The 71,298-nt window shown below is 36.8% G+C and overlaps 6 protein-coding genes and 2 long non-coding RNA genes across 53 annotated transcripts in view; 4 read left to right on the top strand and 4 right to left on the bottom strand.

Moving 5' to 3' along the window:
* Positions 1–1,520, bottom strand: part of LOC113357674 — a 7,254-nt gene extending 5,734 nt beyond the window's left edge. For 34 of the 38 annotated variants that reach the window (XR_003363784.1, XR_003363800.1, XR_003363783.1 and 31 more), the window contains exons 1-4: positions 1,265–1,520; positions 886–948; positions 246–747; positions 1–107 (exon numbers count right to left, since the gene is read on the bottom strand). The exon at positions 1–107 is cut by the window's left edge. This is a non-coding gene — a long non-coding RNA (uncharacterized LOC113357674). Of the gene's footprint in view, positions 108–245; positions 748–885; positions 965–1,264 lie in introns of all 38 variants that reach the window. The other 4 variants (XR_003363786.1, XR_003363790.1, XR_003363789.1 and 1 more) reach the window with 4 other exon arrangements.
* Positions 1,521–16,717: 15,197 nt separating this feature from the next.
* LOC113357673 lies at positions 16,718–19,326 on the bottom strand. Of its 8 annotated transcripts, none has more exons than XR_003363777.1 (7): positions 19,097–19,326; positions 18,242–18,576; positions 17,966–18,104; positions 17,762–17,888; positions 17,488–17,621; positions 17,280–17,377; positions 16,718–17,175 (listed from the first exon to the last, which is right to left on the bottom strand). It is a non-coding gene; the product is annotated as an uncharacterized LOC113357673 (long non-coding RNA). The 8 variants fall into 8 exon arrangements; XR_003363780.1 differs by having other exon boundaries at positions 17,762–18,104; positions 18,242–18,344; positions 18,425–18,576; XR_003363779.1 differs by having other exon boundaries at positions 17,762–18,104; positions 18,242–18,344; positions 18,474–18,576.
* Positions 19,327–23,337: 4,011 nt separating this feature from the next.
* Positions 23,338–24,285, top strand: LOC113360108. The gene has a single exon (XM_026603655.1). It carries the CDS (start codon positions 23,338–23,340, stop codon positions 24,283–24,285), a length of 948 nt encoding a protein of 315 aa, XP_026459440.1.
* Positions 24,286–24,356: 71 nt separating this feature from the next.
* Positions 24,357–26,495, top strand: LOC113360107 (ATP-dependent DNA helicase pif1-like). The gene is made up of 2 exons (XM_026603654.1): positions 24,357–25,844; positions 26,199–26,495. The coding sequence occupies exons 1-2, from the start codon at positions 25,443–25,445 to the stop codon at positions 26,493–26,495; spliced, it is 699 nt and encodes a 232-aa protein (XP_026459439.1). The 5' UTR covers positions 24,357–25,442.
* An 8,802-nt stretch (positions 26,496–35,297) lies between these two features.
* LOC113357671 (NADH dehydrogenase [ubiquinone] 1 beta subcomplex subunit 9-like) lies at positions 35,298–37,630 on the top strand. Its single transcript, XM_026601113.1, has 5 exons — positions 35,298–35,471; positions 35,763–35,804; positions 36,272–36,353; positions 36,902–36,957; positions 37,318–37,630. The coding sequence occupies exons 1-5, from the start codon at positions 35,352–35,354 to the stop codon at positions 37,357–37,359; spliced, it is 342 nt and encodes a 113-aa protein (XP_026456898.1). The 5' UTR covers positions 35,298–35,351; the 3' UTR covers positions 37,360–37,630.
* A 385-nt stretch (positions 37,631–38,015) lies between these two features.
* LOC113357669 (epimerase family protein SDR39U1 homolog, chloroplastic-like) lies at positions 38,016–41,694 on the top strand. 2 transcript variants are annotated; one of them, XM_026601110.1, is made up of 13 exons: positions 38,018–38,246; positions 38,327–38,416; positions 38,544–38,619; positions 39,448–39,507; positions 39,814–39,932; positions 40,020–40,064; positions 40,163–40,241; positions 40,437–40,498; positions 40,600–40,702; positions 40,810–40,870; positions 41,008–41,078; positions 41,156–41,295; positions 41,417–41,694. In XM_026601110.1, exons 1-13 carry the CDS (start codon positions 38,136–38,138, stop codon positions 41,525–41,527), a joined length of 1,128 nt encoding a protein of 375 aa, XP_026456895.1. In that variant the 5' UTR covers positions 38,018–38,135; the 3' UTR covers positions 41,528–41,694. The 2 variants fall into 2 exon arrangements, with proteins under 2 accessions (XP_026456896.1, XP_026456895.1); XM_026601111.1 differs by lacking the exons at positions 40,810–40,870; positions 41,008–41,078 and having other exon boundaries at positions 38,016–38,246.
* Positions 41,695–41,834: 140 nt separating this feature from the next.
* LOC113357670 (ubiquitin recognition factor in ER-associated degradation protein 1-like) lies at positions 41,835–45,142 on the bottom strand. Its single transcript, XM_026601112.1, has 10 exons — positions 44,993–45,142; positions 44,543–44,578; positions 44,081–44,158; positions 43,931–43,955; positions 43,779–43,811; positions 43,583–43,704; positions 43,320–43,450; positions 42,993–43,219; positions 42,284–42,543; positions 41,835–42,190 (listed from the first exon to the last, which is right to left on the bottom strand). Exons 2-10 carry the CDS (start codon positions 44,543–44,545, stop codon positions 42,083–42,085), a joined length of 987 nt encoding a protein of 328 aa, XP_026456897.1. The 5' UTR covers positions 44,546–44,578; positions 44,993–45,142; the 3' UTR covers positions 41,835–42,082.
* Positions 45,143–49,034: 3,892 nt separating this feature from the next.
* On the bottom strand, positions 49,035–54,556 carry LOC113360106 (kinesin-like protein KIN-1). Its single transcript, XM_026603653.1, has 13 exons — positions 54,481–54,556; positions 54,246–54,296; positions 54,090–54,133; positions 53,819–53,911; positions 53,683–53,708; positions 50,885–50,966; positions 50,496–50,537; positions 50,352–50,405; positions 50,224–50,280; positions 50,076–50,140; positions 49,858–49,942; positions 49,326–49,404; positions 49,035–49,207 (listed from the first exon to the last, which is right to left on the bottom strand). The coding sequence occupies exons 1-13, from the start codon at positions 54,554–54,556 to the stop codon at positions 49,035–49,037; spliced, it is 927 nt and encodes a 308-aa protein (XP_026459438.1).
* Positions 54,557–71,298: the final 16,742 nt, after the last annotated feature.

The following is a 71,298-nucleotide window of genomic DNA, read 5'->3' as shown; positions in this document are numbered from 1 at the left end:
GCACAGCTTTGGTTAGATCAATAGTACTTCTAGCATTTCAAGAATATTTGCCAAGGCAGAGATTTCCTGGGTAGTGGATAGATTGCATTCATTTGCATATATTACACCTGATTAAGAAAACAGAACAACCTGCATCAGTACTTTCTTCAGTCAAGCATTTCCACAGACATATGAAGTGTAGTTTCTGAATGTGTAAATTTCAGAACCACCATTATCCATTAATTTCACATAACGGTATTACTTACTACTCCTTTAGCAAGACTAACCACCAATATTCTTCTTCTATTGTTCTCCTCTGCAGAAAGTATCTGGTGGGAGAAAAAACTGATATAACAAAGATTGAGATAAAACGGGAGCATCTTAATACTCCTTCATTTCTATAAATGAGGACCAATCCATTACCATCTAAACCCTATAAAATCCAATAAAGTATCAAAATCAAAATTAGTTTACCCCCATTATTCACAAACAAATCCTTATATTGAACTCCAGTTGGAAAACACAACAGGGAGTCAAAATTAAAATATACGATATCAGTTAACATATTAACTTACAATTTGCTATTTTTTCGGATGTCAAAGCCACTATCATCTGAACAATGTTGTCAACAACAAATTTGTCCTATGTGATACAAATACATGCACAGCTTTGGTTAGATCAATAGTACTTCTAGCATTTCAAGAATATTTGCCAAGGCAGAGATTTCCTGGGTAGTGGATAGATTGCATTCATTTGCATATATTACACCTGATTAAGAAAACAGAACAACCTGCATCAGTACTTTCTTCAGTCAAGCATTTCCACAGACATATGAAGTGCAGTTTCTGAATGTGTAAATTTCAGAACCACCATTATCCATTAATTTCACATAACGGTATTACTTACTACTCCTTTAGCAAGACTAACCACCAATATTCTTCTTCTATTGTTCTCCTCTGCAGAAAGTATCTGGTGGGAGAAAAAACTGATATAACAATTAACAAAGATTGAGATAAAACGGGAGCATCTTGATACTCCTTCATTTCTATAAATGAGAAAAACAAAAACATGATACTCAGAGAGTATCGTGTTCTTCTTCGATTCCCCAAATAGAACATTTAGTTTAGTTTTGGGTATACAGATTTGACTAAGCAATATTAAGAAACTCAATAAACCCAAATCCAAATATACCAAAGAAAACTAATGAGATGGTCTCTGAGTTGTTTAACAATCCAATCAAATAAAAATATAAAATAAAATCAATCCAGACTAAGATAGTAGTTACCTGGTATTCTTCAGAGAGTATGCTCAAGAAAAAAAATGGAGAAACTTGGGAAGGTGACAACAAACAACCTATCTCGAGATTTATGTAGTCGAACATTTTAAGGGGGTCGTGTAACGTAATAAATTGATTATTAGGTATGCAGAGGATTGAATGTTGTAAATAATGGTTTTGATAATGGCTTGTGTAACCGGCGAACAATGGGAGGGGATTGAAGAAATCCCTAATTTAGGGGTTATTTGGATTGGTATTAATTAGATTTTGTAACTGAAGGAGAGAATAGGTGAAAGAAGTGATCTCGCCCGTCCGATTAGGGCTTAAAAAGGGGCTTCATTTTCAGCCACGATTTATGTTTTCTTTTCAGAGAAGAATAAGAATCGTCGATGGCTCAAAAATGCAAATTTACAACCGTTGGATGGGATAAACACCCTTTGTTTTTGTAAGATAGAAGTGTGTAAGATTGTTACTGGTTAATGTGCCATCATTAACTTATTTGGTGTTCCTCATATGATATGGATTTTTAGGAAAGGTAAGTGTATCTAACTGCTAACCTTTATTGTACTTGGTCCAATAATAGCTTTTCTCGTAATGGAAAGGTGGCATGGGAACTCATACCGGCTGCTGTAGTTTCGTTGTTATGGCGAGAGAGGAACTGTCGCGTTTTTGAAGAGAATTACTGCTTCAAAACAGATGAACAATTGTGCACTGATGCTAAGGCTCTAGTGCTCTCTTGGGCTGCAAGTTCTGGAAATAGGTTACATGTAAATACTACGTACACAGTTCATAAATGGAGTACCATTTTTATTTGTTAATTTTCGTCTACTACCTCTGTGTTGTGTACACATTATAGCGGGTGGCTGACCCACCGCTTGACTTGGTCAATATTAGGATAAACATCCTTTAGGGATAATCATGAATATACACCTCCATGTGTTCAGCTTCTTGAACTTTCTTGTACCGACTTAGTTTTGGTCGAGTACTATAAAAAAGGACATAGCACTTGTCCTCCTTGTAAGAAGTAATTGAAAGTAATAACAAAAACGAACTTTCATTTTCTATCTATCTAATCTACTAGTTCTCTGTATACATAGATTCTTTACCAAACGTATGTTAATTAACTTTAGCCCATTCCCAAGGGGCAGCAGTGCTTATCCATTATTAGTTAGCTAGTAGCATATCAACTGGCTGCCGAAAATTGCAACACGTTATCAGCACGAATTGCTCACGACGATGAAAGACATGTCTCTACCAAATCGTCAACTCCATTAACACGGAGATACTTGTGAAGTCTACGTTGATGGAAGAGAAAAATATATTCTTTCTCTTTTTTTTACTTCTCTTGTTTCATTTCATTAATTGAAACACGATTACAGCCTTGGTTTTGATTTGTTTGTTTTAATTGTTCCCGTTTGTATTTGTGGTGGTCAGGAAATCACTTTATTAAACAGGGAGTTAACTGCCAAGGCAAGTGGAAAGCTTACCAGCCCCATAAGTAATACCTAAATAAGCCTGTGATGAAAGTAACGTGATTATATTTAAGAACCAAACGGGAATAATTTTTGGTAAGTATAAGCGGGGTCACAGGTAAGAAAGGAAATGGTGAGAATTGAAATTTGTCGAATTTTAACAATTCTTTTTTATTTATTGTGGTACTAACGGTTTAATACCAGTTGACGGCTGAGCGAGAAATTGTCTCCTCTTTGGGGATATCATAAATTTGATTTTCTCGCTTTAATAATCTCCATAAATTTGAAATAGTTCCACCCGAAGCTGGAATATTGTGTGGCATGGTATGGGTACAAAAGACTCGCTCCGCTAGCCGGTCGATCCCAGAAGTGATCCGTTACAAAATGTTATCCGGTTTTTATCAACGGTCCCTGAAGCGACCTGCGACTGATATTGAGGAATTTTCCTATAAAGCGTGTATCCGTTTGCACACTTGTAAATTAATATTCCGTCGACCCCCGAGGAACGAAAATGGAAATTCATTATGTTGGTACCATATTTGTACTTATGTTATCTTTGTTTTGAGTTTTGGTTATTTTATTTTCTTGTTTTGTAAGTAATGGATTCGAGAAGCAATCCATGAGATGTTGTCGACTCCAAAAGTAGTCCAACATATATTTTGTGCCTTCCTGTAATAATCCATAAAATAGACTCCAGAAGTGGTCTATCGAAATAGTTGGATTCCAGGAATCCACAAATTTTTGGGTTCCCGAAGTAGCCCATGGTTGCGTAATGACTTATTAATGTTTGTCTCTCGTCTATCTGTGACAACGGATATGTATTCCTGAAGTAATCTATCCATTTTAAATAGACGATAGAGATATTTGTCTCAGGAACCGGAACAACAAACATGATTTTTCAAACCACCAATAATTTTACAACCTTGAAGAGGTTTGATTTTTGGAAATGTAAAACATCATTTCAGTTTCAAATAATATGATAGACGGCTCCGGAAGAGCGTGTATCATTTTGGTGGTATAACAATCATCATTATTGACGCCTTATATTATTCCGGATTCCTGAAGAATATGTTGAGTTTTTGAGAATATTTGGCGTTACCACCTTCAAATGATAAATGAGCATTTTTATGGAGTATTTTGTTACTTCATTTGTTTTTGTGCTAGAAGCACGTTTAGAGAAGCTTGAGGCTATCTATTTTACGGGGTGTGCCATGTGAAAATTCTATAAGTAGAATCTCACACTGTCATTAGCCAGAAGTACGATGACTTTGATTTTTCATGCTCATGCATGGTCGGTACGGACACCAAAGTTCTACCAAGATGAGTAGACAATACAAAATGCTTATAGACATCCTTTATAGAACCAGAAGCTTCTGCCAATAGATAAGGATGTAAATTGTGTTGCTTGTTCCCTGAGATATTTTTCTATTTAAGTGGCATTAACATAAGCATTATGGTAACTCGTTGAATCACCAGCATTCCTGTATAGGGTTTGGTGACATTTGTAGGACTTATTCACCCTACACTGTGAACAAGTTTTCAATACTTTGTGGTATTGATAGATACACCTGGTCAACTGAGTAAATTTTGAGCTATCATCTTTATATAATACCTTTTAGTAGAGGCCTTCCACCGTTGAATGGTATCTTTCATATTAACATGTAATGCCATATTTGTCGAACTGTTTGTGCAAATCTTGTGGTTGCTTATCTATTTTTTGGACTTTCCAGTTAAGTTCATTTATATTGATGGTAAATTTACGGGCTTCTGATGCTTTCCCTTAAGTTGGTGTTATATCGAGCACTAAAAGGCACATGTGCGAACTCGAAACAGTATAGTTGAGTTCTTTGTTTAAGCATCTTTAGTTTATTGATCGACCAACTATTTACCATCAATACTGGCTTGGGAAGCAACCTTACATTTCAAATTTACGTGTTTGGCCCATGGCGTCACCGAACTATATATATGTTGGTTTCAGTTCATAAGACATTCAAAACCCTACAGTGGTAATGTCTTATTGAAGATGAGACTGTGTTCCCGCCGTTAGGGGGAGGAAGTAAGTCGTTGCATGGAACGACGTGAAATGTCTCATTTCTTATCGGTCCTGCAGTTGTTTTTGGGTAGTTCTGTTTAGTTTAATTAAAACCCAAAAACTATCATGAGCAAATTGCCTTTGAAAATCAGACATTTATGGAACCAGAAGTTTCCAGCAATGAGATAGTAATATTTCCGCCATGATGAGGAAGACTAAGATGCCACCAGAAGTTGGCATGACAACCCGCCACCAGAAGTTGGCGTGACCAAGGTTGATAACCTTTAAGGTTCTTCCACTTTAATCAGGGGGAGAAAAGTCACCACAAGAGGATGGTGCGAATGTTGATAACCTAAAAAGGTTCTCCCGTCTTAACCAGAGGGAGAAAGACTGACACTTGAAGATGGCAAGCATTATGTCGACAAATTTAAGGGCTTTCCTTTAAAGTCATGAATATGACAGGAATCACCTAAAGGTTGCAGTAAGAAGTCGACAATTAAATAGGTTATCTAATCAAGTTTTTATCATGATCAAAGAAAGTTTGGCTGCCACTAGAATTGGTGTGAAACATCTCATTTGTTTTCTAACACCAAGATATTGGACGTAATTGAGGTGTTGGAGATTACCCGTGATTAAAATAAATAACTACAGTAGCTCCGGGAAATTATTGTTCGTCACTTGCTTGAGAATGCAGACATAAGAAGTTGTCACAGCAGGTAAATCATGCATCTCGCAGTGACCAAGTCGTGTGTTAAGACACGTTTGAGGCACAGATGATTGCCTCATATATGCCTCGTAAAATAGATTCTGATCACTCTTATAATATGTAGTGCTCTCGAAGAGACTACAGATAGTGCTCGTAGAGATTATCAGAATATGATCCACACTCTCTAAGTATATACCTCATTAAAGATGAGGGATGATAATGCCCCTGAAGTGGCGCTGGTACCAGTCTGTGAAAATTTTAAGTATGCATGCATTAGAGAAATGTGTGGGATCTATATAGTTGTCGATTATCTACTTACAATGGTAGTTATGTACCCCTCTGCAGAGAAACATCGACATTGTGATTGGTAGGCATATGACATGTTCCCCTCAAAATTAAGGTAGAGGATGGAATCTCTCGAAAAAGCGCAATTAATGTTCGGATCTGACTCACACTGTAAAATCATAAGACCTGAATATTACAGGTTGGTGTTTGAGATGAAGCGCAGAGAGAGTAATATAATCGCTCAAGGTGCGATTTAAGGGTTTTTCCTGCTGAACCCCCAGGATTGGTTCTGTAAAACCAAAGGTATTCTCCTAATATAGATGCACTTTAGCGTGGTAGTCCCTGAAGGACTCATATTGCATCTTGTTGGTAATTGTAATGAATCCCTGAAGGATTCGAGTTTCTGACTCAGGCATCCACCTGACTTTGTGAACTACGTCGTTATCACCATATGGGAGAAATTTATGAACAATCCTTGTGTATTTTATGTTCTTGGTATAAGGTTAAAATCCGGATGAAGTAATGACATCATCTTTGGCTTCTTGAAAATCCCTTAATAGCGCTAAAATCCACGCTTAAACTGAATTGTGAAATCTCGATGAGATTGAAATATTTCTCGGCCTGAAGATCGAGAATATGCTATCTTAAAGTTTGTCTATGCACTAGAGTACCCAGTTTTGATACTTGTGATGCTTGTTGCACTGCTAATTAACACTTTTAACATGGGACCCCTTAGAATGGAACATGATCGATCTGTCTGTTACGTACGTAGATATATTACTTTATGGTCCAGAAGTACCATGTAAGAATATAATGCATGCATTATCTTGTTGTTGTTCTAAGTTTTGTTTTGCAGGTTACACTTTTAGAGGCTGAAATTGATTCTACGGTATTTATGAGTTTACAAAAGGCCTTTCATTGTTATTCCTAAAGCGGCAAACTAAACTTGGTGTACAACGGATGGAGGATCTAAATGCGAGGTGTACATTGTTAGTGGTGTACTTGGCGCAAGACCTGCAGTCAATCCTCCATAAACTGCAAACGGTAAAGCAGTTTTCTGAAGGCTATATAATATTTGCACCACCAACCGCTTTAAAAAATCATGCTTCAGGGGGAGTAAACTCGTAGAATCATTGGCTGGACTTAAACGCGCTGTACTCTTTTCCCTTCGCCAAGGTTTTGTCCCGATGGGTTTTCCTGGTCAAGGTTTTAACGAGGCAGCATATGCGTGTTCAGCACCGTTATCGGACGACGTCCATTGTACTCTTTTCCTTTGGTCTGGTTTTGTCCCACGTGGTTTTCCAGACGAGGTTTTTAACGAGGCAACATTAGCACCGATGTCAGCATTATTATGAACTTTGGGCACTCAGGTTTTGACCCAAGTGGTTTTCCTGGTGCGGGCGTTCAGGTTTTGTCCCAAATGGTTTTCCTGACGCAGTTTTGTCAAACAAAAACTTTGTGGCGGCGACCACTCTCATTCTAAGCTCAGGTTTTGTCCTAAATGGTTTTCCTGACGCAATTTTGACGGAGGAAGTATTTCACGGCAGTGACCAACCTCACTCTAAGCTTAGGTTTTTCCCAAGTTGCTTTCCTGATACAGTTTTAACGAAAGAGGGAATTCACGACAGCGACCAACCCCATTTTTCAGCCTCAAGTGTTCGATTTTTTGTCCCAAGCGGTTTTTACGACGCAACACTGATAAAGGGAGAAAAGTTACGGTGATCAACACCATTTTGAAGACACCAAGATCTCATTCCAGTTAAATTTTTCTGGCAAAGTTTTAACGAGACGGCGTTTTTTAATCGGTGGTCCTCCAAGGGGAAGTGTTGTGTACACATTATAGCATGTGGCTGACCCACCGCTTGACCTGGTCAATATTAGGATAAACATCCTTTAGGGATAATCATGAATATACACCGCCATGTGTTCAGCTTCTTGAACTTTCTTGTACCGACTTAGTTTTGGTCGAGTACTATAAAAAGGACATAGCACTGGTCCTCCTTGTAAGAAGTAATTGAAAGTAATAACAAAAACGAACTTTCATTTTCCATCTATCTAATCTACTAGTTCTCTGTATATATAGATTCTTTACCAAACGTATGTTAATTAAGTTTAGCCCATTCCCAAGGGGCAGTAGTGCTTATCCATTATTAGTTAACTTGTAGCATATCAACTGGCTACGGAAAATTGCAACACTCTGGTTGTAGTTCTTCTGTAAATTCTTTTGCTCTTAATAAAATCTCTCTTTTTAAAAAAAAAAAAAAAAACCTTTATTGTTGGTAACAAAAAAGAAGTCACTAAAATCTTATTCATGAAACCATGATTTAATAAGCATTTGTTGCTCTTTAATAGTGTTAACTACCTGACAAATTAAAAGTGAGATCGAAAATCTTATTAGATCAGTCTGAATCTATAAGACTAACAATATGTTTGTTTTTTCCTCTATATAGGTAGAGTGTTCTATATAGAGGTTTACCTCTATATCTATATAAATATCACTATATAATCTTTTTTAAATCATGTTTGTTTGATCACTATCTAACAACTTTATATTGTGTACCCAATTTTATATATTTCTCATTTTACCCTTATAATATTCAAAAAATCCATGAATATCCATTACAACCAAAGATGTTCAAAAATTCCAAAAGGAAAAAAATGTATTAGAAAATAAAACCAAAGATGTTCACTTTTTCTGAAACGGAGCGAAAGTATAACTTTTTTCTGAAACGGGGTAAAAATATCACTTTTCTGAAACGGATCAAAAGTATCACTTTATCTGAAACGGGCGAAAGTATCACTTTATCTGAAACGGGCGAAAGTATCACTTTATCTGAAACGGGCGAAAGTATCACTTTTTCTGAAACGGAAAAAAAAAATCACCTTTTCTGAAACAGGGCAAATATCACTTTTTCTGAAACGGGGCAAAAATTTCACTTTTTCTGAAACAGGGCAAAAATATCACTTTTTCTGAAACGGGGCAAAAATTTCACTTTTTCTGAAACAGGGCAAAAATATCACTTTTTCTGAAACATGGAAAAATCACTTTTTCTGAAACGGAGCGAAAGTATCACTTTTTCTGAAGCATGCGAAGGTATCACTTTTTCTGAAACGAGGCGAAAATATCACTTTTTCTGAAACGGCGTGAAAGTATCACTTTTTCTGAAACGGGGGAAGTATCACTTTTTCTGAAACGGGGCTAAAGTGTCACTTTTTCTGCAACGGAGCAAAATATCAATTTTTTCTGAAACAGCGCGAAAATATCCCTTTTTCTGAAACGGGCGAAAGTATCACTTTTCTTGAAACATGTAAAATTTTAGATTTTAAATTAAGGAATTATTTTTGGACATTATAAGTTTGTTCGAGGATATATTAGTCATTTGAAGGTTTAATAGAGGTAGAGGCTCAAAGATAGCACCTCATTGGTGTTATTTGATTTCCTCTATATAGATAGAGATTTACCTCTATCTTTGTAGAGGTAGTGGAAAAAAACAAACACCAAATAAATGGGACCCACCACTATATAGAGGCTAATAGAGGTTAGCCTCTACATAGAGGAAAAAACAAACATGATGTAAGATGATTTGTACGCTGTTTTGGTACAGCTCAAAGAAGGTGATATATGTAAAGTCACTTTAATCCAATCTGGATGGTGGATACAGTTTAATCCAATCTTATTTACACAAAATTGGTTAAAAAGACTAAAATTAATAATTCCTGGGTGAAAAGAACATTTAGATTTTGATACTGTTTAAATGGACAAAAATGTAAAAATAGCCAGGATGTAAATAGTTTCATCCTACCCATTTTCAAATATTTTTTTTATTTTTAATTTACATCAGGATGCATCCAGTTTCATCCTTGCTATTTTTTAAGTTTAAGTCAGGATGAATCCAGTTTCATCCTTGCTATTTTTTTGGTGTCCATTTCACCCATACTAATTTTTACTCGTCCATTTGAACCATGTTTTAAAAATATTTGAACAAATGATCCATTTTCCGTCTTATTAACTCATTCGATGCTTTTCTTGAAATATTTTTCTTTCTGTGATGTTAGTATTTTTGTTTAGGCAATACTGGTTGTAGAAACTTCAGTCGATTCAATGAGCAAAATCATTTCATTATGCATGTTTGTTTTAATTTTTGTTATTCCGGTTTCGAGGGTCATGGTCCATATTTTTTATCCTTCGATTTTCCGTTATAATCATCATTTAGAGCAACTGCAGTGGACGACTAAACCCAAATTTGGTGTCGAGTGGGCTGGCGTAGTGGGACGGACCATCGATCAAAATTTGATCAAAGAGTAAAACTCGGACCAAATTTGGCCGGTGATTAAGACCAAATCCAAATATAGTCGGGCGTTTATATAATGTCCGCCTACCCGACGGGCGTTGGTATAATGTCCGCCTGTAGCCGCGCGTTCGTAAAGTTAACGCCTGATGCAGGGCGTTGGTATAATGTCCGCCTGGATGGGGCGTTGGTATAATGTCCGCCTGAATGGGGCGTTGGTATAATCAACGCCTGGCATGGGGCGTTGGTATAATGTCCGCCTGGATGGGGCGTACGTAAAGTTAACGCCGGACACCCAGGCGTTGATATAGTCATGATCCCAAATTTGAAAAGTTTTGAAAACTTTTCTTGGGGCGTTGTCTTTATCAACGCCCCATTTTTTATTTTTGAACCCGGGCGAACGTATAATCTCCGTCCCACACACCAGGCGTTGCTATAGTTCACGCCCCATACAGGCGTTATCTTTATCAACTCCCCATGCCAGGCGTTATCTTTATCAACGCCCCATGCCAGGCGTAATCTTTATCTACGCTGGACGATGAAGCGGACTTTATATCAACGCGCGACCAAATTTACTCGTCACCCGCTACGCCACAGGACGGACTAAACCCAAATTTGATCTTTTTTTTTAGTCTTTGGTCTTTAGTTATGCTCGCACCACTGTGGACGCTCTTAGGAGACTAATATCTCCCGATTAGACTTCCATTTAGTTTAAAGTCAAACAATACACCCTCAGTCCAAGTTATACAGGAGAGACAATATCAATCTTATAATATTGCGTAATGATTATAATATTAAAGCAGTCACTGAGTTGCGATAAGCAGGGATGCATACTTAAACATCCTTTCTATGTTGACACACGTCCTCAGGTTGTGGATAAGATCTTTTTTGCTCTCAGCTTATATATTTTCACATAATGGCTAAGAGCAATTGCAGTGGTGCAATCAAAACCAAAGACCAAAGAAAATGACCAAATTTGAGTTTAGTCCATGGTGTTACACTAGGATGGAAGAGTAAATTTGGTTAGAGCAACTGCAGTGGTGCGAGTATAACCAAAGACCAAAGAGGGAAAAAAAGATCAAATTTTGGGTTTAGTATGGTGTGTGACGCTACGATGGAAAGACTAAATTTGGTCAGACGTACATTATACGTTCGCCTGGTGTGGGGCGTAGACTATACCAACGCCTGATTGGGTAGATCCTAAAAAAAAAAAAATGAAAGAAGTGGGGCGGAGGTATAAAGCCCGCCCCACTAAAATGGTTTTGAAAACAAAGAATGGGGCGGGGGTATAATGCCCGCCCCATACAAAATAATAAAAAAAAAAATGGGGCGTAGACTTTGCGTACGCCCCATGTGGAGCGTAGACTATACCAACGCCTGATGTGGGGCGTGGAATATACGTCCGCCTGATGTGGGACGTGCACTATATGTCCGCCTGGTGGTGGGGCGTGAAGTATACCAACGCTCGACTATATTTGGGTTTAGTCTTGGTCCCAGACCAAATATACTCTGGGTTTTAGTCGTTGATCAAAATTTGATCGATAGTACGTTCCACTACGTCTGTTCAAAAGACCAAATATTTGGGTTTACTCTCCCACTGTGGACGCTCTTAGGATCACATATAATGTTCGTCACATGACAAGGATCACATATAATGTCCGCCCCATTTGGTCAGGATCACATATAATGTCCGCCCCATCACAAGGATCACATATAATATCCGCCCATCACAAGGATCACTTTATACGTTCGCCCCATCACAGGATCACTTTATACGTTCACCCCATCACAGGATCACTTTATACGTTCGCTCGACTATATTTGGGTTTGGTCTTGGTCCCAGACCAAATATAGTCTGGGATTTGGTTTTGGTCCAGCTTTTACTCGATAGTCTGTCCCGATGTGTCTCGTTTCTTGACCAAATATATAGGTTTGATCGTCCATTGTGGATGCTCTAAGACTCGCAAACAACTTACGTTGCATCTATGTCTCTTTTTAGTGGTTAAGACTCACAAACAAATGTTAAGTGTTCTTTAATTTTCACAACAAATGTACTATGTCTCTTTTTTTGCAGGGGTATGAACCTATGAGAAAGTCACAAGAGCAACCTCATTTGTTCATCGCCCTAAAATTTGGAAAACCCTTGAGTTTGAGTGGGGCTGTAGGTATGTGTTTGACTGGCAATGGATTCCTCATTCCAAATTGATTCGCAACATTTCATATCGCAACATTTAATATTAGAATCGTCGATGGCTCAAAAAAGCATATTTACAACCGTTGGATGGGGTAAACACCATTTGTTTTTGTAAGATAAACTAGTATATGACCCGGGCCGGGTTGTTGTTATCAGAGATTTTTTTTTTGAAGCAATCAGAGAAGGTATGTGATCTTAGATTATATAACTTATGTTTTTGCTGAGCTTTCTCATGTAATGTTATTTTTTGTATGGTACGTTTTTAGGTTATATATGTTCAAGATACTTAATTCCATGTATTAGTTCAAGAGACATCCATGTTAAAAATAGGTACCACAAATTTATGTGTAGTTATAATGGAAAATTTTATCGTTGTCAATTTTATTTGTATTTCATCGTGGGAAAGTGTGAATATCCTTGGTTACTCCCAATTTATACCGGGCCTCTAATTATATATGTCATCAGACTTCAATCCATGTTTGGTGTAAGGAAAGATAGATTGTTTCTTCTCCATAACTATAACCGGAGAAAGTGCTTCCAGTGATGTGGATAAATAATTACAACAGTAAACCAAGCCCACTTACAAATTCAATAGATCAGTAGACATTAATACAATAATACATTTTTACTCCTTGAAAAGAAAACAAAATTGCAATTGTCAACAAATTCAAGTCAGTGAGTAATCCTTAATAACTCAGAATCCTTGTGTATGATTGTCATGGAGACATGTATCCTGTGAGGGAGAAAATATGGACAACAATTAGAAAGACCGTTCCCCTGAACACAGACTAAAGTTTAAATCCACCTACTGAACGATTATAGCAAAAAATTAACTTGTTGCCAGCAGATAAAAATAGTCATGTTTGAATTTTATCTGAAATTGGACTTACATATTGGGTGGTCGAGAGGCAATTAGTTCTGTAAGGGATCGAAATAACAGATATACCTAAAAGATCTGTAAGGGATTAAGTCGAGCTATTCACACAGGGCAGGGTTAGAAAGTTTATAGTCGGGGTTGCGGACTAATGACAAAGAGCTTCCAGTTCCACATCTAAGCATCCGAACTCAGAGGATGGTTCACATTACAGGAACATGTACGATAATTAAGCAATGATATAACAAATCATATGAATCTTAGGATTCCCGATTTCCTAATGCAATGAACAAATAGTAGTAAAAGAGAAACACCTCAGAAATAACATATACCGCCAAAAATACTACAACGCAAAACCTATTTGTTCGTTTGACTCAAAAAAAAATTGGGATCTGGAATCACTAATATGCCTATTTTTGATACAAATTGGAACTCAAACGCTCAATTTTCAAGTAAAAAGAAGTTCATAGAAGGTTAATAGTACATTTGGCCCTTGTAGACACGTGACTCCACAGGTGCCCACGACTCTTGTATACACATGACTTCTATCACCAGTAAGACCATCTTTTCCCACCCAAAATATTAAAGCTTAGCGTTGTAAGCCTGTGACTTTTAACATTGCAATATACGAATCAAAATGCAAAACTAAATAACATAGATATTAGAGCTGAATCTACATTATGAATGAGGAGTTGCAAACTGATTCAAGCAAGATGTTTGAACTTTTAAAGCCTCTAAAAATAACTTGTGTTTCTGCACTGCGATGAAAGGTGGGTCTCTTAGATGTTCTAAGAGCAACCTTCAAAACTATCAATGAAATGGTAAAATAAAGGTTTGGGTCTCTCAGGGTATCAAATAATGCAACTATGAATGCGCAAGCTTCCACAGGGTACGAACTAACACAAAGTGGTAATCTTTTATATATTATTGTTGAACAAAATTGGGAACATAGACCAACCATAACTAATATACACTGACTATGTCTTTTTATGGGAGATGAAGCTGATGTTAAACATATACTTCATGCAACAGTTGGTTAAGTGCAAAATAGATTGAATGTACTTGGTCAGTTTTGACTCACACTTCGGCAGATTATGTGTTTTTTACCCTGCAACACAAATCAAAAGATCAAAGAAAAAAAATCTAAGATTATGATATGCAAAACTTCTTTTTTGCCCGAGTTTGAGTATTCAACTGATCAAAGGCACCATTGCAGTTAACACAATGAATAGCAAAGAGCTATGCAGACTAAAGCTCATCCATCCTTCAAACAATGTTTATAGAATTTGAAGCCGATTCCAAATTAGAAAAATGGTAATTGCCTATTTGAAAAGGTAACTATATATCATTATCTCTTAGGTATTTGATCCTCATATTAAATCAACACTGTCTTTTTGGTGAAAGGCTTAATTCTTAAACCTTTTGATTGATCAAAAAATCAAGCCCTAACATAAACATCCCAAAACAAATCAAATCAAGTGAAATTCTATTGACATTTACCACTGGAGATGTATGCTAGCTATTTTCTCAATATCTACCAACAAAAATCTGCTAACATTGTATAAAAAAATATATCTCCAACAACTAAATCAAAATGGAACATTTTCAGAAAAATTATATCTGCAAAAATTAAAGAATCGAGATAAACAACTAAATCAAAGAAATATTTCAGGAAAAATTAACAAATAAAAAACCTCAAAAATTGAACTTACATGTAATCCTGACAGAGTATGGTTGAGAAATAAACTGAGAACCATGGGAAGATGAGGTTTATGTAGTGGAACATCTTAGGCATTGATTATAAGAAATTAGTGAGTTGTTACCGAGCTGTTATTTGAGATCTTTCTTTTCTCTCGTAAAGTACGGAAGAACCCTACTTTTGGCAGCTGGAATCAGTAGGATTTGAATAGCAGATATTATGATGCTAAATGGAATCAATAGGATATTTGTTGTTCGTAACATACGAAACTGAAGAAGGAATAACTCCAAGAAAACCCACAAATTTGTGTAAATGGAATTAGGGGTCGTTGGATTAGGGCGTAAAATATGGAAAGATTTTCAGCCGAGATTTATCTGTTCAACTTTCATGTGTTTTAAAAACAGTGAGAGCCGTTGATGGGTTACAAAGGATCATTTACAGCCATCAGATGGTTCAAAAACCATTTGTTTTTGTAAGATAGATAAACAGATACAAAGTGGAAGAATTACTTCTCTAAGCCCGTCCAACTGAGAGCATCAAGAAAAGACGAAAAATAATTATCATCTTGATTTCATTAGATCCACGGAGGCTGCAAAAGTAATGTTGGCATCATGTTCGGCGCAAACTTGCATCGTAGTTTAATCACGATTAGTGGAAGTAGTGTTCGGAGGGGGAGACGGTGAGAAGAAGAATAGTCGCTTTAGGGTTTGTCTTTTTGATTTACTAGGGTATTACCCGTGCCGTAATGGCTCGGGTTTCTGTTAGTTGTCGGTAGTAAGTGATTGCTGAACTTTCTTCTTGTATTGTGCATAGACAACACACCTGCATTTCTCTTTTTGTTGTTGACAAATGGTGCTTGCTTAGATGAGCATACTCTTAAAAGGTAAATAAAGTTATTTTGTCTCCCGATTATAGGATTCCTTTGGAAAAAATGCTACCATAATCGGTAGTGAATTTAGGTTATTTAACTCCTGAATATAGAGTAGCCCCAAAATGAGATTTTGCAAAAATATTTTTTGAATTTTAGTTGACCCTATAATCGATAGTAAATGAATGTATACTGACTTCCGATTATAAAATAGACCTCTTTACCGAAATCCTATCATAATCGGTAGTCAAGATAGTTCATATAACCACCGAATATAGAGTAGCCCCAAAATGAGATTTTGCAAAAATCCTCAATTTTTTGAATTTTGATTGAGCCTATAATCGGTAGTAAATGAAGTTATTCTGACTTCCGATTATACAGTGACTCTCTTTGCAAATATCCTACCATAATCGGTAGTCAAGATAGTTCATATAATTACCGAATATAGAGTAGCCCAAAAATGAGATTTTGACAAAGTCATCTATTTTTTGAATTTTCGTTGAACCTATAATCGGTAGTAAATGAGGTAAAATCCTGACTTCCGATTATACAGTGGCTCTGTTTGCAAATATTCAACCATATTCGGTAGTCAAAATAGTTCATATAACTACCGAATACAAAGTAGCCCAAAATGAGATTTTACAAAAATCCCTTTTTTTTGAATTTTGGTTGAGCCTATAATCGGTAGTAAATGAATTTATCATTAACTTCCGATTAATAGTAGCCACAAATACGCATTTAGCACAAATTTATATCAATCGGTAGTATCGTTGCGTTACTTAACTACCGATTTAATATTAACAATCAGACACAAAATAATTTCCGATTACAGAAATGCATTAACGTATTCTACTATCTTTTGGACATCCCTTAACCTTGTCTATGGGTTGGGAATAAAAAAGTCGCCCCTAATTCTTTCGGAGGCTCCCCTAAACATGGCTGGTTAATTAATGGACATTGTATACACATCGCAATCTCATGGAATTCATTCGTAAAGGTTGGTATTGCGATTTCCCGAGTTTACCCAAGCCTGTTAAACCCGATTGTATAACTGATCTGAACCCCTTTTCCTTAGATTGCTTAAACAGTTTGTTTTTTGATAAAAAAAAAATATGAACACATACATGGTTGACTTACATCAACACCATAGATCGCCAAAAATCAAAAGTTGCATTCTGAAAAATAACTGCGCATATATAGACCGCACTATCACGTTCACTTCCAGTTGTTCCGTGTGTTCCCCAATTTTTTTCTTATCCAGTTAATCCGTGTACCGCATGCCAAATCTTCCAAATCTTGTAGGCTTGTCCGGATCCACCTTGTTGACATCGATCCCAATGGCAATAGTGGTAACACCCAAACACCAGTAATTGTCGACCCACTGATCAATTGGGATTCAATATGATAGGATATTGGGTGTGCATCACCCTGTTTATGTTATTGGCCTTTGAATTGACCTCTATTCTGCACGGTTAGTTCCCTACATATGCTTCTCTCAGAGCTGTTAAATATTTTTGATAAATTGGAATAAAGTCATTAGAAATGGATTTTGCAAGTCAAAACATAAAAAATACACAGTATTGTAATGGTTGACATGTACTGTACCTATGATTTGGAAAAGAAAGCAAACTATAATTTTCTGCACAACTAAGATCACATCACTCTGTGCACACGTATAATCTCCTAATGTTTATAGCACCCTCCTACACAGAAAAGAATTTTGAATGTTGAGAATGCGAAGAAACTAAATGCAGTACCCTGCTATAAGGATATTTTTTACAGGAAGAGTCAATGTTATTCAGCGTCTCCTTACCTTCATCGTTCTACGGAATTAATAAATTCAGGGAATTGAATGAATCCACAGGATAAGATCATATCCATGACTGACTGAATTCTCGTTACCCTTTGCATTCATCATGTTACAAAGCCACCCATAACACTGATTGCCTGTAAAAGTATTTTAGTTAATTGACACTAATCAATGTCTCAATTACGATATCATAGCGTTGAGCTCAAATTGTGCCTTCCCTCCCACAATCAAATTGAGATTTTGTAACATGTAATAGTTAAAGCACACAAATATCTACCTGTTCCATGATTCGGTATAGGCACACCACAAATTCCAGGAGAGATCCATCTTTCTTAAGCATCTTACAGGCATACAAAGGAGGATTAACTTAGCTCACATATAACTCCAGTCATTTCTGGGTGCCTCTGGAAGTAAAACAGCCAATCCAAGTAAAACTTTGTTAAATCAAAGACATAAAAGAATCCAAGTAAAAGTAAATTACATTTAGATGGATGCTCAAATCCCGAATCAACAATTGCTCTAAGAAGCTCCGGCTTTAATAGAGAATCTCCGAATCCAGAGAATATCATCAATTTATTTCTCCACACCCAGCAGTAAATTCTTCATAACTCGAACTGGAACTATATACATTTAAGATTGTGGAGATGCAAGGTCCCAATTAAACAACAGAAAACAACTGTTCTAACATCCAAAATGTAAAGCTGTATTTGTAAGAGAGAAAAGAAGAGTTCAGCTCGAGTATATTTCCACTACTCACCCAATAAAATCTGCACATAAAAGATTTTGAGAAGCTACTCCAGCAACCTTGTCTCCCGTGATTGCAGGACCTTCTTGTTTCCAAGATTAATAAATGCATCAACCTGCGCAGTATTGAAGGTTTGGTGAATACTCTCTAAACATTAAGTTCTTCACAGAAACCATGGCTTGTGCAACCAAAAACCTCCCATAAACAATTCATCTTCACCAGGCTGATCTTCATAACTACTCACAGATGGATATTAACCTTCAAGTAGAGTTCAGCTCGAATGAAAATGACCATCTAACTCAGCGGCCATATTAGTCTGCTGGTCCAAATCATATCGCTTCCATCATCTGGCACCACCAGATTTATACCATAAACACAAAAGTAAAACTAAATTCATAACCAAACCTTGAGGTTGTGATATTTGATCAGAAAACTTCAGCCAGCAGACTGAAGTGTGATAAAGAGATAATTGTGTGTATTAACAAAATAAACAGACCCGAGTTCATGTTTAAAAATAAGGTTTGCTAATCTTTTCTATGGTTAGTATCAAAATCTATTTGACAGGGTGGTGAAAATAGAACTACAATGAGATTTTCCAACTAAACAATACTAAAAACCAACAAATGATTCAGATCATCAATTGAAGGTCACCAAGTCGATATAAAAGCAAGTCAATATAAGGTCATTCAGTTTCAAACCAACTCTATAAGAACCTCAAATGGAGAAAAATCAATTTAAAATGGAGATAGAACTGACCTAACAGTTACAATGAAAAATCAATTGAAGATATGGAAGAAACATTATTCCAATTGAAGAAATTAATCAAATAGAAAGTTGAAGAAGAATTAAATTGAAGATAGTACTTACCTGATAGTCTCGAGAGAGATAGAGAGAGTAGGGAAGAAAGAAATGGAGAAACATGGGAAGATGATAAACTCTGTTGAGGTTTATGTAAGGGAACATAGAGCTACCGTAACGCATCAAATTAAATGATTCGAAGGAATTGAAATAGCCCTAATTTATTTCTTTAACGGAAGAGGAGATTAAATGAAATGAGGATTCAGTGGTACTGGGTTTGTAACGGAAGAGGGGATCAAAAAGAGGTCTGGGACGTCGGATCCGAGCATGAAATGAGGGTTCGTTTTTATCCACGATTTGTCTTTTGCACTTTTGAAGGAATAGTGGTCGTTGATCTCCTTAACACGTCCATCTTGAGCCGTTAGATTGGCAAAAACACATTTGCTTATGTAAGATAGATAGTTGGGGTGGTTTTTGTGTTGGGTCAAAGAGCATTATCAATAGTATAAAAGAGGTCACGGCTAAGTTAGCTTATACAACTGGCGGTCCAGATTCAATCTTAAATTCAAAGAGGGGTGCAGATTGCGTATGCCTCATGAATCCTACGGTTCACGTTTTTAGTTGTAGCATGTGTTCGCACGTGTGGCGTTAGTGCTAACATTGTTCTTATTGGTGGTGCATCGATGAGTTGGAGTTCTAATTCACAGCATCATCTCGACAATTATTACTATTCTAATTCAGACCATGAGATTTGATTTTCGTTTTGTGAATTAGAATTGTAATTTGTTTGAGGATTAGCTTTTGATGGTATGAATGTGTGTAAGGATTAGCTTTGGAATTCCACATGGCACGTATATATTTTCGTCGAATCTAGATTGCTTAGCAGTGTTAGTTACATTTGAATTTGTGTATGCGTCAATACATTTTTTTTCTTTGAGGCTGTGAGACAACTAAACGATCCAAGTCCTCGATGTTCCGACATGGTGTTCCGAGAGGGTATAAGGGAAAGGAATATGCATGTTCAGGATTTTTGTATGTGTTATTTGATTTCATATTTTTTTCATTAGCTTTTGGATTTGAGCCTGTTTGTTTACTGACGATGCTCAACTGCAATAGCATCAAAAACACTGCATATTCCACGGTACTGCGATACAATTCATCTTGGAATTCAAATTTCAGTTGTTTGATCGGCTAAAGATTTACTCAGATACATCAGAGATAAAATTCTATAAATACAAGAGTCCTAGCTATTCTTAAAAACGTACTAACTTATTTTTCCTTTCCTTAAACAGGTCGTATAGTAGAAGACTTATATTTAGCAATACCTCCCAAAACCCGTTTCAAATCTTTAATAAATCACACACCCATACCTCCCGTAAGTATCGAACTACATTCTTTTTTGGGTTACCTAGCAGAGGAAATTTTATCAGACCATGAATCCTTTTCCGGAAGAATCAGCATTAAGTGTAAGTGTAGAAATCAACTTTAAGGTGTTTTTATGAAATTTTTTTTATCATGATGATTAAAATATGAAATGACATAGCTTTCGAAGCATGCCTTGCAGAGACGACAAGCCGGTCAACAGAGAAGACGCAATCATGAAACCCTTGCCAAAGCCGATGCGAAATTCCAGGTAAAACCCGAAATTTCTATGGATCACATGCTGCGCTACACATGAATATGTGAGTAAATCTTTAGCCGATCAAACATGTTAGGATAATACATATTCACCATAGCTAAGGTGTAAATCTGTCCAGGTATTTTGATTATGGAATTTTGTTAATTTGAAGCATGGCTTTTCACTATGCTCTCGGATTTTTTTTTTTTTTTTTTAATTTGGAACATTCTTAGACCGAAGTCGATCTTAATAAAAGTTGTACCAGTTGGCATAGATTGGCTTGCAGAGACATGTTTAGGGAAGTCGACGAAAGATATGGGCTTAGAGTATATTGAGTATAGAAGTATGGGACATATCACATAATTGGTCGAATGCTAAGGATATATATTCGTCATGAATGCTCAGATTGTTAAAGTTGATTTGGTTTGACGAGCGCATACAAGAAGGCCATAAATTTCAGGGATGAACTGTAAATTATCCAATTTGAGTCATAATTCAGGCATTCTAGCTAGGCATATGTTTTTTAAGTTCGAAATTTGTTTTGATCATTTTTTTTTCTTTTAAATTAGTAGAGATTGTGCGCGATCTTATAGGGTTGTTTCCTCCTATTTTAGGATGTTGTGCAAGGTGGAACAAGTTATGAATGTTCGAGCTATAAAATTGCAAAAGCAACGTGAAGGTTATATACGCCAATCTGCAGCTAATTGATGTGTCCATAGGGTCCCAAATATTTTATGTGTGATCCATAGTTGGCAGACTAGGTAACAGACTTAAATATGTATCAAACACATAACATATGAACTTAATTAGTTACCTCATAGAATTTTTGTACTCATGAATGGGAACTTCAGTCTATATAGGGAACGGGATCAGAGGTAGAATCAGTAGTACATTTACAATACCATCACTATTTTGGTATACTAATCCGCAAGGCCTTCTAACACTGCCCAATCCACCTAAATTAATTTTTATAGTCTGTTCCGGAATCGTAGTGCTGGTCAGTCCAGGCGTCAGAATCGAGAAATTCAGAATGCTAATGCACTACGGAGGTGCAATGCAAATGCTACGGTATGTTATCAACCCACACGCCAATATTAACATTACATAAGCCTACCCCCAACATTCTGTAACCAATAAAATTTTTATTGGGAAAGATTATTACAATGTTCAACTTTTAAAGCAGGAAATTGGAGATAATCATTCTTTGAAAAACTCGCGCAAGAGAAAGGAGGAGAGAATTGCAGAACATAACCAGGTATGGAAAACCCTCACGGTTTTAAATCACAATGCATTCCCATCGTCGTGCTCATACATTACGCAACCATTTATTTAAGTAATGTGACAATGTATTGTTGATTGTCGAAATATAATTCGTATTTCTAAGCAGAAAAGGCATTGCTCGAAGAACAACGCTAATGACAATGATCAATGGAGAGATATAATAGGAACAGATGAATCGATGGATGTTACTAGCGATGACGAGGACCACTACCAAATGTGTGTACTGAAAATTGAAAATGAATCTTTTGTGGGAACAGAAATTGTTCGACCTTTAATGTATTACAAAATTTAAGCTGATTTGTATTTCCAATGAAACATTTAACTCCTTGTGCATCGCAGAGCAACATCGGATGACGAAGGTTTATCCGATGATGGAACCAGAATTCTGGCTCAGCAGGTCCTCTACAAATATGGAACTCCTAATACTAATTTGAAGTCAAAAGTACGTCATTTCCTGGGTGAAATGAAAGTAATATGTCAGCACTGTGGGGCAATACATTTCATGGAAGAACGACTCGCCCGCCCATCCCTTAAGAACCCATCCTTTGGCTCATGTTGCTGGCAGGGAAAGGTTAAACTACCTAATTTGATAGTACCTCCGCAGAGGCTGAAAGAGTTATACGAGGGAAGTCATGCTCTTGCTCGGAGATTCCGTCGAAATATTCGCAGGTAATAATTTACTTACATACACTGCTGTTCTAAGAAAATTACAGTAGTATTGAATTTCATCATCATTGCATTATATGTAATTTACAATATTGTTTGGCATTTCTATATTTCCTTCCAATAACGAGCACCTAATTGTTTGATTATAAAACCAGCACAGGTACAACACATCTTCAACATTTACCAGTCTTGGATGCACCCTTAATCCACGAAAGCTCAAGGGGAACGGTCCTCCATCGTTTACTATTCATGGAGAATTACGACACAGAACAGGGACATTACTACCTGAAGACCCAAATAACGTAACTTATTCATAACTCCACATATACGACCCTTCGGCTGCACTGTCCAAGCGAATCGAGCAGAACCCAAAGTTAGATGTTGATGTGCTAAAGATACTACAAGAGGTACTGATCAGTAACAAGGTCTTTGTTGGAAAATACCAGGAGGCTTATGAAATTTTGAGTAAGGAGGACCAGACGAATAATGATATCCATGTTTACCTCGAGTACAAGAACGACACAGATAAAAGACGATACAACCTCCCGACAACAGATGAGATAGCGGTTCTATTACCCCGGTTCTATTACCCGGGGATGAGACGGTGAAACCTGGAGTACGGGACATTGTACTTCATCTCAAAGGAAGTCGTGGGCTTAAAAGAATCAGCGAGTGTCATCCAGCTTACCTCCCCCAACATTATGTACTTTTGTTCCCATACGGAGAATTGGGATGGGAGCCTGGTATGACACTGTGGGATGTGGATCTAGATAAGGCGACAAATACACGCCTCACTCAGATGGATTATTATTGTTATAGAATCTTTGAAAGACAAGATGAATACTCAACGATACTAAGAGGAGGAATGCTTTTTCAAGAATTCATGGTAGATGCTTGGGCAGCGACAGAACAAAATCGACTTGGGTACATTAAGAGGGAACAGACTAAATTGAGGGCACAAAACTACAAGGGATTCGCCGACCTCGGACTTTCTGGAAACAAGCCGGATGAAATGGGACAACCAGTCATACTTCCATCCAGTTTTATAGGAGGTCCTCGCCATATGTACGAAATATACCAGGATTCTATGGGGATCACCAGGTATAACCACCACCCGGATATTTTCCTCACTATGACAGCAAACCCCAGATGGGAGGAAATCACTAATTCTTTATTATCACACCAGCAACCCCACGAAAGACCAGATTTAATTGCGAGGGTCTTTGAGCTTAAAAGGAAGGCACTTATGAAGGAAATTCAACAAAAGAAAGTTTTTGGCAAGACAGTTGGACATGTCTATACTATAGAGTTCCAGAAGAGGGGACTGCCACATATGCACGCCTTAATATTTTTGGAAAAGGCTGATAAGATCCACACCCCGGAGCAGGTGGACAATGTATTGTGCGCAGAATTCCCAGATGAAGATAAGGATCTCGCCCTATTTGAGACTATCCAAAAATGTATGGTCCATGGTCCGTGTGGTGCCAGGAAACCAAACGCGTTGTGCATGAATGACGGGCGATGCACCAAAAACTATCCAAAACAATACGCGGAGTCTACTTCATTGGGAGACGGCGGCTACCCAGTTTACCGCCGACGTAACGATGGTCGCGTTTTCCGATATCGAAACCATTTATATACTAATATTGATGTGGTACCTTACAACCCGTACCTGACTCGGATGTTTAACTGACATAACAACGTGGAGGTGTGTGCAAGTGTCATGGCAGTAAAATATATACACACATATATTTACAAGGGGAATGACCGGACAACCATGGTGGCTGGTTGCAACAATGAAATCAAACAATATCTGAGCTCAAGATATATTGGACCGCTGGAAGCTGCATGGCGTATTTTGGGAAATAGGATGAACGAAGAGGTCCCAAGTGTCAAGAAACTGGCGGTACACCTACTGGGGCAGCAACGAGTTGTTTATGATCCAGACGATCCAATTCAAGTAATACAAGAAACGGCGGAAACAACAGTAACCACCTTGATGGCTTATTTTGAATACAACGCATTGCATCCAGAAGGTACTCCATATACATACCAAGATTTTCCTCCACATTTTGTTTGGAAGGATAAGAGATGGTTTCCACGGAAGAAAGGGAATGCAATTGGCCGAATGTATTTCGTCGCACCAAACTGTGGAGAACTTTACTACCTAAGGTTGTTACCCACGATCGTAAAGGGTGCAAGATCATTTGAACACTTGAGGACTACAGTGAAAGAAGGTGTTGAATACGTCCACCTAACTTTTAAATCGGCTTGCATCGAACTCGGTCTATTGGAAGATGATGGAGAATGGGAAAAATTCTTGGAGGAGTCGGCGACAATCAAAACTGGACACCAGCTACGACAAACATTTGGTATTATACTGACACAATGTAGCCCAACCCAACCAGAAATCCTGTGGATGAAATATGGCAGAGACATATGCGACGACCTACCATACAAGATAAAAGTGTTGTACGGAATCCAAAATCCTACAGAGGACCAGGTTCTTGATTACGGACTTCATCTGTTAGAAAAAAATCATTCAAGAAGTAGGTAAGGAAATGAAGGACTTTGATATAATGCCAAAGCCAACCGGTGTCTGGAGCCAGATTGTTGGGAATCGCCTATGGGAGCAGCGACAACTGCAGTTTGAGATTCAAGATTCAGTTATAACTTCAAACTTTGAGAAACTAAATACTAACAGAAATTTGCTTTTGAGTCAATAACAAATTCAGTGGAACAGGAAAGACATTCGTGTACAACACAATTGTGGCTACCTGTAGAAGGAGGGGTGACATAGTTCTAACAGTAGCCTCATGTGGTGTAGCCTCATTACTTTTAACTGGTGGAATGACGGCGCATTCTACCTTCAAAATTCCTCTAAATCCACAAGAAGATTCTAAATGTGACGTGAAGTATGAGTTGATGGAAGGGGAATTATTTCGGAATACCAAGTTGATTATTTGGGACGAGGTAGCAATGCAACACCGATTTTGTATAGAAGCAGTCGATAGAACTCTTAGAGATGTGAGGAAAAATACCAAAGCATTTGGAGGGATAACCGTTGTGCTTGGAGGAGATTTTAAGCAAACTTTACCGGTGGTACAGAAGGGTCGAAGAGAAGATATTGTTGGATCATCAATTAGAGGCTCTGTTTTGTGTAACAACGTAAACGTCCTTAGGTTAATGCAAAACATGAGACTAGAAAGCGGGGACCCAGAAAATATAGCGTTTGCGGAATACTTGCTACAGGTATGATCTCCTTATGGGATTAATTGAATTGCTTGCGTTTGTTAGTGTATATCAGTGTACTGCCACTTTCTATGTATCTATTTAGAGTCACTTTCCATAAGGCCTTACTGATTAGATTAGGTTAGAGTATTAATACATTAGATGCGAGTACTGATTATTAGGTTAGATTATTAATACATTAGATGCGAGTACTGATTATGTGATTATGAATGGTTGGTTTGATTTTGGGGGCTTGATAGGGGGACCGAACCAGGAAATTTTAACAAAAAGTGTGAAAGACCAGATAGTGCAGTACGACGATGCCTTGGAATTTCAATTTCTTCGAGATATTAATTAATATTCAAAATTTTGCAGGTGGGGGAGAATCCAAACCCAATTATTAGCTTGCCTTCTTCAATGCCAAAATGTACTGATCTACAAGAGCTGATATCAAAGATATACCCTGGGATTGAAGAAATGAGCAAACCCACACCAAAATATATTACAGAGAGAACAATATTGTCGCCTAGAAACGACGAAGTTTCTAAAATACATGAAATCATATTGGATATGTGTAAGGGTGAATCTCATACATTCCTCGCAGCAGAAAGCCAGAAGAGATTGAAGGAAAGGGACCATCAACAAGTTCAGACTGTGCGAGTGAAAATTTGAACTAGCAAAATCCACCCGGATTACCGCCGTTCAAACTAGATCTTAAAGTTCGTTGTCCAGTTATGTTGTTGCGCAATCTAACACCTAGAAATGAATTATGCAACGGCACTAGGCTGAGAGTAGAGATCTGCGAGCAACATGTCATTATGGCGACAATTTTAACTGGAGACAAAGTTGGGGATGTGGTTCTTATTCCGCGTATATCACTAACACCATCTTCATCAGCTGTCACCATTCGAATGATAAGGAGACAATTCCCTATCAGGTTAGCTTATGAAATGACCATAAACAAATCCCAGGTTCAATCTGTGAAATATGTCGGGATTTATTTGAGGAGTCCAGTGTTCAGCCATGGACAACTTTATGTTGCATTATCCAGGTGCATCACCGCTGGAAAGATCACTGTCTTGCTACCGAGGAACAACAACGGGCATGAGACTACAAATGTGGTGTATCAAGTCCTCTTATAGGCTACGTAAAATCATATTGCAACCGTATGTTTTTCATATTGAAACCGTATGTTTTCTTATCCTTCTATTCGACCTTTTTGATGCATTTTAGTGACTTGAATTATGGTTTGTGTTAACATTTCGTTATCCGTCTTATGGTTATTGTTCTTTCCAAATTGCAATGAAAAGTAATCACATTGATTAGAATTGAGTTGTTAATTGCTGTGCGAGAGATCCCTAGATTCACCTCCTTATTCCTGTTAATAATTAATAGTAGATGAGTCTTTTGAAATTATGTCTAATCCATTCCCGTGCCATTATCACGGGTTGAGCGCTAGTTTAGGATGTATTTATAAAATATGTGGGTGGTAAATAGGATCAATGGGGTGGTAATTAAGCTTAGCTTAATTGGGGGCCATAACTTCCCATTGGGGGCCATGCACTACGGGACAGAAAAGACACCCAATCCTAATTTGGGTCACCCCTTAAAAAAATATTTTCTAAATGGCAAAACTCCCCTTATATGATTAGTATTAGGAATTAATTAGTTTGATTAGTGTGGTAAGTGTATTTAGATTAAAATCTGATTTTAGGAAAAAAAATTATGGAAAATATTTTTTTAAGGGGTGAGTTTGATTAGTGTGGTAAGTGTATTTAGATTAAAATCTGATTTTAGGAAAAAAAATTATGGAAAATGTGTTTTATATGTTTTATGTGTTGAGAAGAAGAGGAGGAGTTTTGAGAGGAAAACCTAGGGTTTTTACAAATGGGTGATTCAAGTGGAGGGAATGAGATTGGTGAAGCTTCAAATAACAACAATGATTGTGTTGATGGTAAGATTGTCTCAACTAATGATATGGGTTGGATGTTTGATGAGGAGATGTTGATAGAGGAAGGCATGAACAATGGTTGGAATGAAGATCCCATTGCTCAAGATGAAGGAACCAACACTCAAAATGAGGAACCCCAAGGCCAAAACAATCAGGTAAACTTCCTATACTCTTCAAATTGTCGGAATGGTACTCCAAGTGGTCGAATTATCCACACTATGGAACAACTCAGAGAAAGGGTCGTCATAGTCGGGGGGTGTATACCCAAACGACTCTCTAAGGTCGTTAGTATATTGACACTACCAATAACGACTCAAACCTGCAACTTTTCCAGGTTATGAAAAATCGTTAGGATAGTGTGCTAAACATTGACGACCCTTTTTAACTAGGTCACTTAGAGTCGTTTTGTTGTTTTGTTTACACATTGACGACTCTAAAACCAAAACTCTCTGTAAAAAGTAACACTTAGGATCGTCATACATGTAGTCATATGAAATGACGATCCTAGCTATCAATTACTAATTTCTTTTAGAGTCGTTAGTTTGATTAGTTATATAAAGTAACGACCCTTGTACTACATTCTCATAATTTTTGATTTCATAGAATCATTTCATTGAATCGTAAAAGGCATACATCTCGCATAGCGTTGCATTGAAGGAAATGAAATACAATAGATAATAAAGGTGCACTTATACACTTAATCATATATGGCGTAGTTATATCTAGTGCCTTCCAAGATAAAGTAGCAATCGTGGAGCTCAAACTTTTCCCCACGAAGCTCCTCATAATAGCGATACGCCTTCCCCAACTGAAAATGCAAATATACTTAGTTAGTATCGATCAAAGCCTTTTATAAGTTTTACCTCTTGTTCAAATACTTACTCTTACAACACTCAGCATATCCGGAAAGGATTCCCTAACAGCCTTAAGTTCTCTTTTCAAAACATCACACTCGAATTGTATCTTCTGGAAGCGTTCCTTGACTTGTTTCAAAGACCTTGAGTTGCAATTTCCGTCCAACGCCACAAAAACGATGAATACGCGGTTCCACCAAGCATCCGATGTTTCATCAATGTCTTTGTCTAGACTTTCAAAGTGGTTAGTGACTGTTTTCCAAGCTCTTGTAATGGCACAATTCTCTTCATTAGTGAATGGAGTCATGATGTTTCTCTTTTTTTTGCTCTTAAATGGTAATTAAATGAGAAGGAGAAGATGAGGTTGATAATTAGGGTTTTGATATGGAATAGGTGAGATATGGGCCTCTATATATAGAATGGAGCGACCAAACTGCCTCAACCACATTTGGTTGAGTTAAATTCAAAAATAAATGCAACCACTAACATGAATCGTTAATCTGTAAAGATTAAAACCAAACGACTCTTCACATGTACCAGAGAACGACTCGTAGAGTCGTTATTTTATATGTATACAAGGTGACGATTCAAGGTGAAAACTGGGCAGAGTTGGTTATATCTATCAATGTAGAGTCGTCACTTTATAAAAAAGAGTCGTCATACATCGAGAAAAGGGTCGTTGGTCTACAGAAAATCTGGGTGACGACTTAAAGAGTCGTTCACCTGTAAATTATGATGAAGACTGTCTGGGTCGTCATATTAACATCTTACAGAGTGACGACCCTATACTGATTTTGTTGTTCTTTTTTTGTAGTTGGTTGTACGGGTGAGCTCTCAACCTGAACCCCTCGACAATGCGTTTTATCTTGCGGCATAAGAATCAGTTAAACTTATGGATGTTTTCCCAACATAGGGTCGTCATTGGTATTTTCAGATACCCTAACGACTCTAATGGCCCAAATTAGGTTGTCTCCTGGATGTTTTCCCAACATAGGGTCATCATTGGTATTTTCAGATACCCTGACCACTCTAATGGCCCAAATTAGGTTGTCTCCTGGATGTTTTCCCAACATAGGTCGTCATTGGTATCTTCAGATACCTAAACGACTGTAGTGGATTATACAACAGTCGTCATATTGATAGTGTATACAATGACGATTGTTTGCAAAAACCCCCAACGACTCTTTTTCTATACACGTTTTCCCATAAAAAATAGTCGTTACAAATTATTCTATAAGTAGAGGAACATATCAAGGTGCAAAATCAATTGAAAACAACCTCATGAAATCTTTTTTTTTAATGGCAACTCCTTCATCAATTGAAAGCATACTTAGAAGATGCAAAAAACCAAGAGTCGTTACGCTGTATCCTACAAAGGAAGAATTAGAGATGCGCGAGGCTGAAAAACGGGGAAAAGAATAAGCGCATCTCCGGGAAGTATTCAAGCAAGTCGAGGAAGAGACCGAATGGGTTAAAAACTATTACAGCGTCAAAGATATTGACGAAGATGCAAAAGATGAATGGAAATTTTGGATAAACGTTGGTTGCGGTCCTTTCCTTAATTCCCACGCGCATCTACGCTATGATTATGAACCGTCCCACATTCGTGATAGGACAATTCATGTTTTGAGATTGTGCAACAAGTACAACGAGTTTCTCGTGAGGCATAAAGGCGATAGACGTGCAACCCAAAAAGAATATACCAAATGGATAGGAGAGCAGTTTCATCACATCGAAGCCGCAATGGTAGTTAAATCTCGCATCGGAAAGAACAATAACATGTAATGTTTTCATAAAGAGTCGTTATCAGTTTTAGTAAAACAATGACGACTCTGGTTATCTCCAGAGTCGTCATCTTGTGTAAAAACAAAACTAACGACCCTTATTTTGAATTTCAAAATAACAGAGCGTTGGGATCTACTTCGCCATCCAAGAGCTCCTCTTAAGGAAAAAGTGAGTATTCCGTTAATATTTATACTTCTGTCATGCTTCAAAGTTATAACATTCCTCGCTTAATTTCAGCTGGAACGTTTCGATGGGTTATGGACAATACGTAATGGGGAAACTAAGTTCCATTCACCATAAAGAATATACAACGTTGACGACCATTTGATGCATCAACTTCAAGAATACCCATGTTAACTCTTATGCAATACAAGATAGATGTAATGTTATTTTCCTAATGAAATCAAAATCCTTTCTAGTTTCAAAATGAGAGTCGTCACAGGTATCCATAGCAGAGTAATGACTCCTAAATCCAACAAACAGTCGTCATTGACATGAAAAATCTAACGACTCTAGCCAAATAAATTCAAACCTTCTGGATATATTTTGTTAACCAAGGGTCGTCATTGATTTCATTATAAACACTGACGACTCTATCCAGAAATATTCTTTCCATCTCCTGGATGTTTTGGGAAAAATGGTCGTTAGATCTCTATTTGAGGATATTAACGACTCTGTGTGTTGAAGTGGTAAATACAATTAGGGTCGTCAAAGTACTATGAAACGAAGATCACGACCCTTGGTATGAGGAAGGGAAATGTTGTCTGCATTGGAGTACTACATGGTTCTAACGAGCATACTTGAAAACATAGTATTTGCAACAAACACAGGAGTTACCAAACATAAAAGTACTCGAAACAAAGACTCCAAACCAAACACATAAGTTTTTCAACACACTTAAGTTCAATTCATAAAGTAAAATTAACATAAGTTGAAGTCGACCATCTCGACCTCGACCACCACCTTACTACTGCCTCCCTGACCTGCTAACTCTCCGGCTTTTCTTAGGAGGAGCACCCTCTGGGGAACCAGCATCTTCTCTAGTAATTTCTTGTACCTCTGAGGGATGTTCATCATGATGTTGGCTACTTTGGCCATGCTCATCAACTTCTTGTGCTCTTTGGCTACGTGATTTCCGGCTCCTCTTACCTTCCTTAGCCAGCTCCTTGAACATCTTCTTTGCATTGGGATTTTCAATGTGCGTGCAGTAATCTCGTACCGACGTTGCTTCGCAGGATCCATCACTTCCCCTTTGTCAGCCGAGCAACAAAAAGCCTTGACAAGAAGCTTCATTCGCTCCCTCTATATGCATTCAAAAACAATTTCACATTAACTCTCTTATATGTAGATGAATAACACAATTACAAAATTAAATACTCACCACTAGTGTCAGAATGGAAGTAGCATCTCTACTGTCGACTTGAGAAGAAGAAGAGGTGGATGCTCTGTTGGTCCTCCTACCCGGAGTCGGATCTACCCATATCACCCTACCATGGGAGAAGCCTTCATACCATTCGACGTAATCCGGTGTTGCCTCATGACCTTCATCCGCATGCACCCACCATGAGATGTCTACAAGCCTAGAGTGTCTATCATTCCAATGCTTGACATCAACTTCAGGTTCATAAGCCACCTTTATACCCGCTTCGTCAGCCTCGCACTTTTCCAACTTGTGCTTGAACGGAGGTACATAATCCTCATCGGGTGAATCTTGAATAAAACCAAGTTGACGCATGATTCTTATCGGATTGTACATTGAAAAACCGTTAGGGTGAAACAAAGGGCCATGGTAATACACGACATCTTCCATTGCGCCAACTCTATTATTCTTGTACGGATTGAAGACTACCTCTTTAGCCGTGATGTTGTCAAGTTTTTGACGCATTTGTATCAACGCATCAGTTTGTTCCCTATCTTGAGAACAAGTGAACAAGTATTTGGTTCCCGTTGGACTACCTCTGCTCCATTGTGGGTTGAGTTCCACATCTTCATTATCTTTAATCAGTGATGGGAAATGATCATAAATCCACACCTATAGCAACCAATGAAATAAACATAAATAATTCAATTTTTAAAATGTACAAAAATAAGAAAACTTTCATCAATCCAAATACCTGGATTAGAGCCAAATTCCCATTAATTTGAGAAGTTAGTTTGCGAGATCCCTGAGAAAGCTGACCATTCGGTGTGCAATTATGGCAGTCCCCCAAGAGTACTTGCTCACATCTTCCAAGGGATCCAAAAATTGAAGAAGGTTGGCGCTCACCGGGTTACCTTTGCTGTCAGGAAATATAACCGACGCAAGGACATACAACAAATACCCAGCCGTCGCATAGCGACATTCCATATCAGAGAGACCTCCTTCTTTTTCCTTCTTTTCTGTCCCAGAAAACATGTTCCTAATATCTACAAGTTTGAACTCTTTCTTCGGGTACTTAGGTACCTTCTCGAAAAGCCCATTAGTCTTCTCGGAATCCTAACCAAACAAGTTCTTGGTCCATGTATAGATGTCTTCCCAACTAGGCCTTCTCTTGAACTTCTCACCGGTTGATTTGCCTTCGACCTGCAACCCTAATATATGTTCTGCGTCATCAGGAGTTATCGCCATCTCACCAAAAGGAAGTTGGAATGTGTCGACTTCAGTGTGATACCTTTCACAGAAACTAGATACTGCGACCTTGTCATACGCAATCACAGAGTTCAGAACGGCATTGTACAAACCTGAGTTTTCAACCAAATCTCTAACTCTTGCACATTCACCTTCTAGCGTCCACAACTCAATTTTCTTGAAAGAAGATTGGTGCCGGAAAAGACGTGTGGCATCCTTATGATCCTACAAAACATAAACAAACACGTATTTAAAAAACAAAACATAAACAAGTTAACACCAACTAATCAAATAGCAAGCAAATTTGGGATTCTTACGATTGTCTCACTAATGCAATGAGCCCACGATCCAGGATATCCAAATAGAACTTTGCCCCCATATCTAAGTTTACCACCTCGAAGAGGAGGCAACATCAAATGAGTAGCGGGAACGTGTCTCGCACTGGGTGCAATATCTGTTCCATCCTTCTTAACCCTCTTTACCGGCTTTTTCGCCTTTGCATTCTCTTCCTCATCCTCAACAGTGGTTTTACCATCATCACCACCTTCATCCTTTTCATCATCATTACCTTCATTCTCTTCCTCCTCATCATCATTATCATCACCGCCATTATTACCTTTATGTTGTTCCTCCTCATTACCATCATCCTCATCATCACCACTACCATTACCTTCACCCTCTTCCTCCTCTTCTTGCTCTTCTTCTTGTTCCTCTTCTTCTTCTTGAATCTCTTCTTCTTGTATCTCATGTTCTACACCCTGTTCCTCATGTACTTGCTCTTCTTCTTGTTCATCTTCTTCTTCAGCACTAGTGTTAGCTGAAACAACAGAAGTGTCTGATTCTGACGAATCAGACAACTCATTACCTTTGTCTCTTGGTTCGGTGATAGAAAATGATACCTCACTCGGCCTTCTTCCGCGCAATGGACCGACAAGTAAGTATTTATCGTTGCGGGGAGGTTTCGAAGGAGGAGTTATCGTGATTTCAACCTTGTCTTTCGTTTTCTTGTCACTACATTCCAAACACGATTTTTTTTTAATAAGACATCAACTTTATCTCTATCAGTTAAAGAGTCGTCAATGATATGCTCTAACAAAATAACGACTCTTCATTACTAAGTAACGACTCTAATTTATAAGGTAACGACTCTTTGCAAAAATTGGACAGTGAGGATGATTTTGGTCCTTAAAGGGTCGTTAAAGATTAAACTTGGGTAGTCAAACAAGTAACTGCCGACCCTTTAAAAGAGATGACGACTCTAGGGATTATAGATTACTAACGACTCTAGTCTAGGGATTATATACTACTGACGACTCTATCGTTTTCTCCAACAGAAGGCAGTTCAAGTTCAACCCAGAGTCGTTACGCACTAATTTGGGGTCGTCAAACTACAGTCGTCATCTTCAACCTAATATGGCGACGACTCTATTCTAGGGCACAAAAGGTCGAAGTAGCAGAACAAGGGTCGTCATATTTACACTAATAGGTTAACGATTTTTCATAGAAAAAGCATGCAATGTAAGAGTCGTTAGGGTATTATTTCTTCGATGCTAACGACTCTCACTCTGTAACTTCTATTTTTCAGTTACCAATCTCGATTACACAATAAAAAAACAACCAAAACATCGAATAGGAGGTGGGTTTAAGTTCACGTACCCTCTAATTGGAGCCATTCCCTTTTTGGGTTTCGATTTGCTTGCTTCAGGAGCTCTTCGCACGTACACCTTTGCATTCTCCACATCTACAAGATTAGGAATTTGAAGTGCTTTGCGAGCGATTTGCTTTGTTTTAGCCATATTTGTAGAAGAAGTTAATCGTCGATTAAAGCTTTATCATCGACGATTACGCGATGAATCGGTTCGAAGAATTTTCCTCGGTGGAGGTGGAGTCGTTAATGGTGGAGGTGGAGAAGAGAAAGGGGAGAGAGGAAGATGAAGATAAAAGAGAAACTGATTTTCTCTTTGATTTAATTAGGGTATATAGATTATGGGCCTTAATTAGAGTAGTTAATTAGTGAAACTGATTTTCAATTAGTGAAGGGTAAAATAGTTTATTCATATTGCGATATTTACACCCCTGAAAATTTTGGGGGACAAATAAAATTCCATGACCCCGAATTGGAAGTTACGGCCCCCAATTAAACAAGGTAATTAAGGTGGATGGTAAATAGAAAAAATATGGGTGGCAAATAGGTAAAACCATTTTAAATTTGTAACCTTGTTTGGTATAATTGGTAGACGGTAGTTTATGTGCATAAGATCGTCTGGCTGTTTATATAGCGGAGAGAGAGAGAGAGAGAGAGAGAGAGAGAGAGAGGAGAGAGGGGAAAAATGAGTTTGACATACGCAACGAGAAGAGCAGCTCAGAAGGAGCGAGTGAGGATTCTATACAGAAGAGCCCTCAAAGATTGTTTAAATTGGGCTGTTCATCGTCATCTTTTCTATCAAGATGTAAGTAATCATTTCTAAACCCCCATTTTCTGATCTTTTACATTTCATTCCAATCGAATCACTTTTTTCTTTTTTGCCCTAATTACTCCTGAATCAGGTTTGGGGTTTCATTATGCTTATCAATGCTGACCCTTTTCATAAATTTACGAATCTCGAAAACTATCGCTGTTACCTGAATCAATGTTGCGGAGATTTGTTTCATCTTCTCGTTAATGTTATCTAGGTTTCTCCCCAATTTAGGCACAGTTTTTTTTTGTGTAAGAATTGATTGGATTTTGTGTTTATTTGTAGGCATCGGAGCTGAGAGAAAGGTTTGAAGCCAACAAAAATGTGGTACGTTATCAATGTTGATTTCTTACATATTGGTCAATTTACTTAGCTGTGTAATTAGGTATTTAGGGTATTTTCCTAATATCATGCTTGATTAAGATATACACGAGTACAGTAAATTGGAGGATTAGTATCGATGTTTATCCTTGTCTTTTTTGATAGACTTACTTGTCTGTTTCAATAAAAAGTTAATCTTCGTAGAGCGGGTGAATTTTGCGGTTATTATTGATATGTGGGTGTATCTATCCTTGTAGAAGAATGTGCAGGTGAACTGTTGAGGTTATTGTTGATATGTAGGTTTGTATAACCCTGTGGAAGAGTTACTATTTTCTTGCATAATGATGGATTTAATAAGTTAGTTTGGATAATGTTTTGGTATAGTTGCAATTGTTCTGGTGTTTAGTCAAGGGACATGGAAGTTTATTTATTTTTTCTGGTATTTAGTTTATTTAATTTTTTGGTTTTTACAGGAAGATCCCGACACAGTCGACAGGATGATCTCAACGGGTGAAGCACATTACAACAAGTTTCGACACCCTGATCCCTACATCGGTAAGTTTAGTGGATGTAGCCGTATGTTTATGCAATATACTTACTCTAGATAGTTTTCTTCGTTGTTTGGTTCTATTTATGTATCCTTATTCCTTTTAATAAAAGTCACTCATTTATATTTCCTAAGCAGCTTGTTGCTTCTATATTTTTGTTGTGTGTTGAAAGGTTGACTTTGAAACACGTGGTATATATTCTCCTTCTGTTAATTTATGCGTGACTGACTGATTGCTGAAAAGTATATTAGATTGTGGAATGGAAGATAGGTAGAAAGTAGGTGAGGAATAAGAGGAAAGCAACTGTTGACAAGACAAGCTGTTATCTCATATAATGAATTGAGGATCCCTAACCACCCTCTTGAAAAATGATTGGTCCAAAATATCTCGGTGTCTTCGGTTGTGCGCCGCTGCCATGTCAACACAAGATGTGGCAAGGGATGCCAGCCTGGGAAAAACTGCACAACTTCGTGAAAATTAAGCTTTAGTATATCATATGAATTATTTGAATGATGACTTGAAATTTCACACTAATTTTTTCATTTCGTGGTGCAGTTCCATGGGCCCCTGGTGGTTCTAAATTTACGCGAAACCCAGCACCACCTACCGGGGTATGTTTAAGCACTTCAATTTCTTGTCAGAAATGTTTAAATGCTCTTATATTTATATACGATAGTTGATTTGTTGTTTGTTCTCTTATATCTGCTTGTGAAGCTAGATCTACTTGATTAAGAGCTTATGCAATTCTTTCATCAGTTTTTTGTCAACAAAAATCACATTCTCTGCCTTAATCATCATTAACAATGAGGCGAAATACCTCATCTGCCTAATCTGTTTTAACCAAGGTTCAATTGTGCATCAGTTTGTATCTTAGCTAGTGCACGTTGAACTTGATTTCTACATTCGCAAATGAAATTATATGGTGTCTTTTGTATGTGTTCAATATGGTTGATATTTTGTTATTGATGCAGATCGAGATAGTCTACAACTATGGACGAGAAGACAATGACTAAGCCAGCTTCCGACTCTGAGCAATAAATAAGATGTTCTACTATGCTGTCAATTGGGTTTTCTTTCTAGACGTGTTGTTGTGAAATCTTGTTGAGTTAGAATCAAAATCCTCTACGAGAAAACTTTGATAGAGGACAAGTTTTTTTTTTATTTATTTTGGTTGCTTCTTGGGAGAATGGTAGATTTGAAACTTGTGTGTGGAACTCATCTGCATTATCTGACTATTTGAACCCAAAATTTCTGATCAAATTTCTTTTATCCTCGTTCTGAGAATTTGGATTTCACTTTAACACAAAAGATGGTTCTTTAGAAACGTCGATTTCTTTAGTTAGCACTCTTCTTTAGTTAGCAGTCGTAGTCAAGCGTACAGCATGTAGCACCTAAATGTTGTAATTATTGACCTTCAATCGGCAAGCAATTGGATAACAGGACTGGAATCTAGGGCACCTGTACAGTGTGGTGTAACATACAGATAACGGGATAAGTGAAGTTTTCAATAAAAAAAATCTTTCTTCTGTTTATCCGTGCCTAAGAAGAAGAGATTTCTACAGCTGGGTAAAATGAAGATTTCCCGCTCAAATTACTTTTTGATAACTAGAACACCCCTTGATCATGGTCCGGGCTTTTTGTTTGTTATCTGTGGCTTGAAAACAAACACGAACTAAGCACACTTACCAACCATATCCGTTTCTTTTCTTGCTTTGTTCCTTTGTTTTTCTAAGGAATTTCATTTTTCTTCAATAGCGAAAAACAGTTCGAAATCATTAACTACCCGAACATGGCAATGGAACTTTGCTGCAGAGGAGCTACTTCCACTACTACTTCTCTCGCTTCTATATCTTGGTCCAACTCTATATCATCCAATTCAGTACACCCAACCTCAGTCAGAGTCGGTTAACTATCTTATCCTTATCTTGTTGTTTTTCCATTCCTAAGTTCTGGTTAAATTACTTACTCTGTACATTTCAGATTTGCCAACCCAAGAGAGCGATCAAGGTTTTGTCTCTCGCCACCAACAGTAACAACAATGGTAATGGCTCTACTAATCAACCTCATAAGGTAATTTTAATTTCCTCCACCTTTTCAAGAATTGTCCATTGAGAAATGTTTCCCTTTCCAAGAATTGTCCGAGATTGAAAAACCTCAAAAGAATATTTTTAAATTAACTATTATTCTCGTTGAGCAGGGAAATCAAATGACTGTTTCAATTACTGGAGCTACAGGTTTTATTGGTAAAAGATTGGTGCAAAGGCTGCATCAAGGTTATTAAGATTTCTCGCTGCTCACTTAAATATTTTTTGGTATTTGAAAATAATATTTATATTTATCCTGCATAACCAATGTAGTTAATATCGGATATCGGTTTATTTCGGACGGGACCGATACACTGGTACGATTTTATATCGGGGATATTATCGTTGAAATACCGGTATAATTTAGAGACTAAAATTTTATAGCAAACATTTTCTTCACATATTTTCTGTTAAGATGTAACAGATACCATCAATTTTATCAAAAACACAAAAGAATAACTTCAATAACTTTAAAGTTCACTACCTAAAATGATAACTAAAGAAGTTCAAACCAGAGACAGGAGAGTAACTTCAACAACTTTAAAGTTTGCTACCTAAAATGGTAATTAAACAGGAATTTATCCCTTCCCGTCTTTGAAAAACCTAAAATACCTTTAATCTTTACCTAAAATGACTAATTTAACCCGTACCGGATTTTCGTAAAAATATTGTATCGGCTCATATCGGCCGATATTATCGGGGAGATATCGTATCGCCGATATATTGTTTATCGTATCGCTCCAGAGCGATATCCGATATTTCCCCGATATATCGGCGGATACGGCCGATATTGACTACATTGTGCATAACGAGCCTGCCAGCTTGCCTTATCGGCATGTTTAGGACCTTGGCCAAATAACAGGACTTAATAGTATTCATAAAACTTGAAAGTTGAGACATGCTACTCACCCCAATCAATTGGAGATTTGTAGTTTTTCTTTGTCTAACAGCCTTTCACTTTCTTGTACGTAGTAGTATATTTACTACCACCAATTTATCCTGTGTTATCTTTTGCAGAAAATCATCGTGTCCGAGTGTTGACAAGATCGAAATCAAAAGCTCAATTAGTTTTTCCTGGTAAGAAGGTAATGAACCACTTTAGTGGGTTATCTTTTATTTTTGGTAAATAAAATGAAACTCAAATCTAACTACTTCATTTCGAAACAATGCTAAGACTTTTTATTTATTTTTTAGAAAGGACTTACTCTGGATTTGTTTGTAGAAATTTTCTGTTTCTTGCAGTCACTAGCTAGCAGATACATGTTAACCTTATTATTCACTTAATCTTTTACACGCCCTCTAACTAAGAACGAACAAAGAGTTTTTGTTAACTTACCCTTATTCTCCTGTATTTGTTGCTGAGATCCCTTATGTATATTGAAGTTAGGGAGTTTCCTGGAATTGTAATTGCGGAGGAACCGGAGTGGAAGGATTGCATTCGAGGTTCAACTGCAGTTGTCAATTTAGCTGGAACGCCCGTGAGCACAAGATGGTCTAGTGAGGTTAGTATGATGTCATTACAACCTTATTTTCTCTTGTTGATTGTAGCTTAATATTACAAGGAGCATGAGTTTTTCCCCATATTGCAGATTAAGAAAGAGATAATGCAAAGCCGGATAAATGTCACATCAAAGGTCAAAAAATCCTTCATTTTTGAATTTCTATCACCAACTTTCTGGTGCTTCATCTTTTTATGGGTTGTTTGTTTACTTGCTCCCACTAATTTTTGAAGGTTGTAGATCTGATAAACAACTCACAAAATGATGTCCCACCTAAAGTTTTGGTCAGTGCAACTGCTGTTGGTTATTATGGTTAGTAGAAAACCGTCATCACTATTTAATATAGTTAAATTAAAGCTTCATAACAGAACCTTGGGGAATTCCTTAAAATAGGAAAACGAGGGGTGCAAATTTGCAAAAACTTAGATTAGTATGCATCTCATAGACCTTGGGGAATTCCTTACAATGGCTTTCCATTAACTTCTACTGCTTTTGGATTACACGCAGGCAGCAGTGAGACTCAAGTATTTGACGAGAGAAGTCCCCCGGGGAATGACTACTTGGCTCGGGTGAATTGTCATTTCTCGACTTCTTTTTAATATGGTTAAACTGAAGCTTCATAACAGAACCTTTCTGTCTTTCTATCTTCTATGGATCAAATATTGTACAGGTTTGCAAAGAATGGGAAGGAAGGGCTCTCAAAGTAAATAAAGATGTCAGAGTAGCACTTATTCGTATTGGCGTTGTTCTAGGAAAAGATGGTGGTGCTTTAGGTACATATGTTGTCCTTTCTCTGGCCTCAGCTTTATGAAGCGAATCTTCCAGCAATTCTCGATTGATTATTAGATGTTCATAATATTACCTATTTTACCGAATGCAGCAAAAATGATTCCTCTCTTCATGATGTTTGCTGGTGGTCCTATAGGCACCGGGAAACAGTGGTGTGTACTCCAGTGCCAAAAGAAATACTATATGTCATTAGTGCATATATACTTGTTTTTCTCATTTTCTCTGAGTTGTAGACATAGTTTTACTAGCCTTTCCTCAACGGGATTTCTTTCTTCCTACGTTAGTGTAGGTTTTCGTGGATTCATTTGGATGACATAGTAAACCTTATTTATGAAGCCTTATCAAACCCATCTTATGAAGGTAAACTTTATTTGCTATACTTGACTAATGACTACTTAAAGATGTTAAGGAAACCTATAACTTCATAATACAATCAGGAGTTATCAATGGAACTGCACCGAATCCGGTTAGGCTGACCGAGATGTGCGAACAGTTGGGGAACAGCTTAGGTCGCCCCTCGTGGCTTCCTGTACCAGAGTTTGCACTTAAAGCAGTCCTTGGTGAAGGTGCCTCCGTTGTAAGTATTCAGCAACTCTCTTACGTCTTTTGTTCCTTGTATAATTTTTGGTACTCAGTAATTTTTCTTCCTCGTATAATTTTTGGTACTCAGTAACTTGACCGTCATGTCACTGCAACAGGTATTAGAAGGGCAGAGGGTTATACCTGTCAGAGCAAAGGAGTTAGGTTTCTCGTTCAAATATCCTTACGTGAAAGACGCACTCAAAGCCGTGGTTTGTTCTGATAAATGAAGTTGATTGCCATTCTTCAATCCTTTCTTTGGTATCTGTAGTTGGCAAATGTTCCCTGCAGTTGTGTATGAACTTGGTTTGTATCCCAAAGTTAGTACTTCTAAGCACTTCAACCATGCGAATGGAACATTTTTTGATGATCAAACTGCACATAACTTTTTTCTTCATCCTATATAAGAAGAAATGAAGAATGTCTTCAAGTAAATAGACCAAGGAAAGCTGATGAGGTCCCTCATCATAGCTTTCCTCTAATAGTGCGCCATGAGAAAAGGGAAACAGTTCAAATTATAAGAACACAGACCCAAAAACTGCCAAAAAATAAATAAATGAACCTTGTGGAGTTAGAACTCAAAACCATTGAGCCATTCAATTTTTTTAACTGTACGAAATTCATCATAGAAAAGAAAGATACCGTCACCACCTCAGAATCTACTTTTATAATACAAATGATACAGTAGAAAGTCTATATTTCATCATCTTATATTTTGATCCAGCTGAAAGAGGTGAACAAAAAAAACAAGAGCTTAAAGTTTGAAACCCCACAGTGGGACTAGATCAACCCTTCAATGAGTACTTCTTCCCTGTAAAAGCTTGGAACTTTGGGTCTTCTTTCTTTTCAGGCTGCTCTTGTTTTGCATCTTTTGCAGGAGCAGCAGCAGCGGCCTGCAGGGCACAAGAAGCAACAAGTAACAGTCAGCAAGAAGTTGTTATTACTTAATTATTAAGCTGCACTCACTATTGACAGAAATACTGTACCTTAGGTGTTTCTTTCGGAGCTGCTGGTTTTGCATGTGAACCAAACACTAGCTTTCCTTGAGGCTGACGAGAAGTAGACTGTGATGTCGAAGCCGCTGGATTTGGCACACCAGCAGCACTTGGCTCTGGTCGCTTGTCTTTGGCACCACTGCTGGAAGAAACTGGAGAAGGCGGGTTCTTCAAAGGTTTTCCATCTAAGCGTCTTCCACCACCAGTAAATGGTTTGAACTTTGGCTCTTCCTCGATCTGGGGTTCTTGAACTGCAAGTATGTAAACAGAATGGAGTGATTGTTGAAAGTGAATGCTTAATCAACTACATAACTAGCATTCGAACTTTTTAACCATATATTCATGACAGTCGAGCTCAAGCAGCACATGGAAATTGATTGAGAAGTAGCACGTCATGCCACGAGGAAGGATCACCAAGATCATCAAAAGTACATTCACCGTGTATGACCAATTAAGGTATGGACACTCTCCAACAACACCGATAAGAAGCAGGTTGGAGTATCATAACAAACCATATGTGATGACGGTATTAACAACTTCTGACATGGCCACAAGCTCCACCAAAAGAGCTTTGTAAGTGAATAGACTTGGCACATGAATAGTCAAACCATTTCAACACAATGCAAATCCACCATGGCAATTTTTAAAGCTGAGGAAGTGGATGACACTGAAAAGAAGATCGGATATTCAAACTACAAACCTGCTGATGCTGCTGCTTTGCTTGAAGGAACAGATGGAGCAGGTCTTTCAGGCTCTACATAATCAAGGGGAGGAGCAAAATCCACCTCACAATCCGTTTCAATGATACTAATGGCGTTTGCAGGTTTTGATTCTACAATATCGATGTAATATTTCTTATTGTTGTAAGCTACCATTATACTGTCCCCAGTGGTTAAGCAGGAGAAGTTCCTTAATGTTGTCTCCAAACTGTAGAGAGAAAAAAAAATACGAGAAAAGTTAGGATACCTCTCCTACCATTATCACCATTCTATGCCCTATTGCACGCCTACCATACTCAGATACTCACATGGCTTTGGGGTTGGATATATCCAAAAAATCCTTTGTGTGTGGCTGCAGTTTCACATATGTTCCCTTCGGAAGAGTTACATTTTTCACCCGAACAGTACCTCCCTCTTCTAGGAGCATGTTTTGCATCATCTAGAGGGAGAAAATATGGGAAACAAAACACATAATACAACTCAGACCATAGAGAAAGGCTTTACTCTTTTTCCTTGAACTGGAAGGAAAAGGATGGAATAGATAAGAGAAATAGTACTATGAGATACTTACCCAGTACGGCATATAGATCATCCCCTCTTCCGCAATGAATTCCAGCACACCACAATGTGACACCCGCTCCGTTGCAGCATTTCGGACCTCGAACAACATTGGATAATCAATATGAAGAGATGCTGCACATAAAATACTTTTGTTAAGAGATTATGTAAAATAGAGACGAGCAACCAACAAAAACAAGAATTCTCACCAAGGCGGTCAAGTGCCGAGGGCGGCATTATAACTGAAACAACAAAGAGCAAGACAATAGGTGAATATAAATTTACTTTGAATAGACAAAGATGCCAATATCATGAAGAGAACAATTTATTCAAAACTCAAAAGCCGTAAAGAAGAATATACTTTTATCACCGCTTTCCAGCTGAGGCTGCAGAGTCAAAAACAAAGATGTAATTAGATCTAATAATGAAGGTTGAAGATGAGAAAACAATTCACTTACTACACAATACTGAAAAGTATTGACTCACAGAGAACTGTATTACAGATACAAACCTTATCAATAAAAGATGCAGGGTAGCAACGATATGTCTGCTCAAACGATGTTCCATGATATTCATATCCTTCAAAAAACTGCAGAAAAACAAAAGCTGTGATTAGACCACACAAGTAAAAAAATTATTTGTCCATGGCCTGCATATTTCAAAGCCAAATATAGGTAGAGTCAGAGAAACTCATTGAACTGCAACATTGAGATACATATATTTTTCAAATATGAAAAAACCTTAAAAGATATCATCTTTCAATTATATGCAATCACAGCATTGGGATTCAGCTGAACTCAAAGCCTAATATAGGTAGAGTCAGAGAAACTCATTGAATTGCAACATTGAGATACATATATTTTTGAAATATAAAAAAACCTTAAAAGATATTATCTTTCATTTATATGCAATTCAGAGCATTGGGATTCAGCTGAACAGTCCAACTAGTCTGAAAACGATAAAATGTTCGTACCATTGTCGCTGCTCTGAATGCTTCTCAAGATCCTCCCTGAAAATAGATCGTCACCACACATCAAACAGAAACAATATAAATAAAAGGAATAATTTTTCCTGATTTCACAGACCAATAATCTGCTAAAAGAAAACCACACAATGGAACACTCACAGATTAGTCAGAAACAAATTTATCAACTGATCTTCAACTCCTAGGAATAAATTAAACTGATTACACCATCACTCCGAAAAGGGTTCTATCAGAACTAGGTTATAGTATATTGTATAATCAGAAACCCTAATTAAGATGAGGAAGGACCATAAATCATATGACAGAATCAAAATAAAGTAACATCAGATTGAATTTCCAATAACTAAAGGGATTGATACTTATAAGAAAAACATGAAGCAGTACTGATAAAAAAAGAAAGCAATTAAAGGAACAATGTTGCCAAAGAAAAATTAGTACCAATCACTGTTGATATGCGATCTTCAAGAGCAAACCCTAAAAGTGGCGGGCAACGACAGAGTGGATTCACCAAAATTGTGAAATAAATATTTAGGAAGGAACGAACGAACGAACGAAAAAAAGAAAACTGATAGATAGAGAATAGAGTAAACTTATGGTGAAGCTAAGATGCGCACACCCGGTGCATAGGATACCAATTCTACAAAAGAGGCGACACAGTCGATTGGGCTTGGAATATCTACGTGCTTCCCACGCGACCCTATTACAGACTAAGTAGGGGTGAGTATTTGGTCCGTAATCCGCGGATTTAACCGGGACCAACTGTCCTTTTGCGGATGGATGCTCGGACCGTTCGTTAATGAATTGGATGCGGATGGAATTTTTTAAAATCCAATGGATTTCGGATCGGGCCGGATGCACCTTGAAAATCTGTTGGACATCCATATCCGTTAAATTAAGGGCATTTATATATGAGGACTTTACTGTTTAGTCCAGTAAACCCGACCCGTGTTACTGGCTAGTCCAGCGGCAAAATATATTTACTCCCTAGTCCAAATTTTTTTGAAAAGAGTAAAATTATTCTACTAACCCTAGCATATAATATTACGTATATTAATACATATGTTACTACATATGTTGTATGTAGTATGTAGTATACTTAGTTACTAGTATACTAGTAGTAATATGTTATATATCGTCAATATGTAGTATGTAGTAATAAAATATGTAGTATGTAGTATACTAGTAGTAACTAGTACTAGTACTAGTAGTAATATGTTATATATTGATACTACATATTAATATATTATACGTTATATATTAGTACTACCTATTAATATTGATACTACATATTGATAGTAGTAATACTACATATTGATAGCTAGTACATATATAACATAATACTACATATTGATAGTAGTAAAATTATTCTACTAACCCTAACATATAATATTACGTATATTAATACATATGTTACTACATATGTAGTATGTAGTATACTTAGTTACTAGTATATTAGTAGTAACTAGTACTAGTAGTAATATGTTATATATCGTCAATATGTAGTATGTAGTAATAAAATATGTAGTATGTAGTATACTAGTAGTAACTAGTACTAGTACTAGTACTAGTAGTAATATGTTATATATTGATACTACATATTAATATGTTATACGTTATATATTATATATTAATACTACATATTAATATTGATACTATATATTAATACTACATATTAATATTGATACTACATATTAATATGTTAATATTGATATGTAGTATGTTATATATTGATATTACATATTAATATGTAGTATCAATATGTTATGTTCAACAGTGTTATGTTATGTATTGATACTACATATTGATATGTAGTATGTTATATATTGGTATGTAGTATGTTTGATATGTAGTATGTTATATATTGATATTATATATTGATATGTAGTATGTTATATATTGATATGTAGTATGTTATGTATTGATACTACATATCAAAAAATTGTTATGTATTGATACTACATATGTTATTACTAGTATACTATAGATGTTACTACTAGTACTAATATACTAGTATACTAGTATAGTGTACTAGTAGTAGTAACTAGTATACTAGTTACTATTAGTATAGTAAAGTAGTTACCTAATTTACTAGTAACAAATTAGTAAGATATTTTTGTTACTGCTAGTATAGTACATATTAATATGTAGTATCACCGTATTGATATTACTAGTATGTAGGAACATACTACTAGTAACATTTACATGTGTTGATACTAATTAGACCTGGAAGGATATTTTAGGCATTTAAAAAATACACTTTATAATTTCCACGAAGTTTTTGGACTAAAGAGTAAATAATCTAGTCCAAAAACATGTTTTGGACTAGGGAGTAAATGTTTTTCACGGGTGGACTAGCCATTAACTGGGTCATGAAAAACTTGACTAAACAGTAATTCCTACTTTATATATTTCTAGAAAATACTATGGATAATTTAGGAATTCTTAAGATGTTTGCTTGGGGGTTGTACATGGCATTTTTATTTTTGTATGCATATATAGGATATGTAGGTTTAAAGAGTCATTTGTGTTGGCTTTATTTTCTTTATTATAAACTTTAACTAAAACAAATCCATTGGATTATCCGTATCCAATCCGTGTATCTGTGTATCCATTGGATGTTGGATTGGATGCGAATGCCAAATTTGAAATCCGTAATGTATTGGATTGGATGTGGATGAGGTGAAAACCGGTCCATACCGGACCATGTTCACCCCTAATTACAGTACGGGAAAATTAGGCTAAAAAATCATATCGTTAGGCCCATGTAATTTTCACTATCTAGTAGCACTCGTAATTTTTTAAAATTATTAAAAAGATGCATAAATAATCAAATACCCATGTAGTTTTCTTTCAACGGTTTTGGGAAGTTTCATTAACTTCCCGAAACGGTCACACCATTTATTTTCAGCAATTTTCTTTTGAGCGAACCTCAGCAATATTCACTATTTCAGCAAAAGGTGCAGAAATAGTTAGACTTGCTCAAAACTTAACAACCATGTGCGAGTTTAACTCAGTACAACCCACTCAGTCACCTGTTCCGATTCATACCTAATCTACCTCCCTAGTCAGTTAGCTACAGTTCTATGGTTAGGTTAGGGGATACAGAGTTTTTTCTCGTGAAGAAGATTCTCTAATGGAGCAAGTAAGAGGAAGATATTGTTACTATGCGATCCTTGGAATTTCTAAACACGCATCACAATCTAAAATCCGTAAGGCTTACAGAAAACTAGCTCTGAAATGGCATCCGGATAGACGGAACTTAAGGAAGTCAACAATGGGCAGTGAAAGGAATTCAACAATGGGTAATGAAGCTAAGCAAAGGTTTCAATAAATTCAAGAAGCTTAAGCAGTTTTGTCAGATGAAAGGAAGAAATCAGTGTATGATATTGGATTATATGATCCATTACAAGAAGAGGACGAGGGCTTCTTTGATTTTATGAAGGAGATGTTGTCGATCAACAAATGCACAGAATCATAATAGTTTTGAAGAACTTCAAAATATGTTTAATGAGATAACAAGGGGCTACAGGATACAATTTCACAACGAGGATGATGACAAAGTACTGATCAAACAGCTGGAATGAAAGTTTGTGGAACTGATTTACCATCTCAGTTCAGCAGCGTGCTTGCCCCTGTATATTCATAACTTTGTTATTAGTGGGGAAAGATTGGTATTCACTTCAGTTTGTAGTTTATTTTGTTATGTACAATTGAATGAAACTGTCTCTTTGTTCTTACCAAAAAAAAAAAACAACAAGTTATGCAATGTGATCCTAAGCTATTGTGGTTGGATTAGCTTTTGGAGTTTCAAATTGCATTATGGATCTTTCAAAAAAAAAAAAAAAAGGTTAGGGGATAAAGGTTGGGTTCGTATGAAAAGAAAATTCTCGTGTAATCGTCATCCTTTGTTGAGCATATTCTCTGCCGCGAAGTTCACGTTAATAAGGAAAGCATTGCATATTTTGTGTCATACGTTCCTATAAAATAAATTGGGTAGCTCAATGACATGGTCGTATAAATTTAAATGAGTACGTTATTTTTGAAGGTACTATAAATTATGACAGGTAACTCACCTTAAGGGTAGTATAAATTTAACTAGTGACGCATACTAGTCTGTATCATAAAAAAAAAAATTGGGTACACTTTTTTAAGTTCCGACAGAAATTGGTTTGTGCTTCCGGTAAATTTGTGCAACACAATTGATTAAGGAGGTGATGGAATTGTAGTTTGTGGTTTCCGTACGCGTGCCTAAGTGAATAATATGTACATAAGGGTCATTATTCTGGAAGTTGCAATGAAAAGGAAAAGGAAAAGATGATTACATCACGTTATGCAATACTCCGTTAACAACGATACTCTCTGTAGCTTTTCACCACATTGAAAAGAGCTCTACTGAAAATACACATCAAACATTGATAGTAAAGATTACACTTTGTACATGTGCAACGAGAACATGCTGTGGAATTACAAACTGTGCCTGCTATGAATCACGATAAGGGATGTGATTTGTTTTTCCTGGGCTACCATTAGTAAGAGCATTAAAAACATTTCCAAGAGCTGATAAAGATTTGTTGATGGTCTTTTCTTCATCAAGTACTTCCCCTTCAGTTCCAGTTTTTTCCACTTTTTCACACCCAACCAAGTACTTCCCCTCTAGATTATAGAAATTTTCCTCTAGATTATTTTTAAATTACTTATCCTTTGAGTGCATCACCTTTCAAGAACAACTTATAGAAATTTTGGTCCATGAAAGTTGATTGATATCTTTCACCGAACGTTAATACAAAAATAATCACATGCATGATACTAAAACTGTTGGGTTCCATGAAATCCATTGATTCAGAGATATCCTGATCTTCAAAAAGAATAAATTATTTTACCTTAAAATTTTAGTTGATGTAAAACTATAAGTACATCCATTTCTTCAACACCTTCTAGTCAATGTGAAAAAGAGTTACACATCCCATATAACTACAACCTACGGGTAACTAAAGGTTACATACATTCAATAATGATGGATCCCGAATGTTGATGGTGCAATAACTTTTTATTTACTCATGTCCATGTGAGCAAATGCGTAAAATATTTGACATCTTTCGATTAAAAAACCTCTGAAATAGTTAACAAAAACAAAATTACTAATGTGTGAGATGTGAACTATGTGCATCATTAACACGTTGTTTCTATAAAATCACCCACATTCCAGAGATGCATACACTTCATTAATAATGTCAGCACCATATCCCTTCCTCCATTCAAGTATTGTTTCTGCATAAACACACGCATTCTAAAGATGCACATACCTCATTAATAGTGTCAGCAATTAATATATCCCTTCTTCCATACAATCTTTGCTTTATCGATATCAAAGTTCCTCGCTTTCTAAACCTGCAACCCACCGAAATTCATACAAGTGACCACAAATCATTACATATAAGTTAATTATTTCGCAAATATATTGGTTATCTAGACAGACACACAGGTGAATTACCAAGACTGCGCTAGATTTTTTTAAAATTACTTAACCCCACCTGAAGGGGAAGTACTTGAGTGGACTCCACAAGAATCAGTTTTCCAGACTTCGACCTATACACAATCATATACTATTTATCTAAAACTTAGACATGGATTGGAAAATTTGGGTTTTCAATTTAAAAATAAGATAATACCTTCTGTTGTTTGCTGAGTCCAGCTGAATTGTAAAGATGTAGACACAATGATTTCAACTACCGTTTAACAACAGTTTTAAGGTTAATGCAAGTACTACTTACTACTTCTCAAATGTAATTAAAACTACATTTTCCTCTAAAAGGATACGCGTCTCTCCACCAGCTCTATTTGCAGCTCCATTCTGCATTCACGGAACTTCGGTTTACGAGAATGAAGATGCATAAAACGGAGATAAGATAAATACCAAGCTATGTTATAGCATTTGCCTTACCGAAAGGTTTTGTGATGCTTCTGCTGGATCAGAGATAAAGGCCTGGCAAAATCAAGTGACAATTTGCTCAAAAGTCTTAAACTTCCTTTTATGTTGCACAATTCTGACTTGGCCTAATTGTCCCGTATACAAGTGAACTGTTGAATTTCACTTTGTAACTTGCATAAATATAGTTCAAAGAAACTTGATACAGTCTAAGACAAGTCATAGCAAAATTAGAACCATATCTCTGGAGGAAAAGTTGTGTGTCAGAATAGGGACCGTATAGCTGATTGTTACATCAATACTTTGTGGGACATAAACACTAAAAGATCACATTGAACTCTCATCCACTGGTAGTTCATGTTGATAGTTAGGAAACATGGAATTCTTCTGGAAGTTTGACTTACCTCAGTAATTCCAGTCAAATGTATTCCATGAAGCTTACTCTCTTTGATTTTCAAGTTGTCTTTCGATAAATTAAATAGGTCCCTAAACAAAAATTTTCCAGTAACTAATCAGATCAACTAAATAGAAGGCAACTAAAAAAGCGGGGGTCTAACAACCACACCCAATATTTCGCTTAGAAATATGTATGGACAAACTCCAATATACTTTCGAGAGAATCAACTAGACAGTCAGACTCAATCTCAAGAAAAATATATCCAAGAGTTGTATCTCAATTTCTCAATTCAATACGCAATCAAGCAAAAAGGAATTTGCGAGCCCGATTGAATATAACAGAAATAACTTGAACGGTACCAAAGACCAATGTTCAAGGATCAATTAATTTCAATCAACAACCAAAGGTTGGATTTACCAATTGATCGACTCAACGCACAACCTGTGATATTTCTATTATATAACAAAATATAGTGCGGAAAAGAAATAACACAGACACCAGATTTTTGTTAACGAGGAAACCGCAAATGCAGAAAAACCCCGGGACCTAGTCCAGATTTGAACACCACACTGTATTAAGCCGCTACAGACACTAGCCTACTCCAAGTAAACTTCGGACTGGAATGTAGTTGATCCCTAATCAATCTCACACTGATCAAGGTGCAGTTGCGCTCCTTACGTTTCTGAACCCCAACAGGATTTTACGCACTTGATTCCCTTAGCTGATCTCACCCACAACTAAGAGTTGCTACGACCCAAAGTCGAAGACTTGATAAACAAATCTGTATCACACAAAAAAGTCTATTGTATAGATAAATATGTCTCCCACAGATATACCTATGAGTTTTGTTACGTCTTTTGATAAATCAAGGTGAACATGAACCAATTGATAAACCAGACTTATATTCCCGAAGAACAGCCTAGTGTTATCAATCACCTCACAATAATCTTAATCGATTAACGAAACAAGATATTGTGGAATCACAAACGATGAGACGAAGATGTTTGTGACTACTTTTCAATCTTCCTATCGGAGAATAAATCTCGAGCAAATCTTAAAGAAGATAGTACTCAATCACGATAGAAAACAGCAAGATCAGAACACGCAACTACAGAGAAAATAATTGGGTCTGGCTTCACAACCCCAATGAAGTATTTAAGTCGTTAACCTACAAGGTTTCATGAAAAACCTAAGGTTAAAGGAGAATCGACTCTAGTCACAACTAAAATCACACAGGAGGTGTGGGGATTAGGTTTCCCAGTTGCTAGAGTTCTCCTTTATATAGTCTCCAAATCAGGGTTTGCAATCAATGTTACCTTGGTAACAAAGCATTCAATAATCACCGTTAGATGAAAACCTGATTAGATTCAAGATAATATATTTCAACCGTTAGATCAAACTTAGCTTGTTATGCACAAATGAAATGTGCCGTCATTTAGATAAAGGTAACCGTACCTAAATGTGTACACTTAGTTGGTTCAACAATAGTTAACCAATGGTTAGCCATATGAGCACTTTCATATCAACCTTATTCATCTTTATCATAACTAGTTCAAATGACTCAAATGAAACTAGTTAGAGAGTTGTTCAATTGTTTATATTCTCATAGAAATATACAAGACACAATTGAAGCAAAATCGATTTTGATTCACTCGAATAATTTCATGAACATTATAGCCACGGTTTGCAAAAGATTGTATTCCTTATTATATAAATGTATTAGTTCATGAACAAACCAATTTTATAACATAACCTACTTAAGTATGCAAACGGGTACGCATACCTAAGTAGCCAGACTGAGTTTGGTTACGCCAGTACGCGTACAAGCACGCATACCATTTACTTTTCCAAACTCCAGCAGATATTCACGGAACATGAACTTCCGCCAGTATGCGTACAGGTACGCATACTTGGTTCCCGGACTTCCACAACCAGCCGGTACGCGTACGGGTACGCATACCAAGGTTCACGGATTTTGGACTTTACACAAATGTGAATACACACTATGTTTATATCCAATCATGGTTATGTGTTCTAAACCCTCATTTCAATCACTGAAACATTCTTGGAAGACGACAATAACTGTCTCACACAAACTATTAGCTTCAAAGCAATTTTCAAGTGATCGAATGATCAATACGAAACATTCCGAGTCTACATCAAATGACTGTCTCACACAAATCATGTAAGATGTTACAAGGTGATTTTCACATGATCATCTTTTGACTTTCGTCAAGATTAAAATATGAACTTGGTTAAAGCGAAAGCTTACTAACACACATTTCGAGAAATAGACAAGCGAGATAAACTCGGCTCGAAATACCAAATGTGTATAATTGAAATCTATATAGAAATACGAAATTTTTGTCTCAAATAGGAGATAGAGTAGATAGACTTATGAGTGATAGATGATTTCAAGTCTCCACATACCTTTTGTTGATGAAGTTCCAGAAGTTCCCTTGAGTAGTTCTTCATCTTCATTCGATGAACACCATGAAGTCTAAAGCTCAACTACACTTTCTATCCTAATCCCAGACTTAGCTATAAGTAGACTAGAAATCAAGACTTATAGTTTTGGAAACTAAACTTGACAAACAAGCTTGAGATAGTAACCTTCCGAGTTCGACCGAGCAGTGCTCTAACAACAACATAGCTTACGACCTTTGAGTACAACAATTGGTTACGACATTGAAAAAATAGGCATGTAAAGGCACTAGAATTAAAATATTGGTACCACTTCAACAAGGTCCACATCTCATAAGAAAAAAAAAAGAAAAGAACAATTGCATCATTAGGCATATATACCTTACTTTCTCCTCGTAGATCTCAACCTACAAGAGGCATAATAAAGCTTTAACAACTGAATGAACAAATAGATGGTGGAACTGCATAGTTCTGCAGTTCTCCAATGCAAGAAACAAGATTATAAACATATACTTACCATTGACAACTTCACTGTATACTTGGTCATTTCATCAAGCGATTTAAGACATTCGAAAAATTCATCCACCACTCGTGGTAGTATCCCTTTCTCCTATGGACAAGAAAAAATCACAGTAAGTGTGTGTTTTATTTGTCGGCTTCAGAATCAAAGTTTACGTGATCAGATGAATTATAAACACAATCAAAAGACACCCGACAGTCGGTGATAACAACTAGAAAAACATGGACAATGAAAACACAACATCTCCATATAAGGAACTTAATTTTACCTGTTCAGAAATGATGATTGTTCCATTAATGGCATTAACATCATCTATTGATAAAAATTCAAACCAGGATGAAGAAGTAAATTAAATATATTTTGTAAATCGAACTGACATCATATAGAAAAACATTTCGAGGATATTTAGATTTCTGAATCTAACCTTTCACAATCGGAAGAGCAAGAAACTCACATGTATCTAATTGTTTCGAATCTTCATAAAATACTTTACCGAAACAAAATTTAAACTCTCATTCTTTCTCATCCTAACAACCAAAGCACATAAGAATTGAATCAAAAAGAAAGAATAAGAAGTGTAAGGGAAAAACAATGAATCAATGATTTGAAACAAACAAACCTTGAGAATGAAAGATTCAGGATCTAAGTTATAGATATACAGATCTTATCACTAGTTTCTCGTTTTTCCTTAGAGTTTAATGGTCTAAATCGAGCACAAACTGTAACATTCGACATCTCTCTCATAGATTCAATTCATCTCTTTCATTCTATCAAACTGAATCTTGATATCTAATCGATTTTCACCATAGATGGGGAATCAATAGAACTGTAGCTAACTGACTAGGGAGGGTAGATTAGGTACAAACCAGAACAGGGTGACTGGGTGGGTTGTACTGAGTTAGACTCGCATATGGTTGTTAAGTTTTGAGCGAGTCTAACTATTTCCGCACCTTTTGCTGAAATAGTGAATATTGCTGAGGTTCGCTCTTTTCTTTTCTCCTCCATCAACTCCTTAACATATCTATCTGTAGAGAAAAAAAAATCTCTCTCAAAACCTAGATTTGTGATGAAATCAATCGATCGCTCATTTAAGTTGATTAAACCCCATAAATTAAAGATACAACTAGTTACAAACCCTGGAAACTACTTACAGTACTTCATTGAGTCAAAATCAGTTCAACAATGGAGGAAACATCAACAAAAACACGTCTTCAGAAGTCAAAAGCTGCTAAAGAAAAGAAATCTGGTATGAAAATCTAGGTTAATTGCTGGTATTCTTGCATGCATTCAGTAGATTTGAATTTTATTTTTTCTTCGATTTTAACTTTGATGATGATGAACTAAAAGACGATGATGGGAAATCGGAAGGGAAAATCAAATCGAAGAAATAGAACAAAAAAATTGGTGAGATTTATTATTAGATTCATATGTTAGTGTTTTATTTTTCTTTTTTTAAATCTTTTATGATTTTAAGTTTTGTTGTAGTAATTGCCGATGATGACCAAGAAGCTGGTAATCTGGAAAACAATATCAAATCTAAGAAACAAAAGTTTCTGGTGAGATTTTCATCCTATAAGTATTTACCCCTATTTTGTTTTACTTTTTCACTTTAATCTTCTTCAATTTTAACATCATTTTTACCTGCTGATGGTGACCACCTAGAAGAGGAAAAAGGAGAAACTGATGGTGATCAATAAATAAAGGAAATGAGAATCAAGGCAAAGCACGACACTGCTAAGAAGAAAAAGGAAATCTTGGTATGCATTTACACTACTTCATGTGTGATTCATGTTTTGCATAACAGATTGTGTAAAAAAAAAAACATATGTTATGCAGTATAAATAAAATGTGCATAACCTGTTATGCAGGTGCATGAAAGGTTATGCTTACTAAAGTTACTGCATAACCTGTTACGAATAACTTATTTGTTTATTTCACTGTGTGTTAAAAAAATCCTGTCGCAGAGATTGAAAGATCATGTATCACCCAGTTCACCTAAACCTGAAGTAGAGAAGAAAATAAAGAGAAAAAAGAAAGATGGTGAGAACTTAACTTGCCTATATATTTCATGTGTTCTGAATATTTATTTATCTTTCTGTTATGCATCTTGTTCTTTACAGTTATGCATCTTGTTCTAGTTTGCTATTAGATTCTGATCAGGTAGTTGAGGAACAATTAATTGCCAACACTAGTGCACCTAGAGTTCAGAATGATAAAGCTACTAAAGTGAAAAATAAATCAAAGAAATTTGCACCAAAGGAAGTTTTGGATGATGATATAGAGAATGGGAAAGAAGTAGATGATGACGAAGCTGGTAAGATTTGCTTGTATCTTTTGTGTGATATATTATTTCTTTCGTGTGATTGATTTATTTTAATGTTGATTTGGTCTGTTTTAGTCAAACAAACTAATCATACTCATAAGAAAAGAAAAATACGTGAATCCAAACAATCAGAAGACCCGAAAAGAAATAAGAATCAAAGGGAAAGACCCGAAAGGGAAGTAGAAGAAAATGATCTACAATGTGTCATCTATAAAAAAAAGGTGTGTTGAATTCCTATTATGCACCATTTATAATAAACTTATCTTGTCATTTACCTGCTTGTTTACATGATAACAACTTGTAATACACATCATGCTTCTTAAAAAAACAAATGCAGAACATGTTCTGCTTTCTTAGAATAAATGCATAATAGGTTATCCAGTCAACTGGTTGTTTATGTCATTTACATGTATGTTTATATTTCAAAGCATTGTGCATAACAGGTTATGTATGGTAAAAAAATGTGCATAGCAATTTATGCAGTTATCTGAGAAAGAGGCGTAACTGGTTATGCAGTGATTATATCAGGTCAGATTAGTAAATTCATTTTTTAGTTTTTTTGATTATGCAGTTAAACCTAAAGCTGCAAATAAATGAGGTACTTATAGATCAAGGTTTCCAAGGGTAGTTACCTTATGTTAGAGCATTGCTCGGTTGAACCCACCAACCATTGGTATGTCAAGTTTGGTTGTCATATTTTAGTATCAAAATTCAATTAGAGTCGCTTGATTAAATGTACTAGAGTCAACTTCGGTTAGGTTAAACTAGAAAGTATAGAAATGTTGAGAGATACAAGTATTACTCTGAAGATCGTGAAGACATAGCGACTATAATGAAGACATCATCCTTCTACTTGAGGTTAGTGATACTGACGTGACTTGTTTACGTTCTTGTCGTTACTTTCAAGTCGTTTAAGATTGAAAACATAACATGCACGGTTGTACTTAATACTCTAGTGTTAGACTTGGTTATTTTATTATGATCAAAGTGTCAAGGAAGAATATTTAATTACGAAGTATAACGTTTATTTTTTGAACTTCGTAAATGTGATATCGACATAATCTATGTAATTCGTTACTTGATTGTGTATTGGATACATGCGGGATTTCATCCTAGGAAACTATGTTTGATTACATATGTGTAAAGGAAGTAGGATTTTCTTAATTGAAAAGAAATCAATAGGTGTTTTATTCCTGTTTTCTATGAAGATCTATTGGATGACCAATTCGAACCTAAGGTGGAATTTTGGTAGAACCGATCTTAACTTATGTTGAGAGTTGTGGTAGAACCGATCCTTACCTATTTGGGGATACATGGTAGAACCGGTCCTAGATTTTGTTGGGAGTCTTGGTAGAACCGATCCTTACCTATATTGGAAGACTTAATAGAACCAATCCATACCTATATTTGGGGACTTGGTAGAACCGATCTTAACCTATGTTAGGAGTCATGGTAGAACCGGTCCCTAGAGAAAACTAATAACATTCACATATTACTTACGGTTTTGTGTGAGTTTGGAATTAGGGTTTTCTAAATAGGGAAGTTCAAGATTTCGACATAATTTGAACATGTATATAATTCTTATCTTTAATTATTCAATATATATATATATATTCATTGATACTCAAGGTGATCCCAAACTAAAATATTGAGAATCTTTTAATTAAGATTTTCAAATAATATGTTTTTGATTTTCCAGAAATCAAAACATATCTCTTGAAAAGCTATATTAGTTAAGTGATAAACTAATGTTAGATATTTTTTAAAGAGATATTTCAGAATTACAGGTTGGATATTAGTTGAAAATATGAAAAACTGAAAATTAGGTAGTTATTTTTTAAAGAGAGATTGACTAATTGTTGTTGAAACTTGTAGATGGGGTAAAACGAGTTGCTGGTTTTTAAGGAATTGAGGAGACAACCGTGCGGAGGAAACTCCTTGAACCGAGCGAATTGTCTAACCTCACACAGATGCATTGCAAAAAGGGAGTGCTTTGAGTTTCAGAGATCAATCTGTAGGACTCCGGCCTAAACCAAGACAATGGTTGTTCCAGAGTCAATTCGGTCACAAGAGAGGATGGGTCGATCTATAGGAGGAAAGCTGAGAAATGTGTGAGATCAATGATGATCGAAATTGTAGGTGTGCTGTGTATTCTGCGTGAAGAAATAAGATAAGTTTTGATTGATTGAATTTGCTCTGTTGAGAGTAATTGTTCAGACGCTGAGTTTTTGTTCTCTTGTTGTCTGTTCGACGAAAGATTTTCTATTGTTTCATTCGTGATTCAGAGGCTTATTCATATTGCAGGAATTGTAGACACCTTGATCCCATGAAGTGTGACAGTTGCTGGAGTCAAAGAGTGGGGAAGTGAAAATCGTGTTAAAACCAGTTGCTCATCGTGCAGAGGCTTGGTTGATTTTCTACCCACTACTTTGCTAACTCTTCTAACTGCTTGCACGACTTGCTCACATTATCATCGTGTATGAACACGTGCTGTAGACCGCCAGACCAAAACCCTAGTTGATATCCCCCATGTGACACGATTGATGTCTCGTGATTTTAGTTAGTCAGTTGATGACTTGATGAGACGATGAGTCTTTGTATTGTTGAGTCGAACAAATGTTCTGGGACTCATGAATCGAACGTGTCTGTTGAGACAGAGGTATCATTGTCGAATAAATGTTGATAGTTAAGGTGAACAAATATTGCTCATTTGATGAATTGTTGAATATTGATAGTTGAACCAATATTCCTTAGTCTGAGCAAATATTGCTCATCTGAGAAAATGTTGCTCGTTTGATGAATTATTGGTAACAAAACCAAATAAAATATTAATTTAAAATACTGGCAACTGAACCGAGTAAAAATGTTGATCACGGGATCAACGTAAAATTATGTTTGAATCTGCTCAGAATTATGTTTTGCAGAGCTTTGGATTCGAAACCCTAATTTTGATCAATTGCTGATTAATTGATGATTTATTGAAAATCAACCACGGAGTGAAGGAGGGACCGACTACATGGGATGATAAGTCGACCATGTAACGCCCAGATGCTCGAGTGACAAAATACCAAAGTCTCTTGAAGACCAGTTGGTGAAAGGATGAATAAATGCTGGTTTAATCATTTATTAAAATAATGCTCGTCTGAGCCTTAGGTGATAAAACCTAATTATGAAGAGATGAGGGACCGACCAAGGGGTCATGAAACCGGCCCTGGTTGGTTATGGGACCGACTGACGATCATTTTATGAAATTCCAAATTGTTTGGAAGAGTTTGAACCTAATGTGAACAAATTAGGTCAAATGATGAAAATGTGTGGGACCGGCGTCTTACAAGCCAAAGAGCCAACCTTGGTCGGTCAAGGTAATATGCTCATGTCACCAAAGTGTTCGTGTCTCAGTCCTGAGAATTTTGATATTTTCCGATGCACGTTTGAGCAACATATTGAGAAAATATGAAGAAATCAGGGTTTTGCTCAAACTGAGGAAATTTCATAAGATGAAGGAAATAATAATAATAAAATAAGGAATCATGAAGTGTGGGACCGGCTATGGCTAAGGCATGGTCGGCCGGCCAATAAGCCTGGTCCCATGGAACTTTTCCTAATTTTATATTATTTTCATGATTTTAAGGAAATATCATGAAATCAAGAAGTTTGTTGAAACTAAGGAGTTTGCTTGAAGTGAACGGGCACCTAGCTCAGCTGGTCATCCTCGTTTCCCAAAGATTCATGTGTTCCAGGAGGTCCCAGGTTCGAGTCCCCAATGGCGTAATATTGCAGGAATTAACATGGAAGGTAGAGTTAGCTTGCCCCCCTTGTGACACAATCTCAGCCCCCCATCCGCTTCGGCTCCTTTGGCTAGGTTACTAATGAGGCTCACTGGTAGGCTAGCACATCAACCTGTTTAATATGTCGTTGGAGCTTAGCTTGTTAGGCTTACAACTAGTTTCATGTAATAATCGTTATCCAATAATATTAAATGAATTTTTATAATAATAATAATAATAATAAAATAAGTGGCGTGATGGACCGACCATGGCTAGGGCATGGTCGGCCGGCTAGTGGCCCGGTCCCGTGAACCTTTCATAATTTTATATTATTTTCATGATTTGAAGGAAATATCATGAAATTAAGGAGTTTCATAAGATGAAGGAAATAATAATAATAAAATAACAAGGAATCATGAGGTGTGGGACCGGCCACAACTAGGGCATAGCCGGCCGTCTAGTAGACCTGGTCCATGGCACCTTTCCCAATTTTATATTATCTCCTTGGTGTGAAGGAAACACCATGAAACTGAGGAGTTTCCTCAAACGAAGGAGTTTTGTTCAAATGAAGGGATTTTCATGAGATCAAGGAAAAATAATAAAAATATGATGAAATATAGAATTAGGCGTGGGACTAGCCACTGCATGTCTGGCCGGCCGGTGGGCCCATCCCCCTAGCGCCTTAGCTAATATTTTATTATTATTATTATTATTATTATTATTATTGTTCCAATTTTGCATAGGTTCATCGTTCCTTCGTATTTTGGAATGCTCGTTCGTGCATTCAGGTGCTCGTTAGTGCATTGTTGTTGAATACACTTGCACCATTTTGGTCGGGGATTACTCGATAGCGGCTCAGATGCCCGTACGTTGAATATTTATCACTAACCCATGGAATTCTGCTGGTAAGAACCATGAATTGAAGTAATGAAATATTATGAAGAACGTAGAATATCTCCGAATATTCAGTCAATGAATTTAAGGATTAGAAATAATTAATTGATGACTCTATACTAGTAGGCATGCTGTCTAGGAGCGTTAATTATTTGAGAATTGAGTGATATGAGCTTGTTGAAGCGTCGTATTTCTTTTATATAGTCAGGGAAAACATTGTTACATCCTGAAGATGTTATTGCTCTATACTAGCAGACAAGCTGTCTAGGAGCCGTCCAATCGTTCGATTCTATATAGAAGTAATTACTGAAATTGCTCAGTATTCATGAGATATGTCGTTGCCTCAGTTGAGAGACTGCACATCTACATATGCTCTGAGAGACAGTATTCTCAGTCAGAGTTTCTTTCGGTATGAGCTTTCATGCTTCAATGAGAGACATGAGCCTCAATACTCATCTGATTGCTAGATCAGGAGTATGTACAATTATGGTTTTATGATTTTAGCCTTTGTCGGAAATCCACCATCTACATTAAGTCCCCTGCTTAGTGAGGGACAGTCATGTTCCTCAGTCAGCACTGGATGGTGATTTTTTTTTAGTTACAGACGAAATAAGTAATTGAACTTAGTCGTAAGATAGGATGTTACCGGATTTTCGATTGCACAAGTGAGCCATGGCTTGAACGAAGATCCCAATGGTACGATAGAGCGTCGTCTAACGAGCGTAAATTGGTGTAGCACCGCTGATTTGGTGATGGAACCTTGGTCGATTTAGGATTCACGGGTCCGAGCCCAAGAAAATAAATCCTTGTGGAATTAGGTTTTGGACGTTCGTTCGGTCGTTAGTTTAAGAGACGAGCAATAATCCCCAACTTAGGAGAGTGAGTTTTTTTTTGTTATAGACCTGTGTCTAATGATAAAATTTTGTTTATAAGCTTTGTTCAAAACCAAAATTTTACTTAAAAGTGTGAGTTTTCACAAAATTGAAATAAACCCTCGTTTCAAAGACGTACGATCGTACGAGGGATTTTTTTTTAATACATGAATATTCACGAAAAATATATCATATATATATTTTTTATTTACGTGAGTTTGCTCACGTTAATTTTTTTTTGAAAATTTTACGTGAGTAATTCACGTTTTATTATTTTGTTAAAATCAAAAATTGATTTTGAGTAATCTTTAAAAGTAGACAATTATTTGTGATAAAATATTGTCTTGGTATGAGTTTTCATAACTCAATGGTGAATGTTCACACAGTGGAAATTATGTTCATGATTTCATGAGAAATCATGTTTCGATTTTCGAAAACTAAAGTTTTTCTCATTTTGTAGGTTTAAATAAACGAACGAGTTTTGAAGTGTTAACTCTTGTATCACAATCACTACTGTTAGTGGAATCGTAAATAGGTAAGAGTCAAGAATTACCATTTTTGCGCGTATTGTTACCATGTGTTTGACTCCACACTTTGCGTAACAGATAATGGTAGTCCCTGATTATAGTTGTGTCTCTGCTTCTTCTGGGAAACAATCTGGAAACCCCAAACCAAAGATGGCGTTTTTGCAGATGTTCATGTCGAGGTGAATCGTCTTGATACGAGGGAGTTGATTTGTGGTACGCCTCTCGATCAGCTGAGGAAGAAGAGAGCCGAAGATGAAAAGCTGGATGTTTATCGACTGAAACAGCGTCTGATTCAGGGAGCAAGACTAGCGGCTGAGGACGAGCCATGATCATTCGTTGATGGCGTAGCTCCTATTCATATGAAGTTGAACCTTCCTAGGAACCCATTAGTTGTAGAGTTGAGCTGTATCCACCCGATATGGAGGTTGAACGTTTAGTCAAGATCGATTTCCAGAATGTAAGGAAAATGACTATTTGGATGCAGTCTATGATGATCCTGAATTTCATCTCGAATAGATTGCTGCAAAAACATCCCGCCGCTTGCGTCTTTGAAACTAGGGGACGTCGCTCAACTGTGAGTGTTATGAATTCCGTGTAGAATTTTCTGCTTGTATGTCATCCACTCCAGAAGTTGCTGAAACTTCATTCAATGTCGAAATTTGATGATTGACCCCAACTTTCGAAGCTAAGAGACCGAGGAATCATATGCAAAAAGAATCCTTTGGTTTGGAGATGTCTAGGGCGGTCAATGGTGCGTGCACATTCATAACTTGTAATCCCGTGCAAACTTTCAGATTTCATAAACCTGAGTGTGAAAGCCATATCTTTCTGCTCGTATGTCCGATTGATGCGCAATTTTAGTATGTTGCAGCAGAGGCATAGACGAATATCTTTTATCAAGGAAGTATTGTCCCATTCCTCACTCATTGGTACGTTTTTGTAAACTCATGGAATGAAGTATGTTGTATCTCATTTGTAGAGGTGGTGATAACATCTTGTAGAAGACTTCGGCTTGTGCTTGTTCGACGTGCAAGCTTTGGGAAGACTTCTATGTCTTCATATCTTGACATGAATCATTAGTGCTTGGAGAAGTGTGATCCATCGAGTAATACTTCAGAGGATCGATAGTTGATGAAGCCGGTCTCCAGGATGTTTCTCTTGAGACCGTTGTTAATGTTGAGATCATAATTGGATTTGCTTCAGAAATCCTTGTTAGTGTTGAGACCGTGGCAGGAGTTGCTCTAGAGATCCTTGTTGATGCTGATGTTGTAGTCTTAAATTTGCGGTAAATACGGATTCGATGCTCGGACTTGAATAGATTTAAAAACAAAAATATATACAAAATTGTCACAGGATCAAGAGATACTAGGACTCAGGATTTCACCAATTCTTATACTCATGCGATTCAATTATTAATTCTAGACAATTAAAGCTTATATTGATAACAAATATCGACTCTTACTTTGCCAAAAATAGATTTTGTAAGTATTATATGTAAATCATAAGCATGATGCATCAAGAATCTCATGGATTAAGCATACATCATCAGACAAAATCACAAATAATCAATAAAAATCATAATTCCATTCATAATAGTGCAAATAGTCATAAAAGAATTAAATAAAATTACTCATGCATAAAGAATGGTTTCCTCCATCATCCCAGTATTGGGGTTTAGCTATTCATATCAATCACACACTCAACATATTAATTCAAAGCTCAAAGTGTGATTAAAAGAGTCAAAAGTTATAAAATAGTAGTTCTGAGACTCACAAAACACGTCCAGAAAAGAACGACAGCAGAAAACTGCAGCGAACTGCGACACCTCTCTTCTGCTGTTGAGCTGCTGAAAATAAGACTGTTCTGAAGATGCTAAAAATAAGACTGTCCTGGAGAGTCTGTTCTTCGTGTTCTTGAAGCTTTTTAATGGCAGCAGCAGCAGCAGGTGAACATTGCTGCTACTCCTTCTTCTTCGCTCCTCCTGGCTCTGTATCGACCCCAAACTCTTCATCCCTCTTCTCTGACATAAAACAAACTATTTATAGGCTTTAAATCCCCTTGAAACTCGATCAAACCCCTTGGAAATCTCCATTATTCTTTACGGGTTGTTTGAAGAATAATCTTCTTCTTGTTGCGTTACAGGCTGTTTCTAGCTATTCTCTCGTCTCAAATATCTTCTAGGACTTTTACCCGACTGTTTTGATGTATATCCCACGCAAGATATCCCATAAATCTCTCAAACAAATCTCAAACCCTAAAAAGAAACCGTGTGCACTGTCTTGACTTTGTGTGGATTTTATGACTTATCCAGCCCAATTAGATGGGTCTAATCGCTTCTAACAGGTCCCTTATGTCTTGTAGAGCTCGTGGGTACCAAATTTGACCATTGAATCGCCTCCTAGGTCGCTCAAATCCTTGATCCAAAACTGTTGACGCTGCTGCCTTTTTTCCCGCCAAAATCCAGTTTTGAAACTTTGAAGATGACCTCCCCCTATCCAGTTCCGGTGTCCCTTTAGTACATGCCCTGAAATTGGGTGCCCCTTAATAATTAGGTTACCCCTTATCCAAAGTGAGAGTCCGTATAGTAATTTTCTCCCACGAGCGCAAAAACCACTTTTTAGCCAATTTTGCCGCAAAAGCTTATTTCTCCAAAAACACCTACAAAGACATAAAATAACCAAATAAGTACAAAATCGAGCACTAACAATATAAACAATTGGGACAAATTAGACACATAAATGCGTCTATCAAATACCCCCAAACTTATTATTTGCTAGTCCTCGAGAAAATCTAATCTAAAATAAAATGACTACACTTAGCACGTGCAGTAAGCCGTTAAACCACTAGGTGGCCCTAGTGGCGGAGTGTTGTCTCCGGGGGGTTTACCAGAGGTGTACCCACAAAACCTTAATACTCCAGAGCTTAGCTATCTACACAGAACCTTGGAAGGCACTAAAGAATCTCCTTGGTTGGCATACTTATTGACTACAGGAAGAAGTACCCTGATGCGAAATTCCAATTGCTGTACACGAGTTTGCACTCAAGCATACTAAAATTCATATAAAGTGACAGAGCTCTACTCAGATAGTTGCACTATGGACATCATATTCGGAGTCTAAACTAATCACATGGATAGATCAAGAAGATGGATATAGAAAACATAGATGGTTTTGATGTTTACTAAGTGAACGGTTTCCCATATCTGTCTGAAGGCCTCCGCCAAAATGAACCTATCCTAATGGATTGAGATACTAGTCTGACTAATATCAACACACTGGCATATACAAGGGTACCAGTGGTCGATAACCTAACTCTAGGTCAACACAACTGGCATATACAAGGGTACCAGTGGTCGACTTTATTGAATTTATTCCTTTTGGTCAAATGGTCTGGTCTCAATTTTTTTTTTTTTTTTTTTTTTTTTTTTTTATCTTTTTTTTCATCTTTTTTTTTTTTTTTTTTTTTCATCTCTTTTTCTTTTTCAACTTTTTTTTTTTCATGGTATCTCAATCACTCTAATTCACCCTAGCATTGGTAACAACTTGAATCGTGGGCCCCACCTATCACTTAGAGAAACATAGTTTAAAAACAAAATAAAATAAAAATAGAAGTGAAAAGGACTCAACGAGATATGGTGAAACTATCATGTTATTTCTAACACCTGAGCTCTGTGCTTTTATGAATAGACTCTTTAGATGTTTCCATCTAATCAGATTGGTTCCTCAAACTCCTACAATCAAAATGCTTCCATCCACTTAGATTAGTTAGTGCAATCCTCAATAGGCATAAATTTCTAAGCTCTGGAGTTTATTTATTCATACTAAAAAGTTTCTCCCATACCCCCAAACTTAAACCTAACATTGTCCTCAATGTTCTAAAGATGAAATTAAAAGCATGAACAAGGAGAAACTGTTACCATTTGAAATGAAAGAGTTACGGAAGGATATTACCTGGTTGCATGAGATTGGGTTACCTCCCAAGAAGTGCTAAGTTTAAAGTCTTCAGCCAGACTAAGAAAAGTTAGTCAACTCGAACCGTATAACAGTAGCCGGAATAACTGTGGGTCTTTAACACCAAAAAGAGCTGACAAAAGGAAACTGCAGTGAACCAAGAAAATGTACAAGACTAGCATGCCCTTACCTAGTTTCCTGATTAAGATATCTATATCTAATTGTGGTTCAGGTTCAGGTTCTATAAAAGGGTCTAAATATATTTCTTTAGGCTGCAACTCCTCAAAATTGAGATCCGAATTATTAGGTCCTAGAGTCTGTAAGTACTTAAATAAGAACTTAGAAGCACAAAATAATAACCTAAATAATTGAGGATCCTCTAAGTCAATCAGGTTTGACTTACATAATTGACCACAGTGAGAGTAGTGGTCATTCTTAAGAAAATGTGTCGATTCTAATATCCTAAAGTAATTAGGTTTAGTCTCAGAACTTAATAATTGACACATTTGAAATTTATACGTTCCCACAATTGTTTGAAAAATATTTGGTGGGAAAACAAAGTCGATCTTAGTATCATAGCCTGGTCTAACCTCATCAACCAGAGGATGGGTTTCTAACAACTGAACTTCCTTATGGACATCACTAGGTTCAGGAAAACGAGTATGAAAGTAATCTTGTAAAATGGTTGAGGCATTGATGTCAAGTCCTAAGTGTGGGGACTTTCTGAGAGTTAAAGGTAAGGCACTAGGGAAGTGATAATCACCCCCAAACTTAGAGTTTTCAGTTTCTCTAGATAGACCTCTAATTTTTCTTGAATTTCCGTATCTTCAGAGTCCTTAAAATATTCAAGAGATTCTTCTAAGTTATTATCAGGTAGTGCATCTTTACTCATCTCTACGGGTCTATCTTCTTCTTCCAAGACTATTGTTTCTAAGTCGCTAGACTCTAAAACAGTATTTTCGAAATGAACCCGTTCCTCTAAACCACTATCGGCTTCGTAATCAAAAGGAAAAACTACATCGTCTAAAACGGTGGTATCCCTAATCAAATCCTCGTCCTTTTGAATAGGTGAATAATCATAAAAATTATTTGGATTTGAAGTAGAAATAATATAATCACTATAAAGCTCAATTGGATTACTAGATTCCTGATTACTATGCCTACATTTCAGATTCTTCATCACTACTATCCTCATCATCATAATAGTACGAAGATGATTGAACCTTATCTAAATAAGTAGTGTTACCAATTATAACCTCGTTATCTTGATTATGTGAAAAAGTATCTTCATTCTCAAGGGTATTATTGGATACACTATATTGGCAATTCAAGTTATTTCGAGCAATACTTTCGTTCGTCTCTAACTCAAGTCTACGTGTCGACTCAGCTATCCTCTCAAGGGTCTCTTCCAAAGAAAGTTCCCTTAGTGTAGGATCTAAGTTTTGAGTTAATCTATTGAGGATATCTTCTACAGATTCAGTTGTTGTTGCAGTTCTTTCGTCCATAACTACATTATTCACCTCATCTAATTTATACGTCGATTCAGCTAACTGACGTGATGACTTAGCTAAATTCCTGAGAGTCTCTTCTAGAGAAGGAATAGGAACTGAAGGATCATAATAAGGACTACTTTTCAAAGTTTGATTGTATCCTCTAAAGACGAAGAACTAGTATTATAATCTTCTTGCTCGTATGACTGATGCGCGTGCGGATAGTAATTGGGCTCACCATGGTATGAACCATAACCTTGAAAAGGTTGGCGTCCCCAGTCACTATTCTCACTATGGTCATAATACTGATGATGTCCATATTCAAATTCAGGTCGATATTCATTGTATTGGCTTCTATCATACCAGTTCGACATTCTTAATTGCAGGGGAATTCTACGCAATCACAAACAAGTCCGACTCGACCAAATCAAACCTATAGAATCTAGCAAACAAAAAGCATGATGGCTCCACTTAGATTGTTTTCTAGACCAGCTTCTATTCCTTCGAAAAGGAATTCGTTACAATTTGAGCACACCCCTCTGGAATCAATCCGAGCTAATGTAAGTTGAATCGAGGCGAGGGAAGCTCAGTGGAGCTTTGATACCCAAGGCCTCACCGCTATCACAAGGCGGCGCAGTCACGCATTCAACTCACAGAAATCATCATGAACTTTGAAATGTGCTTAAAGAGCAACCAATATTTTTCGAACGAGTTTCCTATTAAGCTCGTTACCCTATTGGTCTCGTTCTATTCAAAATTTTAGGCTAAGGTTCGCGTTTGGTTTCGTTTTCCTAAGGCGGGCAAGAAGGAAACGGTGATGAAATCCGAGTCCTTATCTTGTTTAGGCCAGGCCTTGCCCTTTACTAGGAAAATAAAGACAGTCCGGTTCATCCTCAAACAATTATCACCTTAAGGCAGACAGTAACCCGCTTGCAGGAGATTGGCGGGTGTTTCGATTGGACTTACCTCCCGTACCAGACGGGCGATGAACCTCTGTCGTTGACTCGGGCCACGACTCCTATGCCGTGTGCGAACCCGAGGGGCCGAGACGATATCGTAATCGTCGTCCTTCCCTGCAAACAGTTTGTATTTAAGGATACCCTTCCGTAGGGTTTAAAAATAAAAATAAAAATGTCCAAAAGTCCAAAATAAAGTCCAAATAAAAAGTCCAAAAATTACAAAAATTATGAAAAATTATGAAAAATAAAGCCTATTTACAAATTCTAAAAAAAATATATAAAAGCTATATACAAAATAAAAAATAAAAATAATAATAATAAAAAAAATTAAATCCTAAAAAAATTATGTCTTTTTTCTCTTCTCTTTTATCTTTTAGCTTTTAGCTTTAAGCTTTTTGTTCCCAAGTCCTTAGTATTCCACTTCGAACCTGTAAATCAAAGACACAAAAAGAAACGTAAAAAAGAACAAATAATAGTAAAAAAAATAAATAAAATAATAAACCTAAAAACAAATCTATATACAAGTCCGCGTCGGCGACGCCATTTTGTTGTAGTCTTAAATTTGCGGTAAATACGGATTCGATGCTCAGACTTGAATAGATTTAAAAACAAAAATATATACAAAATTTTCACAGGATCAAGAGATACTAGGACTCAGGATTTCACCAATTCTTATACTCATGCGATTCAATTATTAATTCTAGACAATTAAAGCTTATATTGATAACAAATATCGACTCTTACTTTGCCAAAAATAGATTTTGTAAGTATTATATGTAAATCATAAGCATGATGCATCAAGAATCTCATGGATTAAGCATACATCATCATACAAAATCACAAATAATCAATAAAAATCATAATTCCATTCATAATAGTGCAAATTGTCATAAAAGAATTAAATAAAATTACTCATGCATAAAGAATGGTTTCCTCCATCATCCCAGTATTGGGGTTTAGCTATTCATATCAATCACACACTCAACATATTAATTCAAAGCTCAAAGTGTGATTAAAAGAGTCAAAAGTTATAAAATAGTAGTTCTGGACTCACAAAACACGTCCAGAAAGGAACGACAGTAGAAAACTGCAGCGAACTGCGACACCTCTCTTCTGCTGTTGAGCTGCTGAAAATAAGACTGTTCTGAAGATGCTGAAAATAAGACTGTCCTGGAGAGTCTGTTCTTCGTGTTCTTGAAGCTTTTTAATGGCAGCAGCAGCAGCAGGTGAACATTGCTGCTACTCCTTCTTCTTCGCTCCTCCTGGCTCTGTATCGACCCAAAACTCTTCATCCCTCTTCTCTGACATAAAACCAACTATTTATAGGCTTTAAATCCCCTTGAAACTCGATCAAACCCCTTGGAAATCTCCATTATTCTTTACGGGTTGTTTCAAGAATAATCTTCTTCTTGTTGCGTTACAGGCTGTTTCTAGCTATTCTCTCGTCTCAAATATCTTCTAGGACTTTTACCCAACTGTTTTGATGTATATCCCACGCAAGATATCCCATAAATCTCTCAAACAAATCTCAAACCCTAAACAGAAACCGTGTGCACTGTCTTGACTTTGTGTGGATTTTATGACTTATCCAGCCCAATTAGATGTGTCTAATCGCTTCTAACAGGTCCCTTATGTCTTGTAGAGTCCGTGGGTACCAAATTTGACCATTGAATCGCCTCCTAGGTCGCTCAAATCCTTGATCCAAAACTGTTGACGCTGCTGCCTTTTTTCCCGCCAAAATCCAGTTTTGAAACTTTGAAGATGACCTCCCCCTATCCAGTTCCGGTGTCCCTTTAGTACATGCCCTGAAATTGGGTGCCCCTTAGTAATTAGGTTACCCCTTATCCAAAGTGAGAGTCCGTATAGTAATTTTCTCCCACGAGCGCAAAAACCACTTTTTAGCCAATTTTGCCGCAAAAGCTTATTTCTCCAAAAACACCTACAAAGACATAAAATAACCAAATAAGTACAAAATCGAGCACTAACAATATAAACAATTGGGAAAAATTAGACACATAAATGCGTCTATCAGCTGAGACCATGGGTTGATGTGGATTTCACGGAATTGGAAGAAAGTGTCCAGGGCGGAGAAGTCAAAAGTTGTTAACTCTCATTCCACCATGACTTTTCTTATCCGCGCAATTAGGATCACAAAACCAATGTTTGTTACTTCGTTTCAGAATTTTGTTCCATCAAGTATTGACGGTCTTCAATTTCCTATTGCTGGACAAGCGGCTCCCATGAGGAAATTTCCATGGAAAAGGAGAGTACAGATGATGCTTGCTCGTCTTCGGAGGATGGTCAAGAAGAAGAGTCTCAGAATCCAGGACCAACTGATTGATGATCCTCTTAATGGCGGTGCTGGCAATTCTGACTCTTGAACGCTTCAGAGGCCTCCCAAGTAAGTACCCATCTTATATTTTCTTCATTGAAGCATAAAATTACTGATTTGTGGATGAATGAATGAGAATCCATATGAATGAACGAAAAGTTTTGCCGAAATACGTCACCAGAAAATTCAAAACTCAGCCTTTTAGCAAAAACACTGTAAAATCTTCATCTGATGTCGGATTTTTGTGGTCTGCCCATGTTTTCTTATGCCCACGAAATTTCTTAGCTTTATTAAAGAAGATTTTTGGATTTTGAGCATGTTTAGGAGTCGAAACTGACGAAACAGTAAACTTCCAGGAAGTTT

The sequence above is a fragment of the Papaver somniferum genome, chromosome 3, assembly GCF_003573695.1.
Source record: "Papaver somniferum cultivar HN1 chromosome 3, ASM357369v1, whole genome shotgun sequence".
Lineage (NCBI taxonomy): Eukaryota > Viridiplantae > Streptophyta > Magnoliopsida > Ranunculales > Papaveraceae > Papaver > Papaver somniferum.
The sequence above is the reverse complement of the archived record's forward strand: the minus strand, read 5'-3'. Positions and strand labels throughout refer to the sequence as shown.

Bases quoted from the DNA above. Each gene is read 5' to 3' on its own strand.
- LOC113360108 (XM_026603655.1), top strand. From the start codon at position 23,338: ATGACACTGTGGGATGTGGATCTAGATAAGGCGACAAATACACGCCTC.
- LOC113360107 (XM_026603654.1), top strand. From the start codon at position 25,443: ATGACGGCGCATTCTACCTTCAAAATTCCTCTAAATCCACAAGAAGAT. The intron at 25,845-26,198 runs GTATGATCTCCT...AAAATTTTGCAG, and splicing joins TTGCGGAATACTTGCTACAG to GTGGGGGAGAATCCAAACCC.
- LOC113357671 (XM_026601113.1), top strand. From the start codon at position 35,352: ATGAGTTTGACATACGCAACGAGAAGAGCAGCTCAGAAGGAGCGAGTG. The intron at 35,805-36,271 runs GTACGTTATCAA...TGGTTTTTACAG, and splicing joins TTGAAGCCAACAAAAATGTG to GAAGATCCCGACACAGTCGA. The intron at 36,958-37,317 runs GTATGTTTAAGC...TTATTGATGCAG, and splicing joins ACCCAGCACCACCTACCGGG to ATCGAGATAGTCTACAACTA.
- LOC113357669 (XM_026601110.1), top strand. From the start codon at position 38,136: ATGGCAATGGAACTTTGCTGCAGAGGAGCTACTTCCACTACTACTTCT. The intron at 38,417-38,543 runs GTAATTTTAATT...CTCGTTGAGCAG, and splicing joins CTACTAATCAACCTCATAAG to GGAAATCAAATGACTGTTTC. The intron at 40,871-41,007 runs GTGTGTACTCCA...ACGTTAGTGTAG, and splicing joins ATAGGCACCGGGAAACAGTG to GTTTTCGTGGATTCATTTGG.
- LOC113357670 (XM_026601112.1), bottom strand. The intron at 43,812-43,930 runs GTATATTCTTCT...TTGTTGTTTCAG, and splicing joins GCTGGAAAGCGGTGATAAAA to TTATAATGCCGCCCTCGGCA. The intron at 43,451-43,582 runs GTAAGTATCTCA...TTCTCCCTCTAG, and splicing joins TGATCTATATGCCGTACTGG to ATGATGCAAAACATGCTCCT.
- LOC113360106 (XM_026603653.1), bottom strand. From the start codon at position 54,556: ATGTCGAATGTTACAGTTTGTGCTCGATTTAGACCATTAAACTCTAAG. The intron at 53,709-53,818 runs GTAAGTATATGT...TGCCTCTTGTAG, and splicing joins ATACAGTGAAGTTGTCAATG to GTTGAGATCTACGAGGAGAA. The intron at 50,406-50,495 runs GTAAGGCAAATG...CCGTGAATGCAG, and splicing joins AAGCATCACAAAACCTTTCG to AATGGAGCTGCAAATAGAGC.